The sequence below is a fragment of the Schistocerca serialis genome, chromosome 2, assembly GCF_023864345.2.
Source record: "Schistocerca serialis cubense isolate TAMUIC-IGC-003099 chromosome 2, iqSchSeri2.2, whole genome shotgun sequence".
Lineage (NCBI taxonomy): Eukaryota > Metazoa > Arthropoda > Insecta > Orthoptera > Acrididae > Schistocerca > Schistocerca serialis.
The window spans coordinates 224,620,498-224,692,586 of record NC_064639.1 but is presented as its reverse complement, the minus strand read 5'-3'; the positions used below and the strand labels follow the sequence as shown (position 1 = coordinate 224,692,586).

The following is a 72,089-nucleotide window of genomic DNA, read 5'->3' as shown; positions in this document are numbered from 1 at the left end:
GGAAGCTGTCTATATGATCCTCTAGATACGTTGTACCATACCAAGAAACGTCTACAAATGCTTAATTCTCAGTTTATTTGTTTTACTTAAATGTTTACTTACCGTCTTAAATAGTGAAACTACTGCACATATTTAATTAACTGCATCTTTCGTATTACTTCGGCATACCAAGAAGAACTGTGTTGAGAGAATAGCCACAACAGTCAGAGCAGTTGTGCCAGCTGCTATCAATGAGGACTGCAGAACCCGTTTTGCATCTTTGCAGTCACACTACTCTAAATAGATTCCATCATTACTGTGTCACTTGCGCCAATCCCGTCATGTGTGATCGACAATGGCTTGTCAAAAAAAAAAGGCACATCCATTCCAACGAAGTTCCTGAATTTCTGTCGATATTTGGGCCTCAACTCCTTCAGTAACATGGAGTATACGTTCCTTACATTCAGACCATCTTTCCAGTCAGCGTTGCATCCAGTTCCTATTCCTAGCAGTACATCGTCGTTGGAGCGGCTGGAGCGTTTGTCGAGTCCATGGTATATGAAGGTGAGTGTACCAACGTAGGGTTCATGGAAAGCAGGTTTAAGCCTGTCGACAGTGGTGGTGTTTGGTGCACTCATCACACTAACTTCGATTATGTTTCCCACTGATGACACAGTAAGATCCATTGTAGTGTAGCTGCAGTGGCTTGCGTACTGTATCATGCCATATGAAGGCATGATTACTCTCCTGTAACTCGTCAAAATCAAAAGGGCACGAGTCTGTTGATCCCTTGGAGCAACAGGGCGTAGTTGCAGGATTTGTGTACGCAGCTTTTGTATGAAATCTGTTGGGTCAATGCAGTCGTGTGACACGTTGGCAAAGAACTAGTCAGGCAGTCGTATTGGTTGGCCACAAACAAGTTCTGCAGTTGGGCATTCAGGTCTTCTTTCGGCAACGCATGGAGATCCAGGAGAACGATGGGCAACGTCTCAGATCATCGCTGTGAGTCATGTCATCGAGGCGACACTTTCAGTTGGCGGTGCGTGCGTTCACTTAAATGACATGCTGCCCTGTGGTAAGCTGTAGTTCTAGTCCGAATTGTAACCAGTAGCACAAATGCTACTCAGATTGTCTTCCCTGGTCTGTTGTAATGCATAGAGGCACACCGAACAGACGATCCATCTCCGGAAGAACGCAGCCGTGACAGTTTCGGCGGTAATGTCGACGAGCGGGAATACCTCGGTCCAGCGTGTAAGGCGATCGATGGCTGTAAGGCAGTATGTGTATCCTACTTATGGTGGGAGCGGTCCTGTGTGGTGTAGGTGTAAATGTTCAAATCTGTGATTCAGATGAGGAAACGTGCTAAAAGAAGACCTAATGGGCCAGTTAACTTTATTTCGTTGACAGGTGACACACATTATGTAAGGAAGCGATTGCCTGTTCGCGAAAGCCAATAGTCACAAATGATGGCGGTTTGTTAATGGCAGTGTCACAATACAGCAGTGCAGTTGACATTAGTAGTAGGGAGATGGCGTCAATGTCCAATTTTGATATGAAATTGATATGTAAATTAATTAAACTGATCAATTAATTATAACCCCATGGGAGACATGTGTAAACAACCTCCAAGATGGTGTCTCCCGGGCAACGGACTGCGTCAGCAGCACGGCAGAAAGTTTACACAAACGGCGACCGAACTGGATGGAGAGTCCCTCATGGTCAACAGCAGCAAGTGCATCCTCAGCGAAGAAACCGTCTGAGCACTAAGACAATTTCGGACCATCAGTCCGTGTTATGCAGTTAAACATAGAAGGCATCAGTCGCAGTATATGTGAGCACCTAGGTAGAATGGCTAAGGAACACCAAGTTGATGTAATTGCACTGCAAGAAACACATTTAGCCGAGGAAACAGATATCTTAACCAGGGCCAAAATTCAAGGCTATACAGTGATGGACACAGTTCTCCCAGAAACGTATGGGTCAATTACATACATACGTAATGGCATCAATAACTATGAAGTGGTAAATAAGTCCAACACCTGCAATATTGAAACGATAACAGTAGAACTTCCCAAGCTAGACTTGATGTCAGGATATAAACCACCAAACACAATGTGGCCAAATCCTCCACTGCAAGTTGAAGATAAACCAACAATCTTCCTTGGGGACTTCAATAGCCGCCACACCAATTGGGGATACAGTACTGATGACCAGAATGGTGAAGCTTTACAGCAGTGGATCGAAGAACAAGATTTATACCTCAGCTATGACGCTAAAGACCAAAAAATCTTCCACTCAGCACGCTGGCATACAGATACTAATCCTGACCTATGTATTGTGACCACCAACGATGAGGGAATTCCTATAGACCACACCAAAAAGGTACTGCTCGGTTTTTTCAATACCCAACATCGTCCAACTTTAGTAAATGTGGACATAGAACTCCCACTTATGGAATCAGTCAAGAAGCCAAGCTGGAACTTTCGAAAAGCAAATTGGACAACATTTAAAAGAGAAATTGATACCAACATACAGTTTATTCCAGCAAAGAGAGATAATTATGCAAGATTTGCTGACCTTATACCAGCGACGGCAAAGAGAAACATACCAAGGGGATATAGAAAGCAGTACATACCAAGCTGGAACTCTGAAACTGAAGAACTGTACAGAAAATACCAGGAAACAGGTAACCCACAACTAGGAAGCCAATTGCTCGAGTCGCTCAATGAGCAAAGGAAGAAAAGATGGGAAGAAACCACTGCAAATATGAACTTCACCATTCTAGCCGGAAAAGTTGGTCATTGTTAAGACGTCTGGGGGTAGCTACTCATACACCATCCCTGAAACAACCAATATCACCAAACCAAATTGCCTCACATATAAAAGAGAGAGCTGAAAATGTAATGTTGAGTCAAGAGAATAGAACATCCATTAAGGAGTCACTCAAAGAAGTAAAGAGCACCCTACAAGAAAACAGACAGTTTTCAAAACCTTTTACTATCAGGGAGGTAAACAAAGGTATAAAAACCCTCAAACTACGGAAAGCAGCTGGAGCTGATAATATATTTCCTGAATTTATAAAAAATCTGGGACCAATAGCAAGAACCTGGCTTAAAGACTACTTCAATGACATATTAAAAACTGGAGATGTCCCGAAGGAATTTAGAATGTCTCTTACTCTGGCCATCCTTAAACAAGGGAATCTGGTGAAAACCCTGCAAACCAATAGCATTATTGAGCATTTTCTACAAGTTGCTGGAGAGACTGATCTACAACAGGATATACCCAATGATAGACAAACACCTGCCTCATGAACAAGCTGGGTTCAGAACTAATCGAAGTTGCTGTGAACAAGTACTAGCCCTCACATCATACATAGAATCGGGATTCCAGAAAGGATTGAAAACAACAGCAGTCTTTGTCGACCTCAGTACAGCTTTTGATACGGTATGGATAGATGGTCTTATCCTGAAATTTGCCAATATGATTCCATGCTTGAAATTGACAAACCTGTTGGAAAAAATGCTGAAAGTCCGATATTTGAAAGTGAACCTGGGGTCACAAAGCAGCAAGTCAAAAAGAATAAAAAACGGACTCCCCCAAGGATCTGTATTGGCTCCACTGCTTTTTAATGTTTACATCAGTGACATGATAGACACTGAGTCAAGTAAGTTTTGCTATGCTGATGACATGGCTGTAGCTACTCAAAGCAAATGGCTAGAAGATGGTGAAAGAACTCTAACTGCTGACCTAGAAGTACTAAACCAGTACTAAAAAAAATGGAGATTGTGCCCAAACTCAAATAAACCAGAGACCTGCACCTTCCATTTAAATAACAAACTAGCAGACAGAGAACTAAATATTACTTTCTTCGGAAAACGTATTAAACATAACAAATTTCCCAAATATTTAGGCATAACTCTTGACAGGTCACTTACCTTCAAGAAACCCCTGGAACTAACTAGCTAGAAATCGAAAACCCGAAATAACATCATCCAGAGATTAGCAGGTAACACATGGGGAGCAGGTGCATATACACTATGTGTTGCAGCAAACACACATCTATTCCGTGGCAGAGTACTGTGCCCCTGTGTGGAGTAGGAGTGCCCATGTAAAGAAGATTGACACCCAGATCAATGAACCCATGAGGACAATAACAGGGACACTAAAGTCAACACCTCTATAATGACTTCATGTCCTCTCAAACATCACTCCGCCTGAAATCCATAGACAGCAGGCAACAATTCAGGAATGGCAAAAAATAAATCATGCAGATAAGGCAAGAGTACTACCGATACACCAAGTACTAGATGACCGCTGTCGATATCGCCTTAAATCAAGAGCGCCAATATGGGAAGACAGAACACTTGCCCAAGGAAATACCTATGACTGCCACAAATCCTGGAAAACCAAGTGGAGCAATAGTGACATTAACCGACACAATATAGAGGACCCCAGCCAACAACTCCCAGGAATGCAGCTTCCTCGTAAAATCTGGTGCCAGCTTAACTGTGTGAGAACTGGACACGCCAGAACTAAATCCATGCTGTACAAATGGGGCGCCAATGATAACCCAATGTGTGACTGTAAAACTGATGAACAAACTTTACAACATCTCGTGCAAGATTGCCCACTGTGAAGATTCTGTGGTGACTGGAGAGACTTCGTGGAGGCCAGCCCAGCTGCCATTAAATGGCTGTCACATTTGAACACAACTTTTTGACAAATTGTAGCTGTGATTATATTTCAACTTTGCTCAGATTTAATAATGACTGGTCTTTGTTCTATTTATATTATTAAGTATGTGTGTATATGTATATTTGTAATTATATGTTATGTAAATTTACGATGTCACTACCGCACTTGCACTGGTAAAGCCATACAATAAATAAATAAAAAATAAATTAACACCATCCTCACCCCATCCCAGGATGACATTGTGTGTTTTCTTTAGCCAGCATGTGGATCCTCACCCCTCTTCAACCCATCCCCACCCCTCCCCCTCCACCTATCAACCTATCCTATTGGCGGAAATTTCGAATTTTGTCGGGAATTTCGAAATTTAGCGGGAATTTCTTTGTCCCAGGCTATGCAAACGCCCCATCCCACCCCAACCAGAAATTACAGGGAAATTAAAAACGGCAGTGCCCTATCTTGGACCCAAACACTGATCCTTCTGGATGGAAAGCCCAAGTGCACCCCCCAACACATGGAAACTGCACAGATGCAGAAGAGGAACGTTAGGTTAGTGCACTTTATTTATTCTGATTGGGAAAGTGAAGTATGTAATTAATCATAAACATTTGTCCTAATTACACAACTTTACACATAACACTACACAATGCAATTCAAAAATTGACTATGCCATACAACTGGTATTATCCAGCTGCGAAAAAATGTCGCAATACCACTCTAAACTATTGGCAAACGTACTCAAACTCTACCGTTCACCGGAAAGCTGGCGGGAAAAAGACTGGAGTGGAAGGTACTGTCTTTATTTTTCTTGGCTGGTGTTGGACAGAGAGGAGTTCGATAAATGTATTAGCTATAAGCACAGAGCTGAGGATAGTATCAACCATTGTTTGACGTCAGAGTGCTCTACAAAAAAATGTGTGTGAAATCTTATGGGACTTAACTGATAAGGTCATCAGTCCCTAAGCTTACGCACTACTTAACCGAAATTATCCTAAGGGCAAACACACTCACACCCATGCCCGAGGGAGGACTCGAACTTCCGCCGGGACCAGCCGCACAGTCCATGACTGCAGCGCCCAGACTGCTCGGCTTATCCCGCGCGGCCAGTACTCTACAGGCGCCTTCCACTGCATTGCTCAAGAATCACCTTGCAGCCCAGATAATCGAAGCCAATACATACTACCAGAACTGATGGAAAATGCTTCACTGTCCTAATTACACAGCGAAATTATCGCGAAAAAAACCATCACTCTTAATAAATGGGTCATAATGCATGGAGGACTAGGAAAAACCGTCGTCCCAAAAGATTGCAACAGGAGAGAGGGGTGGCAGTTAAACATGCGTCCCGGCCGTTGTGGCCGAGCGGTTCTAGTCGCTTCAGTCCGGAACCATGGGGCTGCTATGGTCGCAGGTTCGAATCCTGCCTCAGGCATGGATGTGTGTGATGTCCTTAGGTTAGTTAGGTTTAAGTAGTTCTAAGTCTAGGGTACTGATGATCTCAGATGTTAAGTCCCATACTGCTTAGAGTCATTTAAACAATTTTTTTATATATGTGTTCTCCCTGATGTGTGGTCAGGAACCAGCGAAATTAGAGCTACACTTACCTCCTCTCATCCCTCACTGTCCCTCCCTCCCTGCACCTATGGTGGGAATACAGACTTTTTCAAACAGCCAGGTGCCACCGCCTCTGCCAGCCACAGCCGCTGCCATGTCTGGGAGCTGTGGTCAGAGTAGCCTTCCTCCGATCTGGTGGCAGAGTCTTCTGAACAATGCGTCCTCAGTGTGGTATGTGGCTGGGTGGCTGAGACAGCAGCTCTTCGCTAACACAAAAGGCTGTAACGCCCACTAAACAATGCAAGATAAATGATGAGCATAACTTGCTTATTTGTCTAAAATGTAACCCCACTCAGGGAGTCGAAGCACAGATGCGTCGGGCGACCACACACACACATGAACACACACACACTGGACCGTCCCCCACGCCAGCCCCACAAGTGCCTGCTATTCTGAGTGTGAAGACATTTCACTGTGACAGATGTATGAGGGTTGCCCAGACAGTAGTGCACGACTTTTTTTCTTAACCGAAAACATTGCTATTAATGTGAAATATTACGTATGTATTATTTGAAGTCTCCTGAGTGAGCACGCCAAGTTTTCGTTACTTTTGACAGACAGCATAGCTGTGGGACAGTTCCAAAATGGCTAGGTGATGTACGTTACAAGCAACATGCCGTCATTGAATTTCACACTGCAGAGAAAGAAACTGTGGGGAATATACACAAACGCTTGTGCAAAGTCTATGGAGCATCTGCTGTCGACAGAAATACAGTTAGTCGCTGGGCATGGAGGGTGAGGTCATCAGAATGTAGTTCGGTGGAGCTCCCTATTTGCAGTGGTCGGGGAGAACATCCACGGCTGTCACACCTGACACACGTGACCTGGCCCCTCGGACTTCCACCTGTTTGGGCCATTAAAGGATTCCATTCATGGAAGACATTTTGAGGACGATGTGGAGGTGATTGCCACAGTGAAGCACTGGCTCTCCCACCAGGACAAGACTGGTACCGACAGTCCATACATGCCCATGTTTCACGCTGGAGAAAGGGCATAGAAGGGGATGGAGATTATGTGGAAAAGTAGGAAGTGTAGATAAAACACCGATCTTTCATGTGTGTAGTTCTCAATATGTTCAGTAAGGAACTGTTGAAGAAAAAAACGTATTTAATATTAGCACACCTCCTACAAGCGAGCATCTATTAAATAAATAGAAAACACAGTCACGATGATAATAAATGTCCTATTTCCACGAAAATAGGCGCAGTCCATTTTCATATAGCTTTATGATAAAAATCCGTTTTTTTTTTTTTTTCATTCGACTGCAGGATACAATTCGTTTCTCCCTCTTCCCCCACCTCCCACTGTTTTGCAACAGGTAAATCATGTGAGACAGCTCTCCACCAACTCGTTTGGAAGATGGAAAAAGCACTTCACTTCCAAGAAATAGCCCTCTGCATCTTCCTGGATATCGAGGGGGCCTTTAGTAACACGACCTTCGATTCCATGGTAAGGGCAGCAGAGGTGCATGGCCTGGGGCCACTATATGTAGGTGGACCAGAGCCATGCTTAGTGGAAGGAAGATAGAGGCTACCATGATGAATGAAAAGATGGTAATTAAGACCACTAGAGGCTGCCCACAAGGAGGAGTTTTGTCTCCTCTATTGTGGAACTTAGTGGTGAACGAACTCATTGAGGAACTAAATTCCAGACAATGCTTCTGCCAAGGATATGCAGATGACCTTGTCATAGTAATACCTGGAAAATTCACTGACACAGTCAGGAATATGGCACAAGGATGGTTGCACATTGTGCAAAAATGGCGCATTAAACAGGATCTGAGAGTTAATCCTAAGAAGACTCTTGTGGTGTCATTTACGAAGAGACATATTCAGCATGCAAGTTGGAATCTAAAGCTCTTCGATGAAACTCTATCTGTGAAGGGGACAGTGAAATATCTAGGGGTAACCTTGGATGAGAAGCTAACTTGGACCCCTCATATTAAGAGTATCTGCTCCAAGGCAAAAAGCACATTAGTGAGTACCAGGAAGGCTTGTGGCAAAAACTGGGGCCTAAGCCCCAGTGGTATACACTGGATATACACCACAATGGTTAGACCAAGGATTTCCTATGGGGCCGTAGTATGGTGGAATAAGGTAGAACAGCGGGTTGCTGCGAAAGAGCTTGCTAAGGTGCAGAGACTGGCCTGCTTAGCCATAACGGGCGGAATTAGCAGCACACCAACCGCTGGAATGGAAGCCATGCTGGATATGCCTCCACTTCACCTTTGGGTTAAGATGGAGGCAGCAGCTGGGGCATACAGACTTAAAACTGGCCAAAACTGGGTCTCATTCGGATATCCAGAATCACACGCTAAATAGTGAGTGAGGTAAATATGGGTACAGCTGGGGCAATGCCTGCCGACTATATAATAACTCCCAACTGCTTCTACAAGCCTTACAACATAATAATAGGAAGTAGGGAGCAGTGGGAGGAAACAGTTCAACACCATACGTGGGACATCGTTTGGTTCACCGATGGGTCGAAAACAGATCAAGGTGTTGGGGCACAGTTTTACGGGGTTCAGCCAAGACTGGAGAGCAGCATCTCTCTAGGGAATCTGGCCTCTGTATTACAAGCCGAAATTACTGCAATCAGAGCATGTGTGGAGGAGAATATGAGTAGGTGCTACAACGACCATAGCATCTACATCTACTCAGACAGCCAGACAGCCCTGAAATCATTGCCACAGGGCTCTGGTGGAGCTAGGGGGAAGCAATAGGGTTTACCTAGTGTGGTTCCCTGGCCACTCAGGGATCGGTGGCAATGAACAAGCCGATAGATTGGCTAGGATGGGGGCAATTCCATCTACTGGACCGGAACCTGTCTTGACAATCATCAAGGCTATGATCAAATTAGAACTATGGAAGTGACTTAGGAAACAGCACGTAGGATATTGGACCAAGGTCCATAAACAAAAATATGGTAAGGTAATGAAACTTCCTGGCAGATTAAAACTGTGTGCCCGACCGAGACCCGAACTCGGGACCCTTGCCTTTCGCGGGCAAGTGCTCCACCAACTGAGCCACCGAAGCACGACCCACGCCCGGCACCCACAGCTTTACTTCTGCCAGTACCTCGTCTCCTACCTTCCAAACTTTACAGAAGCTCTCCTGCGAACCTTGCAGAACTAGCACTCCTGAAAGAAAGGATATTGCGGAGACATGGCTTAGCCACAGCCTGGGGGACGTTTCCAGAATGAGATTTTCACTCTGCAGCGGAGTGTGCAAGGGTCCCGAGTTCGGGTCTCGGTCGGGCACACAGTTTTAATCTGCCAGGAAGTTTCATATCAGCGCACACTCCGCTGCAGAGTGAAAATCTCATTCTGGAAACGTCCCCCAGGCTGTGGCTAAGCCATGTCTCCGCAATATCCTTTCTTTCAGGAGTGCTAGTTCTGCAAGGTTCGCAGGAGAGCTTCTGTAAAGTTTGGAAGGTAGGAGACGAGGTACTGGCAGAAGTAAAGCTGTGGGTGCCGGGCGTGGGTCGTGCTTCGGTGGCTCAGTTGGTGGAGCACTTGCCCGCGAAAGGCAAGGGTCCCGAGTTCGGGTCTCGGTCGGGCACACAGTTTTAATCTGCCAGGAAGTTTCATATCAGCGCACACTCCGCTGCAGAGTGAAAATCTCATCATGGTAAGGTAATGATGCCCAAGCCATGTTTTAAGAGAAGCTCTGTAATCCTGGGACTGAACAGGAAAGAGATGAAACTCATGACCGGACTGATGACTGGCCGTGGGAACTTCAAAGAACACCTACACACAATGGGTATAATGGAAGAGGACCCTAAATGTAGGATCTGTGATGACGGTGAAGAAACTGCATCCCACCTAATCTTTGAATGCATGGCATTGGAGAGTAAAAGATACAGAACCTTAGAGACAACTAGAGTTGAAGAAATTGTGTCTAACAAAAAACTGGTAGAGGGACTCCTTGCAACATTTAAGGGCACTTACTAGATATACAGGGAGCGATACTGCACAATAAACCTAGTTTCGGTGCGGGCAGTGGCTGGTCAGACCTAAGCTGTTCTAGCTCTCCTGTTAAAACCAATCAATCAATCAAAATGTCACAAGAAAGGATTCCTGTGTTGTTCTTTCATGAGCAGTTTACCACATTGTTTTTTCAGCTGTAACATATCCAAGCAGTACATTACTACAGCTTTACACATCGCCAAACACTTCGTTTTTCTACCATTACTTTGAGGTCTGTGTCAGGTGCTATCTGACATTAACATGTTTCAATCCATTGACTCTCACAGAAAGTGGAACATAACATGGTGTAAACTATGCAGTTCCTACAACACACAGCATGGCAGAAACAAAACAGAGAGGCGACGTTTCTCATTGAAAAAATGTGGAAGACATTGCAACATATGGAAACTGGAAGAGTTTGCAGCATCGTACAGCATTTCCAAACAGCTATCCGAAGGTGATGACCTGTACAGTTAATCTCATCTTCCACAGTGACAGGCTAGCAGATGTCCCAGAGTTCCATTCCAAAGAGCATTGTTTCCTCATTTTGCAGTCATGTATATGATTACTGTTGACCATCGCCAGAAGGTGCTGTTCACAACACACGTGAGGTTGTAGGTATTGTTATCTTATTGATGAAAAAAACTGTGGCTGGCATCACAGCATCTGGAAATATCACTATTTTGCGTCATTGATGATGCTTCCAAACAACTGTCTGCAGGTGAATGCCTCAACATTTAATCCCATGTTCCACAGTAACAAGTAGCAGATCCCCAGTGTTCCGCCAAGGCTCTCCTCATCTCAAAAAAGTGGTGCCAGTCAATCATTATATGGTAATTAACAGCGCACAAGCGGATGGATGGGTTGGGAAAGACACTGCTGATATGGGATGACGTACTGTAATATGTGCTGCAATTGATAGTGTGATCACTTTTAACAATTTTACAAGTTTTTCCGTAATTTCGATGCCAGCCAGTGACAGCAGAATGCTTCCCAGTTTCTGTATCATCGCTAAATCACCCCTCCAATACTTTGCAAGTACCATACGCTAGATTGCTAATGCAGATAGATCACTGTGCAGTACATCCACTCGGTCATACACAGCAAAGTATACCAGACAGCATCCTATACCGATGCAGTTAGGTTATCTACATACTTCCAGCACAACGATCATAGTGGAGGGGGGGGGGGGGGCGGGGGGGGGGGGGGCGCCACTGCCTATTGTCGCATTTGTAGAACAAAGTTGGAGACTAACTGATCCCCCATATTGTCCTTGACCAATTCTCCCTGCAACACAGTCGCCAGATTAATCTGCATCTGACCAGACATTTAAGGGTCCCATAGCCACTACATTCCACATCTCGTGAAGGATCATAGTGAGCTGTGTCCATAACTACAATTCAGCAAAGACTATTCTGCACCAATCTCACTCATGACACCCGTCCAAGTTCACAAGTTCTCTCCAGCTGTGTGCACGTTAAGGAGTGTTGCACCCCTTATCAGTGTATAGTTGACATGAGAGTGTTGCAATGATATAACAAACGATTAAGAAGAACCATGTAGTTCGTACATGATGGAGCTCCAGATGGATGGAGTTTTAAACATTTCATGTAAGTTAACTGCACTGTAAATTCTGATGTGTGCTATCAAAATGTTTAAATGTGTGTGATTTCCTAAGGGACCAAACTGCTGAAGTCATCGGTCCCTAGACTTACACACTACTGAAACTAACTTAAACTACCTTATGCTAAGTACAACACACACACCCAAGACTGAGGGAGGGCTCGAGCACCTGGCAGGAGGAGCCATGCATTCTGTGACATGGCACCTCTAACCATGGGGCCACTCTGTACAGCAGGACACTATCGAATTGAAGGTGGGTCCACCAGCGATAGGACTAGGGTAAGTTTATTGGAGCCAAGCACGACTTCGAATTTCCAGTTTGCACCACTTGTTGAGCCTCATCTAGGTACAAGGCGAGTGTTACTATACTTTTCATGTTCTTCCTCTCTAAAATTCACGCATGTAGATCATCAGGAAGAGGGGAATGCTTAGGAGTATTTAGTAGGCTGGTGTATAGGATAAGCAAATATCCTTGTATAAAATCAAATAACGCATGGTTATTCCAGCAATCTGACCATATACATACAGAAAACTATGGGAAAAATATGAAAAAAGTAACATAAATTGGTAGAATTGAGGAAAACCTAGTGTAATTATAAAAGATTTATGGGAAAATACGTAAAATTAAGGGAAATACGACGAACATGTAAAATCGCGAAAGACGCAAAATTACGTAAATTGACTGAGAATAGGTGAAATCAGAGGAAAACTACCATGAAATGAAGAGAGTTGGATTGGGTGTACTCAGACGCTCAAGACCGCGAAAAGCTTAAAAATTATGCTGTGCTTGCATTCAGTTTTAATCCTCCCCCTCCTCCTGTAACATACAAGGATTTTTGTAATATATACTTCAACAAAGGCGATGTAAGTATAACACAGACGCACTATATTAAAGCAAGCAAAACATATGTATCCCAATCCAGAACTGTGTTCTCACACACACAGACGAATGTAGCTTTTACCGAATCACATTTGGTTCTCACAAGCAGTGTTATTCCTTAAGTATTAAGGAGAAGAATCAATGCATTTACTGGACTTAAGCCATTCCCTAGAGTGTTCCATAGGAGAGTGGACTGATGCCATATTTATAACAGCTTTAATAGTGTGAGGATTTTGTACTCCAGAGATGTGGTGTTCAGATAAAACTGCAATATTATCCTATGCATTAGCAAAACTACCTGACATCAGACCAAGACTTCCGTGTGCAAGAGGAGTGCTACAAGAGTTGTGATGGTACTACTGGAAACAGCTATAAGACTGTTACATCTCTTTTGGCTACTGATAGTGGTGCTCACCCCCCATAAGAGCTTCCTGCTTCTTCGTGTGCATTTTCATGCAGTAGGGCGTGGGTGCTAACTCAGTGTATCAGCTGTCAAAAATATTCAAGTCGTTTTTTTTCCTCATTCTGTTTCCAAGTGAAGCATAGCTACACATTTCAGTGGTGTTGGTGGAGTCTATCAGCAGGATGGGTTTCACTAGACATGGCTTGCACCTCAACAGGTATGGAAAGGGCAGGTTGGCAAAGCTCATAGGTGACAGCATAGGTGGGGGTGATGGGATCACTCATGGGAAAATTCCTGTACTAGTCGGTGTTAGAGGTGCACCTTTTTTAGATTGAAGTCAGATGATAGATATTCCTGCTTAAGGGAATTGTCTCTAACAAAGAAACCACTTTCGACAAAGCTTAGGTATGCTAGTAAAGAGGGAATTAGTATATTTCATCAAAATATACAAGGTATTAGAGATAAAGTTAGTGAACTGCTTATAGATGTTGACTCTGAAATTATTGGTATATCAGAACACTTCTTAAATAAGGAAATAATTCAGAGGCTTCCTTTACCAGGATACAGGTTGGCTGGCAGTTTTTCTAGGAGCTCTTTGCGGTGTGGGGGAGTAGCCATGTATGTGAAAAACGGTATCCCATTGGAGTCAATTGATGTTTCAAAGAACTGCGCTGAAAAGGTGTTTGAATGTTGTACAGGTGTGGTTAAATTTAGTGGAGTTAAACTTCTAACTGTTGTTATTTATAGATCCCCAGACTCCGATTTCATAACATTTTTGCTAAGGCTAGAGGAGGTTCTTGGTTCACTTTATAGGAAATACAAAAAGTTAGTTATATGTGGTGACTTCAATATTAATTGTATAAGTGATTGTGCAAGGAAAAGGATGCTGGTAGACCTCCTTAATTCATATAATCTTATGCAAACCGTATTCTTTCCAACGAGAGTGCAAGGGAGCAGTAGAACAACCATAGACAACATTTTTGTTCATTCCTCATTACTAGAAGGGCATTCTGTTAGCAAAAAGGTGAATGGCCTTTCAGATCATAATGCACAAGTTTTAACTCTAAAAGATTTTTGTGCTGCAACACATGTTAAATATAGTTATCTACTTTTTAGGAAAGCTGAGCCAGTTGCTGTAGAGACCTTTGTAAACATTATCAAGGAACAAGAGTGGCAAGATGTTTATGGTGCTGATACAGTTGACGATAAATATAATGCTTTCCTGAAGACTTTTCTCATGCTCTTTGAAAGTTGTTTTCCGTCAGAACGTTCAAAACAAGGTTACTAGCACAAACAGGCAGCCTGGGTGGCTGACTAGAGGGATAAGAATATCCTGTAGAACAAAGTGGCAATTATATCAAAACGTTAGAAACAGTCAAAATCTAAATGCAGCAGCCCATTACAAACAGTATTGTAAGGCGCTTAAAAAAGTTATTAGGAAGGCAAAAAGTTTGTGGTATGCAGATCGTAAAGGAAGTGGCTGGTCTGGAGAGACAGGTTGAGGATATAGAATCAGTGCATAGTGGGAATGTCCGTGTTACTGCCAAGTCACATATACGTACAGTATTTAATAATCACTTTCTGAATATAGCAGGTGAACTAAATAGAAACCTAGTCCCAACAGGGAATCATATAGCGCTTGTAGAAAAAAGTGTTCTGAGACTGTTACCTGAAATGCTCCTCCATGATACTGACAAGAGGGAGATTGAGTTAATAATTAAATCACTAAAGACCAAGAACTCTCATGGATATGACAGCTAGCAGAAAACTGAAGTACTGTTCTATGTATGTTAGCCCAGTACTTAGCCATACCTGTAACTTTTCCTTTAGGAGTGGTCGGTTTCCTGACAAATTGAAGTACTTGTTAGTGAAGCCACTTTATAAAAAGGGAGACAGGGATAATGTTGACAATTATAGACCTATTTCCATGCTATCGATGTTTGCTAAAGTTATCGAGAAGGTTGTATATACAAGATTACTGGAGCATTTAAATTCACATAATTTGCTGTCAAATGTACAGTTTGGTTTTAGAAATGGTTTAACAACTGAAAATGCTGTATTCTCTTTTCTCTATGAGGATTTGGACAGATTAAATAAAAGATTGCGAATGCTAGGTGTTTTCTTTGATTTAACGAAGGCTTATGACTGTGTTGACCATAAAATATTGCTGCAGAAGTTGGACCATTATGGAGTAAGCGGAGTAGCTTACAATTGGTTCGCCTATTTCTTTAAGAACAGAAAGCACAAGGTAATTCTCCGCAATATTGAGAGTGGTAGTTATGTTCAGTCCCAATGGTGCACTGTTAAGTGGGGCGTTCCCCAAGGGTCGGTGCTGGGGCCACTGCTGTTTCTTATTTATATAAATGTAATGCCTTCTAGCTTTACAGGTGATTCAAAAATATTTCTGTTTGCTGATGACACCAGCTTGGTAGTGAAGGATATTGTGTGTAATATTGAAACATTAACAAATAATGTAGTTCATGAAATAAGTTTGTGGCTTGTGGAAAATAATTTGATGCTAAATCACAGTAAGACTCTGTTTTTACAGTTTCTAACTCACAATTCAACAAGAACCGATATTTTGATCAGCCAGAATGGGCATAATATAAGCGAGACGGAACAATTCAAGTTTCTAGGCGTTCGGATAGATAGTAAGCTGTTATGAAAAGCCCATGTCCAGGATATTGTTCAGAAACTAAATGCTGCTTTATTTAACATTAAAACAGTATCTGAAATAAGTGACAGTTCAACACGAAAAGTAGTCTACTTCGCATATTTTCATACGCTTATGTCATATGGTATTATTTTTTGGGGTAATTCTTCTGATTCAAGAAGAGCGTTTTTGGCTCAAAAATGGGCTGTTCGAGCTATATGTGGTGTAAGTTCGAGAACCTGTTGTCGACCCCCATTCAATAGTCTGGGAATTCTGACATTCCCCTCACAGTATATATTTTCTTTAATGCCGTTTGTTGTTAGCAAATTAGCTTATGCCCAAGAGTTAGCAGCTTTCACTCAGTTAATACTAGGCAGAAATGAAATCTGCATGTGGAATGCACTTCCTTGACTCCTGTGCAGAAAGGAGTGCACTATTCTGCTGCATCCATTTTCAATAAGCTACCACAAGCACTCAAAAATCTTAGCAGTAGCCCAAACACTTTTAAATCTAAACTGAAGAGTTTCCTCATGGCTCACTCCTTCTATTCTGTCGAGAAGCTCCTTGAAGAGCTGAAAAATTAAGCAAATTCCAGTGTTACATTGTTGATTTTCTTTATTTAAACTTACGAATTGTCGCCTGAATACATTTCTTATATTTCATTTTATCTGTTTCTACTATCGTGTTATAATTTCATGTATTGACTCGTTCCGTGGCCATGGAGACTTCGCCTAAATTGGGTCCCACAGAACAATAAATAAATAAATAGAAAATAAAAAAAATCCATCAAAACTGTTGCTACTACAAGTAATAATAAGCATGAATGATGTGGGAGATGTGTCGACTTAAAAAGCTTATAAAATTTCCTTGAGACAGAACAGCAGTCCCCTGACTTCGTTCTACTTGGTTTACAAACAGCTTGAACAACGAACACACACTGACAATGCCTTCCTAGGATACCAGAATAGTGTAGAGGGAAGCAGTTTTATCGTTTTAAAGTTTGTCACCATAGTGATTGGGGTAGGAAACTTGACTGGTGATTGTATGTATAATGCTGGACAAATAAATCCTGCATTAAGTATTAAGAGCGTAGCATTCCACATGATAAATACTTCAGAAAACGTATGGCTTTTACAATATAGCATTTGTAAGAGCAGAAACATATAGGCACAGGTTGTATATTTATTGTTTACGATCATTTCTCTCATGCTGATACTTTCATGGTCGTGACTTCAGACTCTGGAATAACACTTCAGAATTCATAGTGCAGTTAACTTATGTGAAATGTTTCAAACCCCATCCATCTGGAGCTCCATCATGTATAAACCACATGTTTCTTCTTAACTGTCTGTTATATCACTGCAACACTCTCCTGTCAACTATACGCTGATAAGGGCTGCGGAGGTTCGAGTTCTCCCTCGGGGATGGGTGTGTGTGTGTGTGTGTGTGTTTGTCCTAAGGATAATTTAGGTTAAGTAGTGTGTAAGCTTAGGGACTAATGACCATAGCAGTTAAGTCCCATATGATTTCGCACACATATGAACGGGTTGCAACACTCCTCGACATGCACACAGCTGGAGAGATCTTGTGAACTTGTACTGGTGTTGTGAGTGAGATTGGTGCAGAACAATCTTTTCTGAATAGCAATTATGGACACAGCTCACTCTGATCCTTCATGAGCAGTGGAACGTAGTGGATATGGGACCCTCATACATCTGGTTAGTTGCAGATTAAATAGGCGACCATGTTGCAGGGAAAATTGGTCACGGATAATGTGGGGGGATCTGTTAATCTCCAACTTTATTCTATGAACGAGACAGTAGTCTGTGACGCCCACCCACATAGGGAATTCTGCACTACGATCTGTGACCTGGAAATATGTAGTAACCTAACTGCATCGGTATAGGACGCTGTCTGGTATATTTTGGTGTATATGACCGAATAGATGTAATGCACAGTCATGTATCTGCATTAGCAATATAGCATATGGTACGTGCAAAGTAGTGGAGGAGTGATTTAACGATGATGCAGAACTTGGGAAGCATTCTGCTGTCATTGGCTGGCTTTGAAATTACGGAACAACTTGTAAAATTGTTAAAAGTGATCACACTATCAAATTTTCAAATGTGTGTGAATTCCTAAGGGATCAGATTGCTGAGGTCATCGGTCCCTAGACTTACACACTGTTTAAAAAATTTAAACTAACTTACGCTAAGAATAACACACACACCCATGCCTAAGGGAGGAGTCAACCTCCGGCGGGAGGGGCCGCGCAGTCCGTGACACCGCGCCTCAAACCATACGGCCACTCTGTGCAGCTAGGATATCAACTGCAGCACATATTACAGTACATCGTCCCATATCAGCAGTGTCTTTCCCAACCCATCCATTCGCTGTAATGCTCTTGATTACCATATAATGATTGACTGACGCCACTTCGTTGACATGTAGAGAACCTCAGCAGCACACTGGATATCTGCTACTTGTTAGTGTGGACCATGGGATTAAATGTGGAGGCATTCACCTTCAGACAGTTGTTTGGAACCATTCCTCAATGCTGCAAACTTGTCCTATTTCCATATTCTGCAATGCCCTTCACATTTGTTTTCGTCAGTAAGATAACAGAACCTCTTTTTATTTCTACTACGGCGCAGGTGTTGTCAACACCAGAACAGTAATCATTACTGCAAAATGAGAAAACAATGAATGCTCTTTCAAATGAAAGCCCGAGATATCTGCTATCCCATCACTGTGGAAGATGAGATTAACTGTATATGTCATCACCATGGAATAGCTCATTGGAAATGCTCTACAATGCTGCAAACTCTTCCAGTTTCCATATGTTACAGAAACCTTTCATATTTTTGCAACGAGAAACACTGCCTCTCTTTTTTATTTCTACCATCCCGTGTCTTGTGGGAACTGTACTGTTTACACCATGCGATGTTCAGCTTTCTGTGAGAAGAGGGGATCGTAACATGTTAATGTCTGTTATCACCTGACACAGACCTTAAAGTAATGCTAGAAAAACTAAGTATATGGCGGTGTGAAAAGCTGTAGTGATGTACTGTTCGGATATGTTACAGCTGAAAAAACAATGTGGTAAACAGCTTATCAAAGAACAACTCAGTAACTCTCTCTTATGACTAATAGTCTTTTGGATACGGTCTTCCTCTGATACAGGCGACAAAATTTTACACAGGTCTCTCAAGCGACTTCAATCACTGGCCATTTGCTCTAATGGAGCAATATGTGTGTATGTAATATGCTCGATGTCAACACTCGGATGGTATTTGTTTTTCGACATATTGGAAGAGAGAGATGCAGTAGAGTCTTATAGGAGGTTCTGTTACAAGGAGTAGTATAACTAGTTAAAGTCTGGATGCAGATAGTTCATAGTTTTTTACGTACTCTGGATGCTCTTGAATGTACTAAATGACTGTGTCGATGGTGATCTGTATTGGTATTTCAGATGTCTCAAATGAATGTAATGCCCTAGTGCATGATAATTTGTAATCTGAACATGCATAATGCTCTCAAGTTACACCGATTTTGCTTGTAAAACTAATAGATATTCACTACGTCCATTTTCATGGAAGCATGATTGGTTTTATTATTATTGTCTCGATTGCACTTTTAAAATAGGTGTTCTTGATGACAGAAACCTTACATACAGTTTGCTATGGGCGAGCTATGCAGCAAAAAAATCTAAGATGTTGCAAAATAATGGGAGGCAAGGGGAAAGAGGGATTTGAAATGTATCCTGCAGTCGAACATACAAACTATATCGATTTTTCTTATAAAACTAGAAGAAAATGGAGTGCTCCTATTTTCGTGGAAAGCCTGTATTTATTATCAACACCATTGTGTTTTCTGTTTTTTAAATACGAGGGCAGTTCAATAAGTAATGCAACACATTTTTTTTCTGAAACAGGGGTTGTTTTATTCAGCATTGAAATACACCAGGTTATTCCCCAATCTTTTAGCTACACAACACTATTTTTCAACGTAATCTCCATTCAATGCTACGGCCTTACGCCACCTTGAAATGAGGGCCTGTATGCCTGCATGGTACCATTCCCCTGGTCGATGTCGGAGCCAACGTCGTACTGCATCAATAACTTCTTCATCATCCGCGTAGTGCCTCCCACGTATTGCGTCCTTCATTGGGCCAAACATATGGAAATCCGACGGTGCGAGATCGGGGCTGTAGGGTGCATGAGGAAGAACAGTCCACTGAAGTTTTGTGAGCTCCTCTCGGGTGTGAAGACTTGTGTGAGGTCTTGCGTTGTCATGAAGAAGGAGAAGTTCGTTCAGATTTTTGTGCCTACGAACACGCTGAAGTCGTTTCTTCAATTTCTGAAGAGTAGCACAATACACTTCAGAGTTGATCGTTTGACCATGGGGAAGGACATCGAACAGAATAACCCCTTCAGCATCCCAGAAGACTGTAACCATGACTTTACCGGCTGAGGGTATGGCTTTAAACTTTTTCTTGGTAGGGGAGTGGGTGTGGCGCCACTCCATTGATTGCCGTTTTGTTTCAGGTTCGAAGTGATGAACCCATGTTTCATCGCCTGTAACAATCTTTGACAAGAAATTGTCACCCTCAGCCACATGACAAGCAAGCAATTCCGCACAGATGGTTCTCCTTTGCTCTTTATGGTCTTCGGTTAGACAACGAGGGACCCACCGGGAACAAACCTTTGAATATCCCAACTGGTGAACAATTGTGACAGCACTACCAACAGAGATGTCAAGTTGAGCACTGAGTTGTTTGATGGTGATCCGTCGATCATCTCGAACGAGTGTGTTCGCACGCTCCGCCATTGCAGGAGTCACAGCTGTGCACGGCCGGCCCGCACGCGGGAGATCAGAGAGTCTTGCTTGACCTTGCGGCGATGATGACACACGCTTTGCCCAATGACTCGCCATGCTTTTGTCCACTGCCAGATCACCGTAGACATTCTGCAAGCGCCTATGAATATCTGAGATGCCCTGGTTTTCCGCCAAAAGAAACTCGATCACTGCCTGTTGTTTGCAACGCACATCCGTTACAGACGCCATTTTAACAGCTCCGTACAGCGCTGCCACCTGTCGGAAGTCAATGAAACTATACGAGACGAAGCGGGAATGTTTGAAAATATTCCACAAGAAATTTCCGGTTTTTTCAACCAAAATTGGCCGAGAAAAAAAATGTGTTGCATTACTTATTGAACTGCCCTCGTAGATGCTAGATTATAGGAGGTGCGTTGACGTTAAATACAATTGTTACAGGAAGTTTTTCCATACTCAGAACAGCAGGAGCTTGGAGGGATGTTATGGGGGATGGTCCAGTGTGTGTATGCATGTGTATGTGTGTGTGTGTGTGTGTTTGTCTGCGTGTGTGTGTGTGTGTGTGTGTGTGTGTGTGTGTGTGTGTGGTAGCCCGAAGCAGCTGTGCCTCCACTAGAGTGCAGTCACATTTTACACAAACAAGCAAGTTGTGTTCATTATTTATTTAGCATTGTTTAATGGGTATTATGGCCTTTCGTGTTAGTGAAAATCCCTTGTCCCAACCACCCAGACACGTGGCCTGCTGGAGATGCGCTGTGCAGGAGACTCTGCCACCAGGTCTGCAGGAGGCTGCTCCGACCACAGCTGGCTGAAAACTCTGCTCCCAGAAATGGCAAGGGCTGTGGCTAGCAGAGGCAGTGGCACCGGGCTGTTTGAGAAAGCCTGTATTCCCGCCGTAGGTGGAGGGAGGGTGGGAGGAAGAGGGAGGGATGACGGGAGGTAAGTGTAGGTTTAATTTCGCTAGTTTCTGATCACACATCAGCGAGAATGCATGTCCAACTGCCGCCCATCTCTCCTGTTGCAATCTTTTGGGAAGACGATTCTTCCCCACCCAGCATGTGCTGCATTATGTCCCGTTGGTTACGAGTGCTGGTATTTTACGATATTTTCGAGATGTTATTAAAACATTGAAGCATTTTCCATTGGTTGTAGTAGTGTGTATCGGCTTCGATTACCCGGGTTGCATGGTGATAGTCGAACAATGCTGGGGGAGCCATCTGTGGCGAACTGTGTCATCATACAGCGATAGATGTATTACTTAGCTGCATACTTGCATGTAATACAGCTACAGGCTGACAATTATTGAACTATATCAAATAAAATCGTCATTACTTCTGAATGGTTTGCGTTAGGACGTTCAAACTACACAGTTGGCCATGGGGCTTGATGGGAATTAGTATGGTTTGATTTAGCCCACTTACATTTGGATGGGTTTGTTAATAAGCAAAATGGTCGCATGAGAGATGGCATGGCACACTCACTTTGAATACCGTGTCATGCTATTTAATGTTCATAGGGAAGGTGACCTTTATTACTTGGTTTCCAAATTTGATACAATCTGACTTCACATGATGAAATGTTTGGCAGTAGTTAACACTCTTGCTTGTGTGCTCTAGAGAAGGTGCCAAGTTAATTGACAGCAGTAAAAGCGTACGGCGACTGAGAGCCGAGGGGAGCTTTTTTTCTGCAGAACCTAGGTGAAAGCGTTTGTCGACAGCCAAGATCCCCTGTCTCATTGTGCAGCCAAAGGGGATGGCGCCGGTCAGTCGGTGCCACGTCCAGGTAGGCTGACTAAGGCCGAGGAGTCAGTGCAGCTTTGACCTGCGCATTGTGTGACTGATGGCCAACAATAAAGCAGAGTATGGGCCCTTGTTAGGTAGAAAGCAGATGAGACTGTTGCGAGTTTTGGCGAATTCCGTGGGACAGGGCAGTGGCGCCCAGGCGTCCAGACTCTGCTACAAAACATATTTGTGAAGGCATGAGGCTTTTAGTGGGTTCAAGGCCGTTCTTTAGAAAGCTCGAAATGGACGCAACAGGGTAGATAACGATATTTTTATGGAGGGCTGTGATTCCATCCAAGTCATGCTTTTAGCACAGACACGGCGTAAAAGCGTGGGAAAGAAGGCGCGAAGCTGAATCTCTTTTCCTTGTCTCCCAATTAATTTTTAAAGCCACTGGTTGGTCAAATCTGTGTATGCAGAGCAGGAGTCGGTCTCCCAGCTTCGAATGCCGAGCTCTAGCTCGTGATTGGCTTGCGCTAAAGTGGATGTGGTCTAAGCATGCAAATTTACTGTGCTACCGAGCCACAGAGGAAAGCTGTAGAGAAAGAAAAGAACACTCTTGTACTGGCACTTTGCTAGTAAAGAACGGCAGGTCTTTACCTAGATGGTGAGGCTTGTGTCCTTTGCTAGTGTGCCACTTAGGGCCTGTGCCAGTCACCAAGCAACAGTTTGCAATTGTTGATGAAAACAACCACCATCTTACAATTAGCAACCACTGCCAGAATCTTACAACTGGCCACCACTGCCAGAACCTTGCAATTGGTAGAATCCGGAAGCTTGCATGGATTTGGGTGACTGAGAATCGCATTTCGCGACCGAGGAGTCTCTTTACCCTCAATGGGCGACTGTGCGGTGTCCAATGTCCAGTTATGGAATAATCGGTGCGGTATTCCTTGATGGCATGGTAACTACTGAATGGTACGTGAAAGTTTTGGAAGATGATTTCATCTGTATTATCCAAAGTGACCCAGATTTCGACAAGAAATGGTTCATGCAAGATCGAGCTCAACCCCATAAAAGAAGGAGAGTGTTTGAAGTCCTGGAGGAGCACTCTTAGGACCGATTTCTGACTCTGTGGTAGCCAGAAGCCAGTGGCATGGGACTCGATTGACCATCATATTCTCTGGATCTGTCACTCTTTTTGTGCTGGCTGAGGAAAACACATGATGTCATCGGGGGGGGGGGGTGTAATTAATTGATCAATTTAATTAATATGCATATCAGTTTGATATCAAAAGTGGGCTCTTGCCACTATCTCCCTATGACTGACATTCCTGATGATTGCGCTAACAAATCTCGTAGTTCACTATGTGAGTGTTGCACTGCATCAGTGATTGCTTCGATATGAGCATCAGCTGGCACATTCAGTTCTCCATCAATGTGAACAGTACTGGGTGTACATAAAGTCTGGGAACACTTTCAATTATTTGTTGCACAAGAACCAAACATTGTACAGATATCATACATATGTCATTTTGAAGAGAAACCCTGATAGTTTTTTTCGTGTATACTGTCATAGCGTAGTTAGGTAATTTGCCAATAGTCAGCGCTAGTTACAAACATGGCGAGTTCAGATGCAGACCGAGCTTCTGTGTTTTGGAGTTCGACCAAAACAGTTGTACTACAGCTGTTCAACGGATGTTAAGAACCAAGTATGGTAAGAAGCCACCAACAAGGAAGGCCATTTACCACTGGCATAACAAATTCGTTACGACGGGTTGCTTGTGCCCAGCAAAGAGAAGCGGACATCCCAGTGTGAGTGAAGTGCATGTGGAGCATGTACGAGAGACATTCATAAGAAGTCCTAAGAAATCAGTGCGTTGTGCATCCCATGAACTCGAAATGACTCCAATGACAGTGTGGAAAGTCCTGTGACAGAAGCTGTCTACGAAACCATTCAAATTGGAGCTAGTGCATAAGCTCAATGACGACGATGCTGTGCTGGGACGGGTACGGCAAGAATTCGATTACCGTATAAATAATTGAATGTGCCCCCAGACATTATGTACGCCCTCTATTGGTAGTGAACTGTCCAATGTAGTCAAGAAGTCACAACTGATGAAGTGACGTTTTCCCAGGACGCTGGCATATGTTAGTGGCTTGTGAACGGTGATGAGAGTGAACTGTTGTTCCTCAGCTCGGTAAATGCCAACTTAGCCTTACTATTCCACTGGAGTTTGACATTTGGATTCGGTGAACCATGCAAGAATTTATTTAGTGGTGCAGTTAGGAGGACATGACTGTGAATAAACTGATGGTAAAATTGGTTACACCAAGAAATTGCTGTAATTGTTTAACTGCCGTAGGCTGTGGAAATTTAAGTATAGCTTCTATACTTAAATTTCTACACATACGACAGTTAAGGAATTACAACAATTTCTTCTACTTTGTCTTGTGTTGGTCTTATGCCTTGCGCATTGATAGTATAGCCTAGGAGCTGTGCTTCAGCTGCTGCAAAGACCCACTTCGATGGGTTGATGAGCAGGCCGTGAGGACATAGGGCCAGTTGTACAATCTCTGGTTAGCAGCCAGTTAAGAGCTATTCTCGCAACAGCGCGAGAAACGCAGTGTACAAACCCAGAATAACGTCTGACCGGAAAATATACTCAGGATAACTAAACGAGCGATTTCTAGCTGGTTAGCGAGCTTAACCGGGGTAAAGGTTTTCAAGATTACAGAAACAGTGACAGATGTAGACAGCGATGACTATATTTTGGCTAAACTATTCACAACACTGAGGAGAAGAAAGTGAGGCAAAGCAGATTCCGATTTTATATCCAGATTTCGCTTGTCAAAGGAAGCCATGCTTCGTCTTTTCAATCTTGTACCTGAGAAACTGGAGCATATGACGAAAAGGTGAGACTATTTCTCTGTTTTCTTAAACAACGCTGTTTATTTGTAGTACTTTGTGAATTCTGTTGTGATATTTTTATAAATCAGGCACATTAAAATGACGATTCATGCGAAAATAGTAATGTTTACTTGGTGTGTTACAATGGCTGGAGTAGTGGAAATGACTGTTTTGTTTTAGCTAGCATACAGTATGATAATAGACTTTACCAAATCCAGAGCTCACACCAGATATGTGTACTGTTTATATTAACATGTTTTTTAAAAAGTAGTGATACTTACCCAGCTATAGAACATAGCTGTTGTGTTTTTCAGTTATTAGTATTATCCTCATAAGCCCACACATATTTATCAAAAATAACAGCTATATCTATGTGTGTGTGTGTGTTGTAAGAGCAAAACAGGGATCTAGTTATTGAATCTGCATAGTTTAGCATGTGGAAGGAGTGCATGGAATACTGTATTTTTAACTTTTCTTAAATACCAAGTTATTTCCACCATGCCCCTCTAAGCCAAATTGTAGCTAGTTGCAGATAACTTAAATTGAAATATCTTATACTGTACTTGTGTGAAGTATCATTTTTCAAAAGTTGATTCCTTATTATATTTTTTTAATGTGACAGAAAGTTTGATACCACATTAATGTCCTGTGTTCACTCAGCCACATCTGTAGCAAAAAATATTGTTAAATCTTTTCTCCCATTGGGACAACAACTTTCTGTAATGAATGCTTCAGAGTACTAAAATTGTCCACCTCCTAGCATTATGCCCATAAAAATATAAATTATTTGCCTTCACTCAAGCTACGTTTAACATAGTAAAATTAGCAAGAAAATAAGATTTTTTAAAGAAAGCTGTAGCAGATAGCTGTTGTATTTCTCAGTTGTTAATATTATCCACATAACCACTTCCATATTTATCATAAAGTAATTGTTTGCTTTGTGTTATGAGAACATAGGTTCTTGTCATTCAGCTAGCATGAATCTTCAGTTATTGAACCTGCTTAATCATAATGGTGGAAGGAGTAGCTGGCAAGTTATGTTTTTAGATTTCTCTTGAATTGTCTTGTGTCATTATTTTCTTTCTTTCAGAAATGACTCTGTTCCACCAATGAAACAGCTACTACAGACACTCAGATATTTTTTTTCTTTGCTGATTTCCTTCTGTCCACTGGAGACTTCATTGGTATTGGCAATAGAACAGCCAGCAGGATTATTAAAGGAATGTGTATGACACTGGACAAGATGCACGAGAGACAGTTTCTTTTAATCATTTCAGTTGCCTGATATAATATAATGTAAAACACTCATTGCTGCTGTAATGAATTAATCATTCTAAGACATAAACACAACAGCAAGCTAGCCAGTAACACCTCTCAGAATTTTCAGTCAAATCAATCTGAAAAGACGAACTATTTTACAAAGCAGACTGCATTTCACAGTTGTTTCTACAATATGTGCTTACTTACAACTCACCATCTTCCGTACAGCTACATTTCATGGAATACTATCGTGTGTAGAAATGTTGCACCTGAATCGAATTGACTGTGATGTGCTTCCATTGACAACTTTATCAAATAGTGTATTTCATTGTACACAATTTGTAACTTACATTCCATGTATGAGGAGCCACCAATATGTAGCCTCTGCTACCTTTTCTGGGCATAACATTTGCGTGTTAAAGAAATCGTACATCTTGTATAGTTGCTCTGTAGATTTATGTGAAGTTGTTTGTGAATGGAAACTGTTGCATATTTTTTCCCATACCGTATTCCGAAATCTAGAAAGATCTCTCACTGGCAAAACAACAAATACTTGATCCTTTAATTAATTTCAGGAAACATTGTACATATAAGTAACCTACCAATGTAGTTCAATGTTTTGCACTAATATTTTCATTGAATGAGACTGCAGCAGTTTTCGTTTTTCCTACTACGCTATTGAACTCATTTGCAGTATCTTCCAGCCTCAAAGTAACCCCAAGGAAATAGTTTTGCGATCTGGAATGCCTATCAGTCATGTAAGATAGACTATTTCTGCATCCAATGATTATGTAAATATCAAATGACGTACGTGAAAATACCCAGAGTACTGTTCAGTTGTTGCCAACTTAACTGGACATGAACGTTATTCCAGGAATAACTAACTGGGAAATAAAGTGGCCTCATACAACGCCCATTCCAAGTTAACTCACGGTTAGCCTATTCCTCAGTGAGCTGTTCTTGGATTTATCCCGAAATTGTACAACCGCCCACAGACGAGTAAAAATCTGTCGCAAGAGTGACAGATGTTTCACCTCTGAGTTTGACTTGACCAGGACGTCGTCGATATATACATACAAAAGTCTAAGTCATGTGTGGTTTCATCCATGAACAGTTGATATGTTTGAGCAGCATTACAAAGTCCAAAAGGCGTTTGTGTAAATTCGAATAGTGTGCAGACGGCAGTTTTAGCAATGTCGTCCAGTGCCACAGGTACCTGGTAGAATGCGTGAACTAAATCCAACGTAGAAAAGATGTGCTTATCCTTTTTTGGGACCACGATGTAGTGGAGGTGACCGACTATTGCTTGATGGGTGCGACTCCTTGTGCAAGCGTTGACGATAATTCCTGGTTAACTATCTTCAGTTTCTGGGATGTCAAGCGGCGTGGTCAAGCATGGAATGGTGGTCCAGGTGTAGTCAGAATATAGTGCACTGTCGAGTACTGCACAGGTGCCAGTGTGGAAGTCTGGCATGTGATCTCCAGGAACTGTCTGAGGAACTCTATGAACGCAGAATCACCGGTAATCATACGTATTGCTGTGCCTTCCACATGATGCACTCATCCTTGGCTTGCTACGTTGGTAGTAGTGCCGAGAAAGCGTCGGTGACGAGGTCAGGCAAGAATTAATAAAACGATAAAAAGTCCGCTCTGTATATGGGGTGCGTCACGTCGGCTACGAACTGCCATTCAAATTTCCCGCCGTAGGCCGAAGTTCAACACTAATGTGAAACAACCGTAAGTTGCGACTGTAGAACCATTGGCGGCGAAAAGGTAGGAGTCATCACAGTTGCTACGTGGCAGATGGACAGATAGATAGAATGACATTTCAGCACCTGTGTCTACCAAATACTGTAACCTTGTGCCATGTTCCATTACAAACAGGCGACGGCTGCCGTCTGGAAAGCCAGTGGCCTCATAACTGGCTTCCTGCTGAGTTTCCCTGTTCGCGCAGCAAGCTCTTCAGAACCATATCGCCGGTGGTACCAACAAACTCTTGTGACGAAGATGAGCGGCTGCACTTTCCTGGTGAGCTGTGGCGACGACATCGGCGACTGGCAGGCTGGGTCAATATCGCAGTGAGCTCGGAAACCTGTGCTTGTTGCGCGGCGAGGGTGTTCTCTGCCTGAGGCCTGGGCAAACAGTTACGGCCCACGCGGACGGATACATTTCCGCTAAACAATCCGCTGTTTGTGCGAGTGCATATAGATCGCCGGAGCACACTATAAATACCTTCTGTGTATCGGGTGGCAGGCGTGAAAACCAAATATTTCGCAGAATGTCATCACTGAATGCTAATGTGCGCAGCAGGCCTAGTAGCTGCGACGGGGAGCGATCGCCCGGCTCTTCAGTGCAGTGTAGTTTTTCCAATCTCTTCGCCTCAGACTGCGAGAGCCGGGTAATCAGGGCGTTTTAAATGGTTAAGTAATGATCAGTGCTCGGTCGTGACGCCAGAATGTCTTGCACTTCTGTAGCCATATCTTCACTGAACGCAGCAACTACATAAGTGTACTTCGTGTCATCTGCAGTTACATGCGCTAGCACAAACTCACTTTCTAGTTGCGCAGACTTCTGCTCGGGATTCTCTTGCCAAAACGGGGACGACTTCACTGTCACGCGATTAACTACTGCGCCACTAGACACGTCTACAGTTGATGATGGATCTGATATTGTGGAGTTTCTGTGGACTCGGGGGCGGGAGATGCGCGACGCAGTTGATGCGAATGTTTGTACTTAGCCGAACGCGGCACGATACAAGCGTCAGTGGCCACCAGAGATCACGTCGGGGTCACCAATTGCTGCGTTGCTAGATAATTAGCATTATTAAAATATCAAAACTAAACCCTAGTACGTACGACTCCGTTAAATAGCACATTCAACGATAGAATAAAACATACATAAGACAAAGAGAAAACATAAGTCAGTGATTGCGCCGAACATAATCATTAAAACAGTCATCACTTCCGCGTAGCATTACACTACACATCAGTATAAAAGCATGTAAAATTTCTTGCGAATCTGTTCTAACCTCGTTGGAATCAGATTGAATGTTATCGCAGACGTTCTGCATGGAACATCGCTGGATTGTTGTTATTTTGAGTGTATAAGTCACTCGTTTGTTTTGGGAGTGTTCGAGGTTTTTCTACGACGTATTTTGTGTCCAATCTTCAATGGCTAATACCGACGATCATGAGATGCGACAAGTATCCGAAATGTTTGATGAAGGTCTTCAAATTTACAAGAAATTGGACAAAATAGACGAACCAACGAATAGTAGCTCAGTTCAGGTAAGTACACATAAAACAGCTTTTTCTTATTTTTTTTTAGCATTTTAAGCACATCATATCATCGTGTATTCTGAAAGAAACAACAGGTCTTGCGTATAACCTTGCCGCGTTGTATGTTTGAGCGTGGTGAAACTAGGTATCTTATGTACAGGTGAATTGTGATTTATTCGTCTCATAGTGTACATACGCTAATGATTTTATTAGAGTACATGAAACATGTCAGAAAGATATAATACAGCTTCATTTCTATAAAACTATAGTTAAATAGTGGCAGAAGTATTTCAACATTAATGTGATGTTTCTGCGAAAAGACAGCTACTTTTACTCAACAAGATTAGTGATAAACTACTACATCCTGCTCAGATAAAATGTTCATCCTTAATGAAATCTTCACCCGAGTTTCAGCACCCCTGAAACAGAGTATCATGTAGCTTTGTTTTCGCTGACTCTAGCTTCACACTCAGAACGTTTTTTCCCTTTGAGTTTCTAGTAAATTTTCATACCCATATACTGAGAGTGAGCAAGCATTCTAAATTGCTACTTACAAAGACGATAATACCACAGATATGTGGGGAAGGAATGTTCAATGATTGGAAGATTTTTAAATTATAAGTTACATGATTGTCTTGGAGGTACAGCATACGTTTCTAATTATGTTTTCTGCTGTTTCATTGTAAGCAATATGTTGCTAGAGCTTCCCCAAAACAGAATGGCGAATCTTATAACTGATTGGATGTATTTATAATATGAAATTTTACTTGTATCCATGTCGGTGGCATAAGGCAATTTTATTTACTACACAAATGCAAAGCTACATAATTTGTTGAATACATACTCAATATGTTTACTCCTAATTAAATTCTTATCGAGTTTTAATCGTAAGAATTTTCAGAGAATTCATTCTTCTAGATGTTGCTTTTCTTATGACATATTTTAATTTCCTGAGATTTTGACTGTTTTGATCAGAACTGGATCATATGGGTTTTTGGGAAGTTTTTGGTTAACCACTAAGCTGAAACCATGTGTTTAGATAATGTTTATATTCATCATGCTGACAAGGATGTTTACTGCCTCATAGTCTTCAATTTATACAGACGTATCATCTGAAAATAAAACCGACGTGGCATTTAAGTGGATCGGTAGATTATTAATGGAGAACAAGAACAAATAGGTTGTAGAGTACAGCTGTGAGGGACATTGTTTTACTGTTTACCATTTGGAAAAAAACAATTTGCTACATTTGAAGAGACACACTCTCTTTGTTTTCTGTTGCGTAAGGTAATTACATCCACACTTGTTTGTCTTGCAGAGCCTCATCAAGAAAGCAATGCATATTCTGGAGGACGCTACAAGACTGATATCATTAGCGGGTGTTTTTAGTTCAAATGAAGCTTTGGAAGAAATTGCTACAAATGATATTAAGTACCTACTCTTACCGGCACTTTTAGGCGGTCTGGCTTTGAAATTGTGCGTGGATGACCGCCTAGAAGTCATTAATACAGCAGAAGTATATTTTCGTGACTTTCTTACACGATGCAAGGACTATGGTGTTATTGATATAGAAGTACCGCAACCTTCACAACAAGACGATGACAAAGTGGTCTCGCCAGTTGGGCCTCAGTCAAGTAATCTCATCGACATGGCAATCAAGAGAAATACGAAACTCCAGAGGTATAAAGAGCAGAAAGAATTACAAAAGAAACTGGAACTTCTGGGGAAGGAAATGGAACAAAGTAATGTAGACGAAGAAGTGAAGCGTAACTTTTACATAACATTGATAAAGTGTTTTGCTAATCAGGCTGTGGATGAGCTGAATAATATTGAAATGGAGAAACCATTAATTGCACACATGGCTCAAGTCAGAAAAGGTGCTCCGTTAGGAATTGAAGCGGAGAAGTCCAGAAAAGTGCGTGCTCCTCAAAAGCCACTCAAGCCCATAATTATCACAAAAGACGAAGTGCAGAAGAAGGTATTTGGAGCTGGGTATCCCAGTCTTCCCGTTATGACGGTTGAAGAATTTTATGAAAAGAGAGTCAAGGATGGAGAGTAAGTTGCACTATTCTCCATTGTACCATACATCTTAGATCTTTAGGAGTGCATTAAGAGTTCATTTGGTAATGTGCATGTTTCCCTCCCTTCTGTCTCTCTCTCTCTCTCTGTATGTGTGTGTGTGTGTGTGTGTGTGTGTGTGTGTGTGTGTGTGTTTTCTTTCACAATATTGCCATTCTGTTTGGTCTTCCAGATACCATATTACCATTTGGAAAAAACAAAAAAAAAATTGGTAGTTGTCTGGAGATTTACAGCAATTGTTGGGTAGTGTGTCTAGTTTTTCTGATCAAAAGTGTGTTCCTGGTTACACATTTGAGTCTAGTGAATAACCCGGGCAATCATTTTTTTCTTTGTAATATAATGTTTTATGTAACATAGAAACCATTTAGAATGTTTTTGTTTATATGTTTAATAGTTGCAGATGACAATTGTGTCTGTTGTTTAGCTCGCAATATGTTATTTATTTCTTGTGGATTGACTCATGTAGATGATGATCCATTCAGGAGAAATATGTTTGGAATTGTGTTGTGTGGTAGACCTACATGTGACCTTTTTCTGGAGTTGTGATGAGACTGAACTGTAGCACACTCCAATATCTAAGTTAGTTTGGAAGGTTATAGCTTTCTTGTGATGTGGTTAGTCCAATGAAAGTGTTGTGACAGTAGTATCATAGGAAATAATGAAGTGTCCAATTCCACCCATCTGCTTTGACCCATGTCGCCTGAAATATGGCAGAAACAACCATACACTACGACTCCAATATGGCGCCTATGACGTCATTACGTAAACATGACAACAAACACCAAAATACATCAAAAAACCAACACACACACACCTTCTACAAAATACCTAATCAAACTAATGGGACAAGCGTGGGAAATTGGGGTTTTAGGGTGAGGACAAACTAAATATAAACACACGTCACTAAACCAAATGACAAAAAAACACTAAAATAACAAGACCCCATAACCTTCCCAAATTTCACTACACACAAAATCCGCTGGAATCAATCACTTCCCTTAAGCTATATAGATCAACAGAAACAACTGATACCACACTAGGACTCTCAAAAATTTCACCACCACAACATTTAATCCTACCACAAAAAACACCTAGAAAATCAAAATAGGAATCGAACACTTCCCTTGACCTATATAGGTCAACAGCAACTACCGATACCACACTATAAATCTCAAAACTTTCACCACCACCACGCTTAATCCTACCACAAACAAAAAAAAGTAGAAAATCAAAATTGTAATCGTACACTTCCCTTTACCTGTTATCCTTACGACATATAGCCGTCCCTGGTCAGAGACGCCAGAACTTAAGTAAGCCTCATTTCTTCATGACACACTGAACACTTCACAACTTCAGCCTACAGGCCGAATAGCTGAAGAAATTTTATTAGAGACAACGGACCGTCCCCCATTATTGCCGACAACCAATAGCTGTTGACCTTGTCAGTCATATCCATACCTACCAAAGACATAAACAAAGGAATTTACCAAAATTCGCGCACAGTGAACAGAAAAAAAACTACAATAACGTCGACATCACAAAACCAAAATCGTTAACTAACTGAAAAATATTCCGCTGAAAGCACAATCACCACCGATACCACACACGTTGCAATGCTACAATGCAAGTGAACCCCATACACCACATAACACGCTACCCATAAACACACCACCAGAGAGCACCACTGATCACATCAAAACGACACCTACAAACACGCCACTCTCACAAACTAAACTCCGTGCTGTTGTGATGTCGCACACCACAACAGCCTTACATCACGTGTCAAAGCCGATGGGTGGGATCGGAAGCTTCCGTCACCCCGTTTCATATACCTTACACATAACTACATTTATGACACTATTCAGAAAGCCTGTTTTTCCACTGTGGTTTAATGTTTCCAGCTTTTGGCACGTTTGAAGGCATTAATAACAAGACCATTCCCTGCCATATATTTCTGGTGGTTTTATTAGTTCATCAGATTTTATTTTGCTGATGTATTTTTGTTGTAGTAACCTCAACCGTGGGTTTTCTCTTGAGGCTCATATCTCTGCCTTGTTAATGACATGAATGGTCTTTTGCCATTGGATCTTGTTTATAATTAATCCCACGCATTTTCCTATGCAGGCTGTTTCAATAATTAACATGGCATTTGTCATGTGAGGTGTATCTAATTTAGTCAATTTTTTTGTGGACTTCCACTTCAGTTACAGTGAAGCTACTTCAGTTTTTGCACATGAATGGTAACAACATAGAGAAAGAAGCAATAAATAAATCATTAAATAAATGCTAATCACTCTTTGAATGAAAAATATACATTGTTGGAGGGCTAGTATGTTTCCCCTATTGAATGTTACTGAGGTCCTTTCTGTTTGTATTAGCATTAATTATCAGTGCAGGAATATTGGGAAACTGACAGAATCATTTGTATTAAAGCAAATGTAAATGATATCAGAAATTGAATGAAACTATATAGTTCCAAACACCTTTTCATGTCTCAAACATCATGATGTATATATGCAGATTGAAGCAGTGAGTGAAAATCTGTACTGAAGCCAAGATGTTTGAGACTTGAAAAGGTCTTTTGAATAGTTTCATTTGATTGAAGCACCTATGTCTGGGTTTCAGGCAGGACCCCCATTTTGTTTGATGCTATTCAAATAGAGTTGGCGAACCTCTGCAGTGCTGTTAAAGTTTAGGGAGAATACCAAGTGGGCTCAGTTGTGAATGAGAATTTGTGTAGAGGAGGGAGGCATGCTAGTGTAGTCCATGCAGTTGTGCGAAGCCACTGTGCGAGGGTGGTGTGGTGGTTAGGTTCATCTGCCTACTGAGCAGGAGACCTAGATTTGAATCCTGGCCGTGGTACAAATTTTTGTTTGTCACTTTGGTCTGAATATACAATTCAGGGTCCTCTGTTGCCAAGTGTCTCGTGTTCTGTGAATTCACACGACTGGAAAGATGAAACCATGCTTCATTATTCATGATCTAATGGAAAGGATCGAACAAGCCATCATTGATGTCATACAAAAGCCACATGCAGTGATCTACATGTTTCTGTCATCCTCCCATAATTGCTGCAGACCTGCTGCACGATATGGCTTCAAATTAAGACTTCTCAAAACCCGCTGGCAGCTCCTCCTACTTACATGCACCTTTCGGACCAGTTTCTGTGTAGACTTCTATTGGCTATGAATAATTCTGTGGCGAATGTCTGCGATACTTCCAGTATGCGAATTGAAGGAATTCTTTGTCAATTTATATTTTGCACAGATCTGTATGTGCGCCAGTTTTTATACAGACTCTGTATTGTTCTCTTTGCTTGTAGTATTTACCTGGATGCTTAATACTGAAAATTTCATGAGTTTCAGTAATCTTACATGTTTCCACATATGCTTCCACAACTTTAATTCTTTCTTCTATCTTGAAAGTAATTTTGTAGGCCGCAAAGAGAAACGTCTAACTTCACTGATGAAATAAACTGAAATGCTGAGAGAAAAATGCTAACAATAGATTATTGCATAAAACTGTCCATTGTTGTAGCTATTTACTCTGTTTCAGAAGTCGAAATATTGCATTCACTTTCAAAGGGCGGCGATCTACTTTTAACTGTGCTACTCTGTATATATTATTTCAGAAGTGATTAGTACCTTGCATTATCACTGGATTAATGTTTAGTTTCTAAATTACTTTTGTATCTGTTATATAAGTTGAACAAATGGAAGGAAGTTCAGGGTTTTAATCTAATTTATGGTAAGGTTATAATGACTGAGCACAAACTTTCTTCAAAGGATCCACTCCAACACTCACTGCAATCAATTTAGAGAGACCTTGGGGAAACCTAAAGCTGATGGTGTAACAGACATTTGAGCTTTGCTGCTCTTGGATAAACACTCATGATTTTACCAGTGCATTAGCAAGCTCAGTGGAAAGTATTCCATTTCATTCCCAAGAGAAATGTTCCCATGAATTTCACATTTTTTAATCCAGTGTGACTAGAAAATTATTGACTCTTGCCAGCCTTTATATTTAAAACTTGTGCCTTACGCTACACTTCTCTGTAGTTGCACAGCCCATGGCCTAGCTATGTGAATAATTTACAGTTGTACATAACTGAAAATCTTTCTGTCAGATCAGCTTTTAATCAAAAAGCATTACTTAGTTTTGTTTCCAGGAAAAGTTTGAAATCAATTATATGTGTCATTATTACTCATTAGCTTAGTGTTTTACTTTGAAATTTAATGAATTTTTCATTGAAATAACTGTACAGTACAATTCTGTTGGAAAATTGTAATACAAATCTTGTGAGAATCTGTGCTCAGAAATACATTTAGACTTATTGGGATGCGATAGAGAATTTTGTGGTATGGTTTCACTTTTACTTACTGTTTGAACAGATTGCTCATCAACTACTAGATTCCCTTTTTTGTTTTAGTTTCCAAGAACGGGATTGGGGCCAGATTTGAAAATCAATTTTCATTTCACAATAACTATACCTTCCTAAGTGAGTTTTTTCCTCCTGTAAATGACTGTTTTGTGTTTAATGGATAATTTATTAATAAACACCAACCTCCCTAAGAACATTAACATAACTCTTGAGCACCAGCACTATAATTTTCAACTGTACCTCTAATGACTTAGATATGAGTGACTGGAAGGTGATGTATTTTCATGTCATGGTAACACCAGATATTATTTTGCAACAATAACATTATTTTTGAGTATAATAGTAATGTAAATACAACTCAGTTTCATATAACATTTGATGTAGAATCTAATGACTTTAGGATGTGTAGTATTGTGTCAGGTCTAAAAACAAAATATCATTAGATTTTGCACAATGTCTTTCAATCATTGTAGGAAATTGTACTGTGGAAAATAATCCTTAGCTGGCCATTAACAATTCTAGGGCCCTCTGTCATACAGTCTTACAGAAAAACAACAATAAAGTCTCCACCAACCATGATTCTCCAATTAACTCTGCAAAACTTCATTAAAACTATTTCTAACTGCTTTATGAGTCTTAGGATACTTCTTGCAGGTGGCCTGTAAACTGCTAGTACTACAGTTTGCATGTTTTCTAACCCATTATTGAGGTACAACTGTCAAAAAGTATGCTATTATTGTAGTTTGCACCCCCCATTCCCTCCCACAAACTGTCACTCGGTATACACCACAGTTAAGAGCACACACTAAACAGCCTTGCCTGTGGCTTACACAAACCATATTTAGTAATAAGTATCACTTAAATGAAATGTATGGGAAAAATTCGAAGTAGGTATTAAAATCCATGGAGAAGAAATAAAAACTTTGAGGTTCGCCGATGACATTGTAATTCTGTCAGAGACAGCAAAGGAGTTGGAGGAGCAGTTGAAGGGAATGGACAGTGTCTTGAAAGGAGGATATAAGATGAACATCAACAAAAGCAAAACGAGGATAATGGAATGCAGTCGAATTAAGTCGGGTGATGCTGAGGGAATTAGACTAGGAAGTGAGACACTTAAAGCAGTAAATGAGTTTTGCTATTTGGGGAGCAAAATAACTGATGATGGTCAAAGTAGAGAAAATATAAAATGTAGACTGGTAATGGCAAGGAAAGCGTTTCTGAAAAAGAGAAATTTGTTAACATCGAGTATAGGTTTAAGTGTCAGGAAGTCGTTTCTGAAAGTATTATTTGGAGTGTAGCCGTATATGGAAGTGAAACATGGACGATAAATAGTTTGGACAGGAAGAGAATAGAAGCTTTCAAAATGGTGGTGCTACAGAAGAATGCTGAAGATTAGATGGGTAGAGAACATAACTAACAAGGAGGTATTGAATAGAATTGGGGAGAAGAGGAGTTTGTGGCACAACTTGACGAGAAGAAGGGACCGGTTGGTTGGACAAGTTCTGAGGCATCAAGGGATCACAAATTTAGCATTGAAGGGCAGCGTGGAGGGTAAAAATCGTAGAGGGAGACCAAGAGATGCACACACTAAGCAGATTCAGAAGGATGTAGGGTGCAGTAGGTACTGGGAAATGAAGGAACTTGCACAGGATAGGGTAGCATGGAGAGCTGCATCAAACCAGTCTCAGAACTGAAGACCACAACAACAACATGGGAAAAACTTCAAATTAAAGAAAACACTGATGAACAACTACTGGTCAAGTGAGCACTTTTCCCTGCAGACTACTTGCCCCAGTAAGTGTTCTACGTAAACACATATATTTACATGTTACATATGTTCTGGAAAAATTCACATTTGGGGGCAGAAATCCCACATACCCTCGATTAAAAGAGACTTGCTAAGAAACTTTGGAGTTAAAACTGCTTGACCTGGTATCCAGAATATGTGAGACAGGTGAAAACAGACAGACTACAAGAAAATACAATATCCCAATTCCAAAGAAGACAGGTGCTGATACATCTGACCAAACTATCAGTTTAATTAGTCATTATTGCAGAATACTAATGTGAACTATCTGCAGAAGAATGGAACGACTAGTAGAGGGCAATGTGGGGGAAGGTAAATTTGGGTTCTCGATAAATGTGGGCACATATAAGGCAATAATGACCTTCTGTTGGTAAATGTGTGTGTGTGTTATGTGAGTACGCACACGTGTGCGTATGTGTAGACTACAGACAAGGAGCATGGTACTCCTCTCCCCTCCTGAGGTTGATACGACTTTCTACACACTTTGTGTGAAACTGTAAACAATGTGTTCTGTATTGGCTGTAGGCAGCTATATGAACAATTTGCAGTATGTGAGTGCTCTGAATGGGCGATATTGAGTATCAAGCAGAGTTTAAGTTCTTTTAAGAAATAGTTGATGGCAACCAAAATTAATATGAAGTTTGTAAATGTGTATGTTGACTCTTCTCCTTGAATTTCCACCATGGGGAAATGGGCTGCTGAGTTTGAACAAATCATGAAAGTGCTCAAGATGATCCACATGAGGAACACGATGAACATCAAAGGTCGTAGAAAAAGTGTGGGCTGTGATATTGGAAGATCAGGCTGTGAAGGTGTATGAAATTTCAAAGACTGAAGGGATTTTTAAAGACTATATTGGCTCTGTTTTACCATGAAGAATTGCATGTGTGAAAGCTGTGTGGGAGTTGGGTACCGCACCAGCTCGACAATTTGTGAACAGTGTTTGGCATGATTTTGTAAAAAGGAAAGTGATTTCCTACAACAGAATGTGACGGATGAAACATAATCAAAATAACAGTCAAAACAGTGGCAAGAAGCTGATTCTCCAGGTACAAAGATGGCAAAGATGATGTCATTCAGGAAAAGTTGTGGCATTGGTGTTTTTGGATGCAAAAACAGTTCTTTTCAGTCACCACCTTCAAGAAAGTAAAACAATAACTGGTAAATATTACTCTAACCTTCTAATGGATCTGGATATAAAAAATTGTAAAAGATACGTACAGTATGAAAGGAGAAAACTCCTATTTCACCGGGACAGTGCACCTGTCAACAAAAGTATCTTGGGAATGTGAAAAGTAAGGGATCTGCACTACGAAGTGTTGCAACATCCACCATATTCCTCAAATTTGGCTACTGCAGATTCCATTTCTTCCCAAAACTCATTGTCATCATGGCTGGTCAGCATTTTCTTGTCCAACCAAGAAGTGATTAAAACTGCATATCGTACTTCAGCAGGAACATGACACTGATGGAATAATCTTGCAGGAACACTGTTAGATCAAGTATACTAATATTGAAGGAGATATGTAAAAGTAAAAGAAGGTTTTTAAAAGGTAAATTCTCGTTTTCATTATGAAGGCGAGAACTTTTCACATCACCCTTGTAGCCTGTCCCCCATGTTATTCAGTTTGCAAATAAAGCAAGCAGTAAAGGGAATTAAGGAGAAATTCTATGTCATATATAGAAGTGGAGCATGCACAATAAATAATTCTGATAAGAAGAGTGTATAAAAACTTCGTAATTGTGGTGTTACAAAAAATGTTGGTTAGATTTATGGAATTACTAATGAGGTTTTATTGGATTCAGAAGAAAAGAGCTCTACAGCCCAACTTGACTAAAAGAATGGGTAAGTTGATAGGACACATCCTGAAGCATAAAAGAACAGACAGCTGGGCAATTTAGCAAAGTATGATGGCTGAAAATTATAAGAGCGAGACTAAGGCTTGAATACAATAAGCAGGTTCAACTGGGTGTAGGGGGTAGTTGTTATGCAGAGATGAAGTATTGTGGAGATCTGCATCCAACCAGTCTTTGGACCCAAGATTTAAACAAAGCTTATGTCATTGTTAATTCTACAAACAGTAGAGGAGTTATTACTACATTACCACAAACGAAACTTTGTTTCATCCACCAGTTTCATTAAAAGCAGACAATTTATGGAATTTGAAACTTTTTGCTTGGATTCCTTGCAATTAGAGTGTACTGAAAAGTCATTATACAATAGACAACTTTTGTAAGCTGTCCAAAGTGTGAATTGAGAGGACAGCTACTTTGAGAGACATACATTCTGCAAATCACTATGAATTTGGTTAAAATGTGTGTGTTCCCAAACTGTTGTTATGTCATTAAAAATGTGAATTTGAACAACAACAAAAGTGCATATGCTGTGTTCTGTGCTGTCCAACACTGGATGAGTGAGAATGCAAATCATTACAGAAGGTGTCTAAAAAGTTCAGTTGTACTATCGGATAAGAATCCCTTAACTTCCACTCTTCCCCCTGCTTTCAGTGAAATGTTGGGGAGCAGTGAGATGATTTGTGCTGCTAATGAATAGTTCCCATTGTTCCTTCGCAGAACATTATCATATGTAATAAATAGATCACAAATCATATGTATTTTACTTTCTGTATGTACATTGTACAACAGCTTATTTTTGCTTGTAAGGCAGTCAAAAGACCTGCCTTCCAATGGCCTTAGGTCCTCTCTCTCTCTCTCTCTCTCTCTCTCTCACACACACACACACACACACACTTGCATGTACATGTTATTGGACCTTTGTACATTTACCATGGTTTGTTTTATTCCAGTTTCCCTGATCCTACCCAAGCAAAGGCTTTAAGCCTTCAAGACGTGGCTGCTAGAGAGAATGCAAATGAACTGGCGGAACAAGAAGAAATTAAGAAAGAACTGGCAATAGAGAAGGACGAAGAAGAAGCATTGAGAAGAGCAAGAGAATGGGATGAGTTCAAAGATGAGCATCGTAGGGGGTGGGGTAACAGAATGAATCGCAGTTAAGATAAAGCATTGCTCTGAGCCAGATGCTAAACTTCAGGATTTGCTGAACAGATGATTCAGGACAGCATATTGATTTGTGTACATTGTGGGCTATGTCCAGATGTTTCTTTAATAAAAATGTCTAGGTGGACGATGAAAAAATGTGTGTGTGTTTCATAAGCATGGAAGGTTATATAATAATTGAAAATAAAGTAATTTAAAAACAAAATAACGTGGTTTATAATGTTCTATGTAATTGTTACCATGCCCTATATACATGCTTGTGTGGATGAAAGGAGAAAAATTTGCAAAGAGGTTCTTTCTTTGTTTTCTAACATTTCAAGAAAGATGAAATTGAAAGACAAAATAGTTTTGTATTGTTTACGACATGTTGTTTTCCCTTACAAGCCTGAAACATGATTGTGATAAGTGCGCACACACACAGTCAGATGTAAGGTGAGTAACTAGAAACTGAAAGTGAGTACTAAGTTACAAACACACAAACCAACAGTCAGTATACATAGTAAATATTAGCATTGAAGTACAAGGTTATTATGAATGAGTGAAGCAATTTCACAGATTTGCTGTAGCTATATTATTTGACGTATTGTGACATGCACATACATAGAACATACAAAAAACGCAGAAAGAAAGCTTTTTTTACAAGTGCTCCATATGTGCTCTGCTCCCCTACTGATATTGCAGATATCTTGTCAATAATCAAGTTCTTCGCATGTTTGTCATAGCATCTCTTTGTAAATCTGTTCAAAATCACTGTTGGTGTGAGCTTGCACTTCTTATAGCTTTGTTAGTAGAGGAAGCCTAAATATCAAGTCTTTCACATAACCCCACAGAAAAAGTCACATGGAGTTAGGTTGGGAGAGTTTAGAGGCCATGACATGAATTACTGATCATCAACCCTACCATGACCAATTGATTGGTTTCTTAATTATGAATTTATGAACATTATGACGGAAGTGGGGTGGAGCACCATCCTGTTGGTAGATGAAGTCCATACTGTTGATCTCCAGTTGTGGCATGTGGCAATGTTCCACCAGGTCCAGATATATGTCAACTGTTTTTTCTCTCACTGTAGGCCAACCTGTTGATTTCCCTTGCAGAAGCAACGTAAAGCTTTAAACTACGCATGCCTTCACTGAGTGGATTTGGCAATTGGTGGATTTTTGTAGAACCTCGTTCTGAAGTGTCATTCATTGATGTGAACACATTTCAAGCACAACATATGCTTTCTCAGTGCCTGTCACCATCTTGCCTCACTGCTCACTCCTGCACTCTCAGGGTAGAAGTCTGAAGTGTGGTTGCAAATATACAAAATTTGAATTTTTTTGTGCAAGTGTTGAGTTCTCTAACAGTATGTCAATTAATGTAGTTATAGTGAATATATGAAATCACTCCAATCATTTATCCTCCCATGCTACTTACATACCTATACATTTATGAAATTTTGTTGTGTGTTCATAGTGGGTGATAAGTGTGTATCACGTCGTTGTTGCTGATTTTCATAGAACTTGATTTGTTGCAGAGTCCAGCCTGTCACAAGTGCCTAAAACACAAGAAAATCCCTTCTTGACTGTAGTTTTAGACAATATTATTTGTGCTAATTTTTTTACATATATTTAAAAAGGTCCCATTATTTACTGAAAGAAATGTCCAACACTTATACTGTCCAGTAGGAATTTTTGAATACAATATGTGTTTAAGAATTTTTTTTTAACATTTAGTGATTTTGAGCAAGGATTCATTTGTCACTCTAAAAGTTTAAAAAGCTAGAAAGAGAGGTGTAATATTTACTTTCTTCATATCCTTTCATTCATCTTAATTTCATTCCACCTTCTTCTCACTTTAGACTCCTTTCCAATTTTTTGCCTCCCCTCTTCAGTTACCAATGGCCTGCCATTTTTTTAGCAAACAACAACTTAAATTCCTGTTTTTCCCTTTGTTAACTCAGTTCCTTCCTTGCACCAAGTGACCCTATTGATGTGAGATTCTGAATGACTTTTTCTTCATTATAACACTTTTAACACTCGTGTTTATCTATTCTACTTAAGGAAGCATTACTTCTGAAAGTTACTGTAGAAATGTTTGGGGCCCTCTGGTTCTGAGCTAAGTAAAAGACTTGAAGCAGAGACTTGGAAGATTCTGTGAAAAGCTATGCTGTGATTTCCTCGGCTTGCACAATAGGTTTGAGAATTGTAAGTGTCACCCTAAATGGGTCAGGAGTGCACTACACATAAAGGTTGTGACATAGTGGCTTACAAGTTTTCTTTTTCTTTTTTTAAGCTTAGGTAAGTACTGGGAGATGAAGAAGCTTGCACAGGATAGAGTAGCATGGAGAGCTGCATCAAACCAGTCTCAAGACTGAAGACGACAACAACAACAAGTGACACTCTGACTCTCCACCCCTTTCAGATAACAATAGGTGTAGGAGAGCCCCAAATATGCAGGCCGGTGTGGCTGAGTGGTTCTAGGCACTTCAGTCTGGACCTGTGCAACCGCTACGATCGCAGGTTGAAATCCTGCTTCAGGAATGGATGTGTGTGATGTCCTTAGGTTAGTTCGGTTTAAGTAGTTTTAAGTTCTAGGGGACTGATGACCTCAGATGTTACGTCCCATAGTGCTCAGAGCCATTTTGAGAGCCCAAAGTATAATGGTAAGAGTCGAAGAAATGGTCCCCACAAATGAAACAAATAAAATATTCCCAGGAAAGTCCCAGAATTTTAAGCAAGCTGGCCAAAACCCAAAACTGACAGCACTGTGATTTATGGGGTTAATTTTAGTGTATATCATAAGGATCGAGTAATGATAGGTGGAGGTGGAATAGTCATCACAGTTGATAAAAAACTCAAATTCACCAAGATGCAAATTGGGTCTACACGAGAGATTGTTTGGACAAAACTCATTATCAAAGATGAGCATAAACTTGTAATTGGGTCTTTCCATCAGCTGACAGATTTGCCTTCAGATGTAAGGACAAACTTGAGAAAAAAGCTTAGTTTCAATCTTCTCCAATTGTACTGTCATCATTAGAGGAGACTTAAACCAAACAAATATCAGTGTAGAAAATCACAGTTCTGTAAGTGGTGTGTGTCACAGCGCATCCTGTGGAACAGTACTAAATTATTTCTCTGAAAAATTTGTTGAACAGATAGTTCAGAAGCCCACTCATGATGGAGATATATTAGACCCAAAGGCATCAAATAGATGTGCCTTCTTGATGTCCATATTGAAACTGGTTTAAGTGACCATTAGGCAGATGTAGCAACTATGACAACTGAAGTACAAAGGCGGCTAAATCAAACAGAAAGATTTACATATTTAGTACGTGTGGTAAACAGGCAGCCACATCACATCTCAAGGAGGAATTCAAAATGTTTATATCTCGGTAGGAACACGTAAAAGAACTACAGTACAAATTTAAAAGAATAATGGACCAAACACTGGATAAATATATACCATGTTGAACTGTTCATGATGGGAGGGCCCCTACATGGTATACAATCACTATAAAGAAACAGTAACTTCATAATATTTGTAAAACAAAGCGTAGGGCAAAACAGAGAATACTGAATGAAATACGTTTAACTGTCAAGAGGACAATCCATGAAGTCTTGAATGACCACCATAGGTGAATCATATTGGAACTTATCTTTCAAAACTCAAAGAAATCTGGTCATGTTTAAAGGTTGTATGTGGCACCCAAGTTATTTTCCAAACACACATCCATAACACAGGAACTGATATTGTTGTTGTTGTGGTCTTCATTCCAGAGACTGGCTTGATGCAGCTCTGCATGCTACTCCATCCTGTGCAAGCTTCGTCATCTCCCAATACCTACTGCAACCAACATCCTTCTGAATCTGTTTAGTGTATTCATCTCTTGGCCTCTCTCTATAATTTTTACCCTCCACACTGCCCTCAAATACTAAACTGGTGATCCCTTGATGCCTCAGAACATGTCCTACCAACCGATCCCTTCTTCTAGTCAAGTTGTGCCACAAGCTTCTCTTCTCCCCAATCCTATTCAATACTTCCTCATTAGTTATGTGATCTACCCATCTAATCTTCAGCATTCTTCTGTAGCACCACATTTTGAAAGCTTCTATTCTCTTCTTGTCCAAACTATTTATTGTCCATATTTCACTTCCGTACATGGCTACACTCCATACAAATAATTTCAGAAATGACTTCCTGACACTTGAACCTATGCTCGATGTTAACAAATTTCTCTTCTTCAGAAACGCTTTCATTGCCATTGCCAGTCTACATTTTATATCCTCTCTACTTTGACCATCATCAGTTACGTTGCTCCCCAAATACCAAAACTCATTTACTACTTTAAGCCTTTCATTTCCTAATCTAATTCCCTCAGCATCACCCAATTTAATTTGGCTACATTCCATTAACCTCGTTTTGCTTCTGTTGATGTTCGTCTTATATCCTCCTTTCAAGGCATTGTCCATTCCGTTCAGCTGCTCTTCCAGGTCCTTTTCTGTCTCTGACAGAATTAAAATGTCATCGGCGAACCTCGAAGTTTTTATTTCTTCTCCATGGATTTTAATCCCTACTCCAAATTTTTCTTTTGTTTCCTTTACTGCTTGCTCAATATACAGATTGAATAACACCGGGGATAGGCTACGTCCCTGTCTCACTCCCTTCCCAACCACTGCTTCCCTTTCATGCCCCTCAACTCTTATAACTGCCATCTGGTTTCTGTACAAATTGTAAATAACCTTTCGCTCCCTGTATTTTACCCCTGCCACCTTCAGAATTTGAAAGAGAGTATTCCAGTCAACATTGTCAGAAGCTTTCTCTAAGTCGCCGGCAGGAGTGGCCATGCGGTTCTAGGCGCTACAGTCTGGAACCGAGTGACCGCTACAGTCGCAGGTTCGAATCCTGCCTCGGGCATGGATGTGTGTGATGTCTTTAGGTTAGTTAGGTTTAATAAGTTCTAAGTTCTAGGCGACTGATGACCTCAGAAGTTAAGTCGCATAGTACTCAGAGCCATTTGAACCATTGGTGCTACAGTCTGGAACCGAGTGACCGCTACGGTCGCAGGTTCGAATCCTGCCTGGGGCATGGATGTGTGTGATGTCTTTAGGTTAGTTAGGTTTAATAAGTTCTAAGTTCTAGGCGACTGATGACCTCAGAAGTTAAGTCACATAGTACTCAGAGCCATTTGAACCATTTTTTTCTAAGTCTACAAATACTAGAAACGTTGGTTTGCCTTTACTTAATCTATTTTCTAAGATATGTCGAAGGGTCCGTATTGCCTCACGTGTTCCAACATTTCTACGGGATCCAAACTGATCTTCCCCGAGGTCGGCTTCTACCAGTTTTTCCATTTGGCTGTAAAGAATTCGTGTTAGTATTTTGCAGCCGTGGCTTATTAAGCTGATAGTTCGGTAATTTTCAGATCTTTTTCACATCTTTCTTTGGGATTGGAATTATTATATTCTTCTTGAAGTCTGAGGGTATTTCGGCTGTCTCATACATCTTGCTCACTAGATGGTAGAGTTTTGTTAGGCCTGGCTCTCCCAAGGCTGTCATTAGTTCTAATGGGATGTTGTATACTCCTGGGGCCTTGTTTCGACTCAGGTCTTTCAGTGCTCTGTCAAACTCTTCACGCAGTATCATATCTCCTATTTCATCTTCATCTACATTCTCTTCCATTTCCATAATATTGTCATCAAGAACATTGCCCTTGTATAGACCCTCTATATACCCCTTCCACCTTTCTGCTTTCCCTTCTTTGCTTAGAACTGGGTTTCCATCTGAGCTTTTGATATTCATACAAGTGGTTCTCTTTTCTCCAAAGGTCTCTAATTTTCCTGTAGGCAGTGTCTATCTTACCCCGCATGGTATGCGCCTCTACATCCTTACATTTGTCCTGTAGCCATCCCTGTTTAGCCATTTTGCACTTCCTGTTGATCTCTTTTTTGAGATGTTTGTATTCTTTTTTGCCTGCTTCATTTACTGGATTTTTGTATTTTCTCCTTTCATCAATTAAATTCAATATCTCTTCTGTTACCCAAGGATTTACATTAGCCCTCGTCTTTTTACCTACTTGATCCTCTGCTACCTTCACTATTTCGTCTCTGAAAGTTACCCATTCTTCTTCTACTGTATTTTTCCCCCCATTCTTGTCAATCATTCCTTAATGAAGCTCTCTACCACCTCTGGTTCTTTCAGTTTATCCAGGTCCCATCTCCTTAATTTACCACCTTTCTGCAGTTTCTTCAGTTTTAATCTATAGTTCATGACCAATAGATTGTGGTCAGAGTCCATATCTGCCCCTGGAAATGTCTTACAATTTAAAACCTGGTTCCTGAATCTCTGTCTTACCATTATATAATCTATCTGATACCTTCCATTATCTCCAGCCTTCTTCCATGTATACAACCTTCTTTCATGATTCTTGAACCAAGTGTTAGCTATGATTAAGTTATGCTCTGTGCAAAATTCTACCAGGCGGCTTCCTCTTTCATTCCTTACTCCCATTCCATATTCACCTACTACATTTCCTTCTCTTCCTTTTCCTACTGTCGAGTTCCAGTCACCTATGACTATTAAATTTTCGTCTCCCTTCACTATCTGAATAATTTCTTTTATCTCATCATACATTTCATCAATCTCTTCGTCATCTGTGGAGCTAGTTGGCATATAAACTTGTACTACTGTGGTACGTGTGGGCTTCGTATCTATCTTGGCCACAATAATGCATTCACTATGCTGTTTGTAGTAGCTTACCCTCATTCCTATTTTTTTATTTATTCATTATTAAACCTACTCCTGCATTACACCTATTTGATTTTGTATTTATAACCCTGTATTCGCTTGACCAAAAGTCTTGTTCCTCCTGCCACCGAACTTCACTAATTCCCACTGTATCTAACTTTAATCTATCCATTTCCCTTTTTAAATTTTCTAATTTTCTTTTTTCTTGATTAAGGGATCTGACATTCCACGCTCCGATCCGTAGAACGCCAGTTTTCTTTCTCCTGATAACAACGTCCTCCTGAGTAGTCCCCGCCTGGAGATCCGAATAGGGGACTATTTTACCTCTGGAATATTTTACCCAAGAGGACGCCATCATCATTTATCCATACAGTAAAGCTGCATGCCCTCGGGAAAAATTACGGCCATAGTTTCCCCTTGCTTTCAGCCGTTTGCAGTACCAGCACAGCAAGGCCGTTTTGGTTAGTGTTACAAGGCCAGATCAGTCAATCATCTAGACTGTTGCCCCTGCAACTACTGAAAAGGCTGCTGCCCTCTTCAGGAACCACATGTTTGTCAGGCCTCTCAACAGATACCCCTCTGTTGTGGTTGCACCTACGGTATGGCTATCTGTATCGCTGAGGCATGCAAGCCTCCCCACCAACGGCAAGGTCCATGGTTCGTGGGAGAAGGAACTGATATTAAGGTTAGTAAAGCAGAATAAAAAATCCTGAACTCCATTTTCAAATGTCTCTTTAAAAATAAAATTCCAGGAGCATTGCCCCAATTTAATATTCAAAGCATTGCAAAGGTGAGTGATACAAATATTGGAGATGGTGGCATCGAGAATCAGCTAAAATCACTAAAATGAAACACTAGGGCCCAGTGAGTTTTCTGTCAGATTCTACGCAAAAGTTGCAGCTGAGCTGGCACCCATTTCAACAATAATATACTGTAGATCTCTTGAATAAAGACTGCGCTCAGTGATTGGGAAAATAAAGTTACATCTGACTGAAGAAGGATAACATTAGTTTTCCACAAAACTGCCACCCAGTCTCATTGATGTTCATCTGTTGTAGAACCATAGAACACATTTTGAACACAAACATAATGAGATATCTCAAATGGAATGACCTCCTCCAAAATTATCAATCTTCTAAAGCCCAGCTTGCACTTTTCTTAAATGACATTTCAAAAGCCATGAATAAAGACAGTCAGGTAGGTGCAGTATTTCTTGAGTTCCAAAAAACCCTTGACTCAATAACAGACCACTGCTTATTAATGAAAGTACAGTAGAATTGTATGGTGTATCAAGGGAAGTTTGTGAGTCTGTTGAGGATTTGTTGGCAGGAAGGATACAGCATGGTACATTGGGTGGAGAGTCATTGACAGATATGAAAATAGCTTCAGTGTGTCCCAGGGATGTGTGTTGGGATCCTTGATGGACATGTTGTTATTAAAGACTTGCCAGAGAGAATTAACTCTTAATAATTAACAGTAACCTCACGCTTTTCTCAGGTGATTAATTTATCTTTGACAGAATACTGCCTGATAAAAGCTGCACGACTGTAGAGTTCAACCTTGATAAGATTTTCAAAGTGGTGGAAAGATCGACAGCTTGCTTCAGAATTTTCAGGTTTGTAAAATTATCCACTCCTCTAAATGAAAAAAAAGTATCTTATGACTAAAATATCAGTGATTCAAAATAAGAATTTCATATTCTGGCAGAGGGTAGTTTTGAAGTGGGGAAGTTGGCGCAAGCAATGTCACTATAATGGTGTCATATTCATATTGACTATTCACAGACACCAGTGTTGCAGGATGGCCACTTCTGCCCTCAGAATGGCCTGTGCAGCAGGCCGCAGGAATGAGATCTTCAATTACTGAGGCAATTGCACAGTTAAGAATGCTGGCTCAGTAAATTGTTCAATGTTTCTCGTACAGCATGTAGGCAACTGCAGCCCAGATACCAACTATGGCTACTGGCAGCGAGTCCACGGACAATGATAGTGGCCTTGCTGATGCAAGTGAGTTGTTCTCTGTGTGCCACACTGAGCTTACAATTGGACTAACATATCCTTTCCTTGGACCAAGATAGCTGGCAGAGGTGTGCAGACACCCTGAGTGGAACACAGGATGCTCGAAGGCTGGCTGGAGTGTCAGATGATTGCACTCAATGAGAGGCCTCACCTCGGCATTACCAGCTTGAAGGCCAAAACCACCAGGGCTCTCTGACAGCTTTTAGACCAGCAGCTTTTCCTAGCTGATGGTGCTGCTCAATGTAGCTGTTATTGTTTGGCTCAGTTGACTGGCACAGAGACTACAAGGTGCTGGTAGAATTAAGTTAATGGCTGAACTGGGGGCATATGTAATTTCCCTGGCTGGATGCATTGTAACAGGCTCAATTGCCATAACATAGCAAACTGTGAAACATTGCTTTACTGCTACAGCATGTAGCATTCCAGCCTACCGTCATGCTAGACCACTGTGCTGCAAAACACTGTGTCAGATTCCAGCTGCAGAATAACTCGTATGTAGGTGGCTGGTCTTCACACCCCTTGACTGGTTATGATGGCGTGCCTGAGGCTGATGCCGCAACACTAATGAAAGTCATGCTGGTACATTCAAGTTCTGGTTTGACAAGGGGGTTTAATGTCTCAGAAAATTTCAGTAATAATAATTTTAACCATAAAAAAGTAAAAGTAAGAATACATTCTAGTAAGTATAGCAGAAACTATTATCTGAGTACAATTATCAAAGCTTGTGATTTCCAAAGTTAGAAAGCGTAGTTTTTGTCTTCAAATTACCTGAGGTAGTTTTCTGGGTTGAATGACACTCAAAATGTTGACCATCCAATGGTTACAGGAAGCTAGTAAAATTCAGTATGCTCCCCAGCTTTTATAAATGTTAGGGTGGTTGTGATACTGATTTTAAAGAGCTTGTTATAATTGTAATTTCAGCACAGTTGCACACAGTCACATCATGAGACCTAGTTTACATGAAAATTCTCACTTTGCTACCTCAACAGTGTTACTGCTGCATACAGTAGGAAGACTCAACATCTATATTTACAAAACACCAAATTGTTGTTCTGTGTATCAGTTTTAATTGGTCAGTAGCATTCAAAAAGTGATTTAACAAATCCTTTGGCTAGGGGGAGCACAAGATTAAAATGCAAATATGCAGTGGTTTCATTTCAGAAGGAATCGGAAGCATTAAAACACTGTGCTCCATCATTAGTGAGTATGGTGTATCAGCTCAAATTGTTGGCCACTGGAGAAAAAACAGAAAAAAAAATCTGGTAAATTTGCTGAGCAGTCCTTTATTATGAGGGGAGTGGAGGCAAAGATAAAAACTCCTAAGTAGCAAAATACAGGATGTGAGTCTTGAATCCTATAGCTACAGCAAAGGCAGAGATACTGTGTGGAAAATTTAGTTGCAGGAAGAAATTATTGGCAAATGAAGATGGGCCAAATAAGTGGAAAACATGTTTTGAGGTTTTTATAAGTCAGGACCTTGTAGTTTCTCTTCATATGGAAATTTATGATACCACTTGCTTTTTAACCATCTTGGTAACTGTGTTTGGTAGTAGTATCTGATTCATTTTTATGAAAGTTATTAGCTCTCTAGCAAAGCTTTTCCTTATATATATTTTACCAGTTGTATATCAATACCAGGTTATATCATGAAAATGTTTTCCTATAAATGACACCGAAAAAATGTAAAACACAACTTTGCTACTTATTGCCATTTTGTAAAGTCAAACTTACTTCAAGATAAAAGCCACATCATCATCATCATCATCATCATCATTTAAGACTGATTATGCCTTTCAGCGTTCAGTCTGGAGCATATCCCCCGTATAAAATTCCTCCATGATCCCCTATTCAGTGCAAACATTGGTGCCTCTTCTGATGTTAAACCTATAAAAGCCACATTTTTTATTAATAACCAATTGATATGTCATATTGATCTCATGGCATAAAATACATAATTTTAGAAATATTCAATGTGTTTTGAGATCTTTGCTGTACCTTTCATTCTCAAAATACCTTCAAAGAATTTGCATGTGAAAATTACAACTACTAATTTGGAATTATGTTAAATCTTAAAAGATGGAAGTGGGGCACTGGCAGCTGTCAGATTTGTCCATCTACAAACTGTAGCACAGTGACTCCATTCCAGAAATCCAGCAGGATCTCCAGTCTGTCCAGCAGTACATTCATAAATATCCTTCAAAGTTTTGGCATGTCCCTATTGGTCAGTAGTACAGTAAGGGTTACTACATTGGCTGCATCAGTAATTGACCATATGGCCACAAATATGGACAGGGAAAAATGTGATGTAGCTGTAAAAGATCTCGGACTGTCAGACCATCTCTGTCAAATAACAGCAACAAAATCAGGCATCGAATCATTCCCTAAATTACAAACGACATTTATCAGAAATCAAAATAAAATATTTTTCAAAAGAACTAGCAAAACAAAGCTAGGGATGAGGTGTATAAGGAAATCAATGTGAATATGAAATTCTCTAAATTTTCCACATTGTTTAAACTGAACTTTGAAAAGGCATTTCCAAAAGTATGCATCTCTGTATTAACATCTCACAAAAACAGATGGATAACAACAGGTATTAAGAAGTCCTCCCAAACACTTAAACACCTCAGTTATATGAAAAAGATTCACAATGATCCAGAATTCTTAAATTTCTATTATATATACAAAAAGTTGTATAGGAAGGTGCTGATAGCTGCAAGAAAGTAATTTAATGACAAAAATAATATATAATGCAGAGAATAAAAGGAAAGCAGCCTGGGACATTATGAAAAAGGAAATGGGGAGAGGCAAACAAACACAGAATAGTATACTGCTGAGGGAGGGGGATAAGGTAATAAATGATCCACAACACTTAGTAAACTATGTAAATGAGCAATTTTCAAGTATTGCTGAGAAGTTACAGCAAAAATTCCCCAAAACAAATATAACACCTGCAGGTAATGTTGCACTCAATACAATGATGTTACTTCCAACCATAGAAAATTAAGTCAATAAAACTGTTCAGAAACTAAAAAAATAAAAAGTCAGTAGGCTTAGATGAAGTACCAGTGTGTGTTCTGAAACAATGCATAGGGATTATACAAGGCCCCTTAACAAATATAATAAATGAATCCTTCACATCAGGAACATTTCCAGAGCAGTTAAAACAGGCAAGAGTTGTACCTTTGCTTAAGTAAGGTAATGCAGAAGACAGAAAATTACCAGCCCATTTCCCTGATGTCACCATTCTAAAAAATAATAGAAACAATTATGAAAGACAGACTAATGAACTTCTTGAATAAATACAATCTTTTAAGCGAATCACAGTTTGGTTTCCGAAGTGGCAAAAATACGGAGTCAGCCATAGTATAATTCACAAAAGTTGTACTTGATGCTCTTGATAAAGGTGAGTGTGTCAAAGGCATATTTTTGGGTCTTTCTAAGGCATTTGATACAGTTGACCACAAGATTCTATTAAATAAATTAGAAGCATTGGGAATAAGAGGGGTAGCTAATGACTGGTTTCGATCATATCAAGCAGGTAGGGTACAAAGAGTAGAGTAACACATACTTCAAACAGATCTAAACATTTAGTAAAACATTCATCAGAACCAAAATACATTAATATAGGGTAGGTAGCATATTAGGACCAATACTATACCTGATACACATCAATGACTTTCCCAGTAGTGTTACTCATGGTGAAAAAATTCTCTTCACTGTTGGCAGCAATATTATAGTAACTGAGAAAACAAGAGAACTCCTTGCAGAGAGAGCAAATGAAACTCTCAAGGAAGTTTATGATTGGTCAATAAGCAGTAAAGTGGCACTGAACATAAAGAAAACTAATGCCATGAATTTCAGTTTGAAGAGGAAAGATGACAATGTTAAATTAAATGTAGATTGCACCTTTATAGACTGTGTAACAAATGCAGAATCTCTAGGAATGAATACTGATTCTCAGTTGAAGTGGTGTGAACACACAAAGGTACTTGCAAACAGAATGTCATCAGCTTGTTATGCCATTAGAATCCTATCATCAGTGTCTTTTAGTTACGTATTATTCATATGTACACTCAATTCTTAGCTATGGCATTCTTATTGGGGAACAAATGCACAAAATATGAAAAATTTTCAAACTCCAGAAAAGAGCCATAAGAATAATAACCAAAAATACTAGTCAAGCTTATTGTAAAGATCTGTTCAAAACACTGGGGATTTTAACTACTCCATGTGAATACACTTACCAGTCAGTTGTACACATCAAAAATACACTACTGGCCATTAAAATTGCTACACCAAGAAGAAATGCAGATGATAAATGGGTATTCATTGGACAAATGTATTTTACTAGAACTGACATGTGATTACATTTTCACGCGATTTGGGTGCATAGATCCTGAGAAATCAGTACCCAGAACAACCACCTCTGGCCGTAACAACAGCCTTGATACGCCAGGGCATTGAGTCAAACAGAGCTTGGATGACGTGTACAGGTACAGCTGCCCATGCAGCTTTAACACGATACCACAGTTCATCAAGAGTAGTGACTGGCATATTGTGACGAGCCAGTTGCTCGGCCATCATTGACCAGACGTTTTCAATTGGTGGGAGATACGGTGAATGTGCTGGCCAGGGCAGCAGTTGAACGTTTTCTGTGTCCAGAAAGACCTGTACAGGACCTGCAACATGCGGTCATGCATTATCCAGCTGAAATGTAGGGTTTTGCAGGAATCCAATGAAGGGTCGAGCCACGGGTTGTAACACATCTGAAATGTAACGTCCACTGTTCAAAGTGCCGTCAATGCGAACAAGAGGTGACCAAGACATGTAACCAATGGCACCCCATACCATCACGCCGGGTGATATGCCAGTATGGCAATGATGACTACATGCTTCCAATGTGCGTTCACCGCAATGTCGCCAAACACGGATGTGACCATCATGATGCTGTAATAGAACCTGGATTCATCCGAAAAAATGTTTTGCCATTAGTGCACCCAGGATCGTCGTTGAGTACACCATTGCAGTGTCAAGGGTAACCGCAGCTATGGTCTCCGAGCTGATAGTCCATACTGCTGCAAACGTAGTCGAACTGTTTATGCAGATGGTTCTTGTCTTGCAAATGTCCCCATCTGTTGACTCAGGGATCGAGATGTGGCTGCACGATCCATGATCCGTTTCAGCCATGTGGATAAGATGCCTGTCATCTCGACTGCTAGTGATATGAGGCCATTGGGATCCAGTATGGCATTCCGTATTACCCTCCTGAACCCACCGATTCCATATTCTGCTAACAGTCATTGGATCTCGACCAACGTGGGCAGCAATGATGTGATACGATAAACCGCAATTGCGATAGGCTACAGTCCGACCTTTATCAAAAGTCGGAAACATGATGGTACGCATTTCTCCTCCTTACATGAGGTATCACAACAATGTTTCACCAGGTAACGCCGGTCAACTGCTGTTTGTGTATGAGAAATCGGTTGGAAACTTTCCTCATGTCAGCACGTTGTAGGTGTCGCCACCACTGCCCACCTTGTGTGAAAGCTCTGAAAAGCTAATCATTTGCATATCACAGCATCTTCTTGCTGTTGGTTAGATTTCGCGTCTGTAGCACGTCACCTTCGCGGTGTAGCAACTTTAATGGCCAGTAGTGTAACACTGGTAATTACTGCACAAACAGCTCTGTCCATGACCATGCAACAAGAGCTAGACTCAACTTACTTTTACCAGGAAAAAATAAACATAACACTCAAAACAGCATTTTCTACCAAGGACTAAAACTATATAATAAATTACCAGAAGAGATTAAAGAAATTGCAAAAATACACTTATTCAAAAAAGCAGCCAAAAAGTACCTGTTATGCAATACATTTTATACACTGAAGGATTACTTAGATAAAACAGAGTAGGGGTTTCACAAAAAATTTTATACAAATAGATAATAATAATGATTATAAAACATCTAACTTTCCACATAACACCTTCACATTATGTTTTTTTCCTTCTTTTTTCCTTTCTAGAAATACCTACCCCCAACCTGTGCATAGCACAGTACTAGCACCTTTTCCTCTTTCTGACCTCAACATCTCACTCATTATAGAAGGATGCTGACTCAGTTTTTCAGGATAGCAAATGGGAAGTTGTGATACAGAAAATGGCCCAGAGATTACCAGTGTGTGTGTGTGTGTGTGTGTGTGTGTGTGTGTGTGTGTAGCGAGCGAAGTGTTATGAAATAGTGTATGCAGAGACTGATAGTGAGATATGAGTGAACAGTATGGCATTATATTATTTAACAAGTTATTTGTAAAAAAGTATCGTATACCAGGAGTAAATCTAGCGATTGTGTCTAACTAGAAGTCTGTAAATGTATGTGTATATGAATTAGCTTATTTTAAATTGGTGTAAATTTGTATATACTTTGACATGTCCTATATCCTTGTAAAAAGAGATCTACGCATGTATAAAGCTACTGCTACTCCTCCTCCTCCCCCTCCTCCTCCTCCTACTACTACTGCTACAACTACTCAGCTCCTTAGGCACATTCCAGAACCTCTCCACTGAGCCTGTCTGTCTCCTCACTCCTACCATTCCTTGCACTCCTACCTTCTACATGCTTCCTAAAGTCCATAAACCCAACCACCCAGGACATCCCACTGTGTCTGGTTACTGTGCCCCAATTGAGAGAATTTCTGCTCTCATGGGCCAACAGCTTCAGTCAGTTACTTATAACCAACCCCCTTATATAAAAGACACCAACCATTTCCTCCACTGACTCTCCACAGTTCCTGCTCCTTTACTCCATGGCACCATGCTCATCACTATTGATGCCACTTCTCTTTACCCTACTCTCTACACTAATATCCCTAATTCCCATGGTGCTTCATTACTGAACACTACCTTTTCCAATGTCTGACTGACTAAAAACTTACAAGCTCCTTCCTGGTCACAATGACAAACTACATCCTCACCCACAATTAGTTTGCCTTTGAAGGCATCACCTACAAAAAAATTCATGGTTCACCAATGGACATCCACATGGATTTCAGTGATGATAGTGATTTCAGGAATAGTTCAACCAAGTTACAAGCTCCAGTGTGGAATCACGGGAAATTTAACCATGAGAAAGTTTAAGTATTTTTCTCGGCAGTGTGTTGCGCACATAATGAACAGAGACGTGGTAAAACAAAGGCTGGGTATTGAAACAGTGACAGTGTGTGAAACAGATTTTGTGTGTGTGTATGTGGGGGGGATTGGCAGGAAAATGATGGTGAAGAATTGTAATAATAGTACCCTCAGGAGGTAATAAGTTATTTTAGTGACAAGGATGTGGCAAGCCCAGGGCCCTGATGCTCATGCAGTATTCTTCTTCCTGAGATTTATATTTCTCCTGCTACTCATTTTTTTAACTTTTTACTATTATCTTCCATTATCAATCTGTCTTCTGCTACCTTAATATAGAAACAACATGGTTATATAGAGGTGTTATGATAATCTGGGGTTTGGAAAGAAATATTATTTATTACTGTTTATGTTGAGAAAACTTTTTATGACGATAAAACAATATTTTCTGCATTTCGAATTTTTACTATGTCCAAAACTTTGTGAAATCTTTGTAAATAAAAACTACTGATGGGAAGATTTTCATGCTCTTCGAAACATAATTTACTTTTTATCAGTATTATATAAATAGCATGTGAGATGTTGTGTTGTTACGGTTCTGAAATAATGAAGAAATTTTATCATTTTGCAAAACTTACGTAGAATGCGGAAAAAAATTAGGGTTCTTAAATAAGAGGGAGTCAGATCAGAAATATTTTACTGTTTTACGATTATATTCAGCTGTTATGAATATCATGAAAACATTTAATGTCTTAATGAAGGAAAAATGTTGATCGGAATTAGAATACACCATGCTCCTGATTACATGGCATAATGAGGAGTAAGAAGAGGCACGAATAATCAAAAAATATGAATAATCAAGATATTTTCAAACACGTATTCTTTGTTCTGTGCATAGTTATTGTAGACCCAATTATTTGTTAGAATAGTCTGTGATGTTGGTCTGTTTCTGAGTGTAATTGACTTTTTTTGCTCGGCATTTCAAATTTTTCTTGCACCAATATTTCATTTCATCCCCTCAGGACCATATAATCTACAAGAGTTTCTGGAACTCTTCCTAGGAAGAATCTGTTGCTACAACATTTGAACAAGCTTGCACAACAAGTTCAAAAGCCACGATGTTGTTTCAATCTGAATCCAGGTGAGGCATTAAATTCTCCTTCCAAGGTTCATGAAAAAGTTATCTCTTTTGGCACACATTGCACCTAAAACAGCAAGATGTTCTGCTCATTTTTGGTGTAACCATTGCAAAAGAACAGCATCAAATGTAGATCACTTCATGCTTCTTTGTGCAGATGGTCAATAACTAGAATCGCATTTCCTGACAAAATCCTGTATTTTCTGCTTATTCTTTTTAATGTCCCAAACAGATTGCATTACAATACCATGATAAGCACATGGTTTTGTAGCTGTTTCCCCCTTCTCAACTCTTTCAATTAATTCTAACTTTTGTTCTAATGTCAAGATATGTTTATTACTTTTCTCCAACACCTCTTTTACAAATTGCTTTTAACTTGAGTCCTTGACATTTACACACTGAGTAACATCAGATAACTGAGTTTGTTTATGATTTGCATGGAACAGGCCTATTGATAACAATGGAAATGGCACTTACTGTCAAGTGGCAGGTTGTTTATTGCTGTTTGCTAGAGGATGTTGTCAGATCAAAAGATAATGAATACAGTTACCTGTTTGAAAGACCAGTTGTAAAGTAATATGTTTCTTAGGTCAAGGTATACACTGTATTGTCATGAATGAAGTATACGAATTATATTCAGAGCATTTTTCTAAATCGAGGCACTATGTTGAAGCTATGAAGAAGTATTTTGTGATATTTGCGGTATTGTGAAGAGGTTTATGATACTCTGTGATTGTGGTATTATCAAGAGGTATTTGAAGGTCACTGAGGATGTTGAGACGAAGTTTTGTGAAATATTATACAACATTTACAATGATGTGTTAGGAGCTTATTGGCGCTCTTTTTCGTAACTTTGTTTGCTCTCATTTGTCACAGTTTCCAATATATGATTATGGTTAATGACTATGGTCAGTTAATGCTATTTTTTGAAGTAAAATTTTGGTCTATGGTTATGCTGCTGATATGCACTGCTCAAAATGGGTCTGAAACATTTGGGATATGTGAATTTCAGTTGGGAACTTTATTGTGATGATGTAGTTATGAAATGAGAGGGTTACTGAAACAATTTACCTGAAGATCTAGATATAATGTTGTTGCTAACAATAAAAATGTAACACCTGCTGACTAAACTTTGAAACTGTCCAACATACTAATTGCAAAACTGATCATAGATTTTTTTTTTTTTTTGAAAAAAGGGGGATTGCTCTTGTTTAAAGATATCAACAATATTTCATGGTTGCAATAAATTTAACAAAGACTGCATTAACATGGCTGGTACATTTGGCATTTCATATTATATTGTGAGATTACCCAAAGGAGAAAGTAGGTATATTTTGTGCTTTCTTCTGTATTATTATGTACAATATGTCCATTTTGTATGGGCTGCAGCATGAAGTCTGCTTACTCAAACGCAAATTTGTTTGTCAACATCTGTTTTATTGAAAACTAAGTACTATACCTAATGTTCAAAATGTTTAATATTTTTAAAAAATATGTTGTTCATTTTCTTATCATACAATGTATAATAATGATACTTGATACTGGACAGAAAGAGAAGAGAAAGGAACTGTATTCACAATATTTAATACATTTTAATAAGTATATACTTGTGTTATTTGTCAAAACTTATGGAATTCAAAGAATTTTTACAGTATACTGCATTGTGGATTAATTAAAAATACTTTAAAGAAATTCTACAGTAAGTAAATATCTGTAAGTCTTATTTTTGGATTTGTTAAATATAAAATACATGATTAACTGGTACAATTGCAATTTGCGTGAAAGAAACTTATGAAAAATCTGACGTGAGAGTATGTTAACCCACTGGCATACACAGCCGATCGCATACTTCAAATCCAATATTACACAGCCGGCTGTGAGAAGAGCAGTGCAGCTACAGCCTTTTCTTAGTGTTTCTTCTTCGCTGTCAATAGATGGCACGACATGTAATACACCAGCTGAGAAATCGATGTATTTAGTGGTGTGTAACACACACTATTTCTTTCGATATTTTGTGAGCTGTAAGCAATCATTTTAAGGTTTTGTTAGGTTTATCCCCACCACCCCAAAGTGATACATGGTATGAATATGAGACATGTTTAGTGGTGTTGCTTATGCCTGTATTTTTTCAGGTACACCATACCAACAAAAACTTCTAAAACAGTATCATCTTCACTCCTCAACGCTTCAATAAATAGTAAAGATAGATTTATAAAGACTTTCTGTCAAAAAAATTATATACTTTTGAGAAAAGCATGTAAGACAAAATATGCTGATTTTGGTAAATTTAAATATTAAATATAGGGTCAACTATGAGGAAAAATATTAGTAAGTCAACAGGTTAAAAGTCTCACCCAAATGACTTTCATGCATTCTCAGGATTAGAAAAATATTGACACTCATTAATTTTATAATTGGCTTTACACCTCAATACTTAGCATATAACTTTCCTGTTACTGTGTCGAGTAACTATGAAAGTGAATTTAGAAATGCTGGTAAGTCACATACAGATCCAGATGATAATGATTCAATTATTGTACTCATGACACATTTCAGGCACAGCCCATTGTCAGATGACCTGGTAACAAATAATAAAGATAAGTGCAAATAATAATGTCGTACAATAAGCTTTTACAAAGAAATGACGTAATACAAATCTCATTTCTTTGGTAAAGTTTAATTGTATGCAGTTCTCTTTATTATTTGTTACCAGGTCATCTGATGACGGGCTGTGCCTGAAATGCATCATGAGCGCAATGAAAGTTTCAGTACCATCTGGATACTTGTTACTTACGTGACTTACCACATTTTTAAATTCACTTTCATAGTTAATGTTATTATGGTTGCACACCTCTATTAGGACTTCACATCCGATTTACAGTTGTGATGAGTGTTTCATTGTCTATGTGAGCAAATTTTCTTTGTCATTTTATTACACGAGTTGGGTATTTACCTCATTGATTCTACTGTGTATTTAAGGTGTTTGTCTTATTTTGATCATTTGTCTGAAATGTACTTTATTCTTGTATATTCATGTTGCTGCTTGAGGCGCCAAACAACTTTTTATATTTATCACGTCTCCTTTGCCGAAAGTATGGGATCTGTCATTACTTGTCGTCTTGGCTACGAGTGGCGTTTCAACTACAAAGGACATTTCTTAGTGGAGAAAAAGAAAATGAAAAATTAGAACCTTGACTGCACTGGTCTTAACCGCAGTTAGAACTGACAACTCATATCGTCCTTTCATTGTAAGATATGTGGAACCACTGAGTTAACGACACGCAGCTGGGAACGCGTCTCTCTCATCGCGATATTGGTCACTGAGCTTCAAAACACAATGTTAAAGAAAAGAACAGATGTTACGTGAAGAACGGCTTCGCAGAAACCACAAATTAAATTTTCTGTTTCAGTGTCTCACCTTACAAGAGAATTGTTATCTGCAACAGGCAGGAGATGTGCTTCGTTGCTGCTGCACCTTTTCTAGGTTTTGACTGTGATAAACTTTACGCTGCAGTGTTCTTCTTCAGCATGCCAGTGTAGAAGTTGGCACAGAGACTGGTAAGTAAAAATTCTGTGCAATTCACATGTTTCCTTATAAGTAAAATCGAGCTTTCGAATATTCCTTTGCGTAAGACCTCGTGTGCAAGATTGGTGTGACGATTCGAAATACTAGATTCGAGTTGGTTCTGCATAATCTTTCATTAATTGTATCAATACCCGTTTGTATGGGTGGTATATTGTGAAATTTCGAACATTCGCAAGTGCTGTGATTAACTCAAATCGTTAAAACTTATTTGTGTTTTTTTTAAATTTTTGAGAACAGGTGGCCTATCCTCATTCAAAACATTCGGTCTCTAATTTCGTTGTATAATTACTTCTGAAATAGGTTATTTTTAAGAATTTACGTACACTTACTAAACTATATTTTCGTAATTTAGCAGTATGAGTGTTTTTGGATAATTTATTTCGTAGCAAAGTAGCATTTATGATTCATGGTTACTGCCAAAGAGCAGATCGCTCCGAATTTTATTGTACATTAACGCAAATAATCGTGCGTTGTAGAGAATTTTCGGAAGTTACCATTCTCCTGCTATTAATCTAATTTCTAGTAAATTGGCATTTGTGATTAGTTACTGTAACATACATCCTCACTAATTTATTGTGTTACAGGCAGTTTCCGTTAAATAAAGGTATATATTACCTACATTTATCGTAAATTAACTCTGTTTTTGAGTTTGCTAATTATTATGATTAACCACAAAATGAACTACTTAAACCTAAAGCCGGGTTCACACACGCAACGAAAGTATCGCCACAAGTCAGGTCATTCTGGAGTGGCGCTGTGAGCTACCGTTCACACAGGACGCCACAAATTCTTCGTAATTGCGCAGTTTACAAAATGGCGTCACCTGTCTCAGCTGATTAAACGGCTGTACATATTAGTAAATAAGATGTTTTGGAAACATAATAAGTGTAAAATATTACTTACCAAAGTGTTTCTCGTCTCTCTTGTCTCGACTACATGTTTTAAGAACCGGTCTGCAGCTTCAAACCAAGCAAGACTGGGTTTGTAAATACCGTCTGTAGACGCACTACTCTTAAGTGATTTCAGTACTTTTTTATGTTCATTCATGTAAGCGTTTCGAATGCTTCGAATTTTTAATTTTGTTGTAGCTACATCAATTCCAGGTACATACTCACGCATACTGTTTACTATTTCAATTAATGCAGCATCTCTCAAATTTCTGTCTTTGTATGATTCGCTTTTGTGGTTCCAAAGGCATTCTCGTTCTTGATACACCTCCAATAATCTCATAATTGTCGCTGTTGACCACTTTTTCGACATATTAATAGCAAACGCTCAAACAAAAGCACTATCTGCGCACGAATACGCACTAGAAAGGTTTGAATCCAGCCGCGAGGTAGCAATCGAATGACGTTATTCGATTGTGGAGAAGGCAAAATGGCGCAACAAAGTAGAACCAAGTTCAACTTTTTGTGACGTGACAAAAGTTGCGCTTCTTAAATGGCGCCACCAAAAACTAGGAGTTCACACATGCAACTACAAAGCAACTGCAGTTCGCCATTAGCAGTGGCGATACTTTTGTTGCCTGTGTGAACCCGGCTTAACTAACCTAAGGACATCACACACATCCATGCCCGAGGCAGGATTCGAACCTGCTACCGTAGCGGTCGCGCGCTTCCAGACTGTAGCGCCCAGAACCGCTCGGCCACTCCGCCTGGAAAATGTTTTAGGAAATAGTAATTTGTCGTCCAGGTTTTTCTGCTGTATTACTAGAAATCTCATTTTGTGAATTTGTTTCAGTTCTTATAAGTAGTTTGTACTTTTTTTAGTTCAACAAACATAAAAGATAATCGGCAGGCTTAGTTTGAAGTCATTTGTACACTGTCCTGTAATACATTGCACCAGCCAAAATGCAGCCCCATTGTGAATGCTATTCTAAAACATGTGATGAGTCTGCTGACTTTCGTAAGCAGCCAGAAATCGCCCTGACTACCATCAAACGACTGGCAGCTGCTGCGAATCATTGTGTTGGAAGAGCTCCCGAGACTCGTATACCTGTGGTACTCGTATACCTGGGCTCCAAGGTCATACTTAGATCATTCCAGTGACTGACAGAGAAGACTGAGAAGACCAGGCTAGTGCACGTAGTTACAACGAAGCTCACAGTTTGTAGCTTTGTCCCCAGAACTGGTCATGGCACCTTGGTTCTGAGTCGAGTGGAAAGACTGAACTAGAGGCTTCGAAAGTCCTGTGACAAGGTAGGCTGAAAATTTCTGGACTTATAGGGTTGAGAACTGTAGGCTCCCCTTAAATGGGTCGGCTGTGCACCACACATCAGAGGCTGCTACCCAGGTATCTGGCTTTCTGTGGGATGCGCACAGGTTTTTTTTTAGATTAGGTGACTCTCCATCCATTCCAGATAATGATATCTGTAGGAAATCCGGAGGAATCAATGTAAGATCGAAAGAAATGCCTCCCGCAAGTGAGGGTATTGAAATCCTAATGGTTAACTGCCAAAGCACTCGCAACAAAGTGCCAGAGTTTGAAGTGCTCCTGAAAAGCAATGAAGCTCACATAATAGGCCTACTATATACAGAAAGCTGGTTGAAACATGAAATAGGTAGCCCATGAGATTTTTGAGAAAAATTTAAATGTATATCGATAGGAGAGGCTAATGGGAAATAGAGGTGGTGTATTTGTTGCAGTAAACAAGAAACTCATATCCACCGGGAAAGAAAGTGAAGCTGCATATCAGATCGTTTGGGCAAGAGTCAGCATCAGCGTTGAACATAAAATAGTAAGTGGTGCCTTCTATTGCCGATAAGACTCATCTCCTGATGTAACCTACAGCTTTAGAGAAAACCTCGGTTTGCTTATACATAAGTTCCCCAGTTATACTGTAATCTTTGGTGGAGACATTAATCGCCTATCATTCAATTGGGAAAATTACGGTTTTGTTAGTAGTGGGAATAATAAGACATCCTCTGAAACATTACTAAATGCCTTCTCTGAAAACTACCTAGAACATAGGAAATGGAAATGCCATGTGGCTAGATCCTCCTGTCGGGTAGACTGTTCGCCTGGTGCAAGTCTTTCGAGTTGACGCCACTTTGGCGACTTACATGTCGATGGGGATGAAATGATGATGATAAGGACAACACAACACCCAGTCCCAGAGTGGAGAAAATCTCCGACCCAGCCGGGAATCGAACCCAGACCGTTAGGAATGACATTCCACTCAGCTACTAGGGGCGGACACCTAGAACAGAAATATCGGAAACCCACTCTTGATGGAAATGTATTGGGTCTGGTATCTGTGATCATGACACATTTGTGGCAATAATGATTGCTAAAGATTAATGGACAACTAAAACAAGCAGTAACATGTTCAGTAATCTAGATAAAAGATCAGTAGTGTTACACCTGAATGAGGCTCTTGAAACTTTCAGCACAGGGCAGGAGCATGTAGCGGAACCATGCATCACGTTTAAATGAATAGTTGACCATGCACTGGATAGACATGTACCACATAGGACAGTTTGTAATGAGAATGACCCTCCGTAGTATTCAGTCACTGTAAAGAAACTTCTGAAGAAACAGAGACTACTGCATAATAGGTGTCAAAGCATAGGACTATAAATAGAGACGCCGAATGAAATGTGTTTGGCTGTCAAGAGAGCAATGTGTGAAGCCTTCAATGACTATCATAACAGAATATTGTCAAAATTATTTTTCACAAAACCCAAAGAAATTCTGGTCGTATGTAAAGGCTATTAGTGGCATCAACATTAGTGTCCACAGCCTAGCGAATGAGACTGGAAATGAAACTGAAGGTACCAAAGCGAAAGCTGGAATGTCTAACACAGCTTCCAAATGTTCTTTTACAAAGGAAAACCAGGAGAATTGTCCCAATTTAATCCACGTACACTAACAAATAAGTGAAATTCGTATTAGTTTCAGTGTTGTTGAGAAACGGCTGATATCATTAAAATGGAGCAAAGCTTCAGGGCCTGATGAAATGCCATCAGATTCTTTGCTGAATTTGAGTCTGAGTTAGCCTCTCTTCCCCCTAAAAAGTATTGTAGAGTTCTTGAATAAAAAACCGTGCACAGTAGTTGGAAAAAGCACAGGTCAAACCCCTCTACAAGAAGTGTAATAGGTGTGACCAACAAAACTGGCGTCCAATACACTTGACATCGATATGTTGTAGAATCTGAGCACTCAAACATACTGAGGTATCTTGAACAGAATGACCTCCTCAATACCAACCAGCATGGATTCCAAAAACATCGACTATGTGAAATCAAACTATCATTTTTCTCACACAACACACTGAAAGCCTTGGGTCAAGACAGTCAGGCAGATGCAGTAGTTCTTATTTGTATTGGACTGGCAACTAAATCTAAATAAACCAGTTATTCATGGATCATAACAGCATACATTGGGAAATGCTATCTAATAGCATATCGTTGTGCTAGCAGATGGCATTGCCCAATGTAAGCGAGAAATCAAGCGAAAATCACCGTAAGAACAAACCAACATATTACTAACGAACTGTTTCTCGATCTTAAAGCAAATCAAAATCTAAATAATTTAATTACAGACCAATAATGTTTTACCTTAACAAAGCAAGTCGTGTCTGGCGAAAAAAATACGCATTTTGCAATTGCAATGACACAATAAAAATACCCTAAAGAATTATAACACCGCTTGTCATTCACACAGCCAATCAACCACATAAACAAACAGCAACTGGTATTCACCCGTTTGGGTTTATTCAGCTCAGCTCGTCTAGCCCCAACTCCTTTTCTCTGCGGAAAAGTTTTGTTACTTTTAGATTGACGGGGATTCCCATGGCAGAGACATCATGTTTATATGTATGCATTCAAAAATCAACTTACAATTCGTTCAGAAATCAATGAGCCATGGCTGGCTCATGCTATACGTTGGATTACCTTGGTTGCTATTCTGTGTTTAGTCTCCCGTGGTTATCGCGATTATGCTGTTATTCTCTCTTTCCGTGGGTGGCAGCAGTGGTGTGTATCGATATTCACACCTTGCACTATCTTTGGCCTGGCGCTGAGAGTTTCCGGCTGGGCTGTGTGCGGGAGTTGGTCAGTTGGCACTTGGCAGGGAGTAGCGAGGAAATCTTCGATGTGCATAGATTGGCCAGGGCCACTAGCGGCCTCTATGTGATGTCAGAGTGTGAGGTGCTGTTCCCATTGCTATGAGGTTCGTGGCTCACTGATCCTGGACATTAGAGGTGTCAAAAAATAACGTAACTGATAGAAATAACCGGTTACTGAGAAGTAACGGTTACTGCTATAACCGTTCCTCTGATACAGGCAGTTATTTCAATAACTGTCTAATGTCAACAGTGCCTCGCGCTATCTGTTGACCGAAGATCGTACTACGCTTTCCCGTCAACTCATCGGAGATCTGGCTAGGAACTAAGGAGAGGGTAGACCATTTGGAAGGCGTTCTATAGGCCATGAGAATAACTGTGAGACTGCGCGCCACCTGTTGATAAGAACTGTGTACTATATCGTGCGTCTTCGTTACTTTTAGCACAAACAATTAAATACAGTTAATGTCCGAGCGGTGGCTGATAAGAGATGCAGTACGGGCATTAACAAGTACGGTCGTTCCCTTAAGCCACCGCCTCATATGTCAATTTAGCTTGGACGGGTGGTATAAAGAGAGGTACCATAAGGAATTCGAGCGACTATGGAAACAACTGTCAGAGATCGGTATTTTCTTCTGGCAGTTATCGTTATTGGCTCCAGTTCGCTCTCTCTGGCAGTTATCGGGCTACCATTACAGGTAACCTGGAAGTTGGTAACGGAATAACTGTGTCTCTGTGTTCCTGACACAGTGACTCCAGTCTTGGGCCCCGGTGATATTTCAGAGACGATGGTTACTGGAGCGAACAAATATTTACGTACTTCTTGGGAAATAGCCGCTGGCCATCGCGAATGACAAATAACATGTCAGGAAGTATAACATAATACAGTTGAATATAATAATTATTATCCTCATCATTTGTCAGGAGAGTGTCAAAATATGTGAATATATTACAGTAACTGCTAATATTTACAGAATTGATACACTGTCAGAGTAAAACACAGTTACGCACTTTTAATAAATTCATCAAACACAGAATACCCGATCTTGACTGTTGCCACCAAGTGCTGTCAAAACTGAAATATAGCAGAATTTTTACCTAAGCTGGTCTATCAGTCTCTGTTACGATATTCATCTACAGAGTAGAAGGAGGGACCAATGGAAGCGTCCGATTCCACCCGTCTGCTTCGATGTAAAAAGGTGTTGTGGTGTGTGAATGTCATTACAGCACGGTGTTTATGAGTTGGTTTTTGTGTGTGTGTGTGGGGGGGGGGGGAGGGGGGCTGGCCGATCTAGTTTGCAGTGCCGGAATTTGCTGGTGGTAATTAATTTTTTTTTCTAGCTGTGATGTTTTGTGTATTTATGGAATATTGAATGTGATTTAATTTATGTAGGGATGATTGATGTGTGGACTTTTGGGATTGTGGTTTTATTTTTCGCATTTTTAGGTCTTGGTTTTTTTGGCATCAGTAGCTGTGGTGGACCTATATAGGTCACCGGAAATGACCGATTCCCATTTTCATAGCTGTACCTGTTGATTTTTTGGTATCGTCATCTGAGGTTTACCTATGTAGGTCAAGGGAAATGTCCGATTCCAATTTTCGTGCTTTTAGTTGTGGGTATTGGTGTTTTGGTATGGTCACCTATGGTTGACCTATAGTGTTCAAGGGAAGTGTCCGATTCCTGCAGATTATTGTTGGTGTAGCAGAATGCTGTTTTTATTTCTTTTTGTTCTTCATTTTGTGTTTTGGGATCATGGTGTGGTTTTTTTACTAGCTTGTCCTCACCCTAAAACTCCCAACTTCCCGCAATTGTCCCGTTGGTTTGATTATATTTTTGGTGGGAGATGTTATTGTATTATCTATATGCATCTTCGTGTTTGTTGCCATGTGTATGTAGTGACGTCATAGACACACTTAAAATAGCCATTTCTGGCATAATGATGATGGGTGGAATCAGACACTTCAAAAATGGCTCTGAGCACTATGGGACTCAACTGCTGAGGTCATTAGTCCCCTAGAACTTAGAACTAGTTAAACCTAACTAACCTAAAGACATCACAAACATCCATGCCCGAGGCAGGATTCGAACCTGCGACCGTAGCGGTCTTGCGGTTCCAGACTGCAGCGCCTTTAACCGCACGGCCACTTCGGCCGGCTCAGACACTTCTGTATCATAAAGTCTTACATGATGTTTTTGAATTTATACCACAAACGATTTTTATTACACGCTTTTACATGCGAAAAACTTTTGCTACGTTTGATCAGTTACCACAGAATATGCTCCCTTATGAAATAATAGAGTAAAAAAATGTGGTATGCCCTTCCCAACTGAATTTATTATCGAGTTGTAGTCCCAGAAATGTAACACTGTCAACCTTTTCGATCTGCATTCTTCATATGTTATAAACATGCTGTAGCTGGAGAAATCGAGCAGTTTCCAAATCTCACATAAAACTTGGATTAGCGTACTCACACTTTCCCCAATAGGACTATCTTTTACAGCACAGGAGTAAACGAATCTGTCACATTACGTAGATTTTTTGTTGTATTAAAAGGCTGTACACTTTATTCTATTATGTGAGCAGCACAAGAAATTAAGCTTCGAATTTAACCTACAGTACTCAGTTTACATATTACTTCATACTTAAAAACGCTCGTTGTTAACATTTTACTTAAACAGTGCTGTGGCGAAGATCCGCGTACTTTCTGTTGCAGCTGCGAAGATATTTCTAATAGTGACCGATAACCTACAAACATATAATATGAAACACTAATAATCGTTCTAACATCAACTAAAATGTACCTGGAGTTAATAACCTGGGGTTATGACACGATTCATATGACATTCCTGCCATTTCACACTACTCGCAGTTATACTGATAACTAAACTGATGGATTCCAACTATGTCGTTATTTAACTGTAGCTCCTCGGAGTATTCGGTATTCGCTAGCGAAAAATAACTTGGCAGTTATTAGTACCCGTTAACAATAGCGGTTATCAAAGAATAACTGGAACTGTGATAACGGTTACTCCAGAATAACCGTTTGGCCCACCTCTAGTATTCGGTATTCGGCATTCGCTAGCGAAAAATAACTTGGCAGTTATTAGTAACCGTTAACAATAACGGTTATCAAAGAATAACTGGAACTGTGATAACGGTTACTCCAGAATAACCGTTTGGCCCACCTCTACTGGACATGAATGTTGAGTTTTGAGTTAATCTACTAGCAGGTCACTGCTGTTCACATTGTGACGTTTGGAGTTCGTTGTCGGTTGTTGGGATATTCCCGCAAGCAACAACGTGTGTTTTCAAGTTGGCAAGCCGGCCGGAGTGGCCGTGCGGTTCTAGGCGCTACAGTCTGGAGCCGAGAGACCGCTATGGTCGCAGGTTCGGATCCTGCCTCGGGCATGGATATGTGTGATGTCCTTAGGTTAGTTAGGTTTAGTTAGTTCTAAGTTCTAGGCGACTGATGACCTAATAAGTTAAGTCGCATAGTGCTCAGAGCCATTTTTGAACCAAGTTGGCAAATTTTAGCCACCCTCTGGTGGAGTTTAACTGTACTTGGTTATTTGAATTGAAGTGCACCAACGGAATCTTCTGCCTTGTGGCCATTAACGTTCTGGTTACCTGGCCTGGCCGTTGACATAAATTCAGCAGTGTATTTTCCTCTTCGTGTTGTCACTGTCCAGCACGGTGTTTAGTTTGACAGCTCAATGTACAATTGATTGTGGGTGCCAATATATTCTACGTTGTTCCATTGAACTCCCTGTTGTGTGCTGGTCGAGTGAAACAGAGGTTATCTTGTCGGTGGGTCCGTTGACTGTCTGTCGGTTGGGTTGCCGTCAGATCGACAATGGTTGGGCCGACTGCCTGTCTCACCTAAGTGAGCACTAGTGTTTGAATTCCAGGCTGATCCTCGGAACTTCTGAGCACCCTTGGGTGTACTGCCTTTTCTTGTTTGTTCTTGTTGTTTGTACTTGTATGGCTTCTAGCCGATTTTTACATTAAAGTTGTTTTGCCCTTAAGGCGTCAGATGGTTTGGGCCTTCAGCCTAATTCAAGAACTGTTTTATGTAAAGCCTTTGGAATTTTTAAAATTAATGTTATTGAGTGTTAAGTGTAGGACCTTCAGCCAATTTTGAATTAAAGGTGTTCTGCTCATAAACTGTCAGATGGTTTGGGCCTTCAGCCTAATTTAAGAACTGTTTTACGTAAAGCCTTTGGCATTTTTTTTGTTGAGTATTAAGTGTTGGGCTTTCAGCCAATTTTAAATTTAAGTTGTTTGCTCTTAAGGTGTCAGATTCTTTGGGCCTTCAGCCTAATTAAGGAATTGTTTGAAGATAAGGCTTTGCCTTTTAAATTTCTGATTTTGGTTGAACTTTAAGTTACTGGCTTTCAGCTTTTTTTAAAAATTAAAGTGGTCTTGTCCTTAAGGCATGAGATTCTACAGCGCATTCAGCCGCTAATTGAGTTCCAAAACTAAACCTGCGTTTCTTTTTTTAAAAATTTTTCTTGGCTCTTGTAGTGTTTCATCAAATAAAAGGTTGTGTGTTCAAGTGTAACTGACAGCCGCTTATTTTGGCCCCTTTCCACAACTTAAACTACCTGTTCTGTCCTGCTGGTTTAGCAGGTCGTCTCAATAAATTTAGTGTTCAAAACCAAGAGGGATGAGTTTCAAAATCATGTGAATAATCGATAGACCAACGTGTGCTGGATGCTAGGAGCTTTGTGAAACAAGGTTTTTTTCTTCAAGAATATGAATTTGTTGACACCCCCTGGAGTTACCACCCGGGGCAGATACCCCAGTTTGCACCTGCCCCCCCCCCCCCCCTCTAGATCTAGATCATCTGGCCACTGTGTTAAGGTGAGGCACTGAAACAGAAAATTTAATTTGTGGATTCCTGGAATACCATTCTTCACATAAGTAACTGTTTTTTTCTTCAACATAGCGCTTTGAGGCTCAGCGACCATATTATGATGAGAGAGACCTGTTCCCAGTAGCGTCTCGTTAACTCGATGGTTCTGCAAATCTCTTCCAATGAAAGGGTGGTGTAAGTTATCAGCTCCAATTGAGGTGAAGACCAGTGCAGCCAAAGTTAATATTTTCCGTTTTATTACGTGGATCTGTAAAGTGATTGAGCAACTTCTTTAACATAATCTTAAATTTTTTTTACACATAATGTCTTCTCACACGCTCAACTCAGTAAGCTGTGTTAATGGTCGTTGAAGTCTGCTCTGCAAATACCGAGCTGCCTCACTATACAGTCGTCTCTGAAGAACTTCGAATCGACTGTGACCACATGAATTTGAGTTTC

The 72,089-nt window shown here is 40.2% G+C and overlaps 1 protein-coding gene across 1 annotated transcript; it reads left to right on the top strand.

Moving 5' to 3' along the window:
* Nucleotides 1-29,515: 29,515 nt before the first annotated feature.
* Nucleotides 29,516-41,300, top strand: LOC126456969 (immunoglobulin-binding protein 1). The gene is made up of 3 exons (XM_050092911.1): nucleotides 29,516-29,829; nucleotides 31,139-31,875; nucleotides 40,895-41,300. Exons 1-3 carry the CDS (start codon nucleotides 29,713-29,715, stop codon nucleotides 41,100-41,102), a joined length of 1,062 nt encoding a protein of 353 aa, XP_049948868.1. The 5' UTR covers nucleotides 29,516-29,712; the 3' UTR covers nucleotides 41,103-41,300.
* Nucleotides 41,301-72,089: the final 30,789 nt, after the last annotated feature.

Excerpts from the sequence above, each read along its gene's own strand:
- LOC126456969 (XM_050092911.1), top strand. The coding sequence starts at position 29,713 with ATGGCTAATACCGACGATCATGAGATGCGACAAGTATCCGAAATGTTT. Across the intron at positions 29,830-31,138 it reads CGAATAGTAGCTCAGTTCAG|AGCCTCATCAAGAAAGCAAT; the intron begins GTAAGTACACAT and ends TTTGTCTTGCAG. Across the intron at positions 31,876-40,894 it reads AAGAGAGTCAAGGATGGAGA|TTTCCCTGATCCTACCCAAG; the intron begins GTAAGTTGCACT and ends GTTTTATTCCAG.